Source organism: Euprymna scolopes, chromosome 15 (assembly GCF_053919585.1).
Source record: "Euprymna scolopes isolate OS-2025 chromosome 15, ASM5391958v1, whole genome shotgun sequence".
Classification (NCBI taxonomy): domain Eukaryota; kingdom Metazoa; phylum Mollusca; class Cephalopoda; order Sepiida; family Sepiolidae; genus Euprymna; species Euprymna scolopes.
Window position 1 is genome coordinate 92,832,114 of NC_136496.1, and position 72,089 is coordinate 92,904,202.

A 72,089-nucleotide genomic window follows, 5' to 3' on the forward strand; every position below is an offset into this window, starting at 1 on the left:
AGTTAGACTTAAGTTCAATTTATAGAAACGTTTGACCTAAGCTCAGTTTATAGTTGGCAATCCAACTCATTCAAAATTGTGTAGCTCCAGATGGGTGTAGAACAGTAGACCAGCAATAAACCAGCCGTCATCCAAAAAGAGGAGGTAAATCCTGGAAGTATGGCCACCTAACACCAAATTAAACTATACTTTCCTCTGACATAAGCCTTAAGACCAAGTTACAACTAAAGCTGAAGTATTTGCCAGTATTGTGATGATCGATCAGAATAGCGAATCATAAAAATCTTAACATTTTTGGAATATTGGAATTAATATAAGAATCACAAAAATTGTGCATATTTTCCGATGCCCAAAACGATTCTTTTGATAGTTTTTTTGTTTATTTGTTTTCATTTAAAACGTAATTTTCCACATTGCTCATACTTATGATAAACTAATAAATATCTTTTGATTTTTAACCATCAGTAAAACTAAATTTTGTATTTTTACATTTTCAAAAATATATGCACGAAAATTAAATTAAAAAAATACATCTCTCCTTCAAATATATGCTCTTGAATTTTGCACTGAAGGCTGTCGTTATTGATGTTATGGCTTATGTTGTTGGACAATTTCATGTCTTTCAACGTCATGCTGCTCTCACTAAACTGACTCGCGTCAGAGCTGATCAGGCTCTAGCGCACATTTCTTCTGTGCCATGCTATGTGACATTGACTTATATCTCTTCCAATTCTAGATAGGTTATACATTGGACGACTAACATGTCGTTTAAGTAAGGTGACTAAAATTGCATTGTGGGAAACTATTATCTCTCATCCCATCAGAATATATTTCTTTTTATTTCCAAAGTTAAATATGCATGTAAATTATCGTTGGTAAGAAATAAATTCAATAACCAAATAAAATGGTAAAGTTAATTTAAGGTCCTCACACAAAATAAAAAATAATAATTTACATGGTTAACATTTAATGACGCGTTTTCGGTGGAAGAATGGCGTAAGCGCCACCTGAGACTTTTCACAAAAAAAATAAAGTTAAAAGTTTGGAGCATAATGATTTTTTCTCGATGTAATTTCCTATTTTCTAGGATTATTTGAATATTAACGCAACCTTTTCCGGGACACCTATTTTCACAAAACAATTTTTTCTTGCAAGAACACGCTTCTCCAAGCCTGCACTTTCCTACAACGCATTTTGAAGAACTACTGACACATACTTCTCCACTATTCCGTTTTGCTGTGTCTCTTTCCCACTGGTCAACATTTCTTGTTCTCTTTCTTCCAATTATATTTGAAGGGGCTTACAAAATTAAATTTTTTTTAAATGTTCGACTTTAATGAACAACAATGATGTTGATGTCCGTTGATTTGCAAGTCTGGAAAAATCAAAACAAATAATTAGGTAGAGAATTTCAAGAAAATCTATATCCACATTTCAACAGAGACGTATACCAAATATTCAAATACTTGTTTTCCCATAAATACTTTGAATTCAACAATGATTTTTTTTTTTTTTTTTTTTTGTGACTCAATTCTCCTCGATATTTTACACGTTTTGCGACAAAAAAAAAAAAAAAAGAATTTCGCTAACGTAATTCTTCTACTAAATATTTCTATTACTAGCGGGGGGTACCCGCCGTTGCCCGAGTGTTTGTTTCCGGGACGAGGGGGGGGGGGTTAAAAAATGTTATGGTAGGTAAGTAGGAAGGATCAAACCCGGAGTCATGAGTAAAAGTAGGAAAATAAAGTGTGAAAAAAAAAAAAAAAAAACATCTGCAACGTTAACAGTTCGGCCACCAAGAAAAGTCCATTCCAGTTGTTTAGGAAAAAAAAAAAAAAACGACTACGGTAGGTCGGCACGAACGTGAAAATATAATGTGAATTGTCCAGCACGCTAACCACTACGCCACAGAGCACTGCAGCTTAGTTTAGTGATTTTAAATAACTTCACATGAAAGAACTACGAAGCCAAACCGGTGTTCTCTTCTCAACTGTTCCTTGTGAACGATCCCCAAACGGTGTTAAGTGGTGGCAGGGGGAGGAGGAATTTATTAGAGAGAAAATATTTTACCACTTCCATTGATCTTAACCGATTTTGGCCGTGACTTCTCAGCAGAAAAAGTATAGAAATCTAAGATTATCGAGGAATTTGAGAAATAATAAGCCTATAACACACCTCAGATATTGTTCTGCCGTTTGTGCATATTATATTTGCATGAAATATCTTGATTTTTAATCCTATTAAGGTCAAAATCCGACGGGGAAAAAATGAGTTCATTTTATTTATATAGAGAAGAGATAAACAAATCAAACGAAATGCAAAGGGAAATAAATCTGTTCGCATTATATCAAGGGAAATAACTTTCACTAAGCACGTCAACTACACTTATAAGTTGGAAAGAAAAGGAATAAAAACCGAATTTAACATTTCCCTACCCCCAAATGCGTGACGCTTAATAGATTCAAATTAAATATACATGCAAATTAGATTTAAAATAAAATACACATTCATATATGTACAAACTATATCGTTTAAAATGTGTTTAATATGATTCAAACAAAACACAATGTTTAAAGGAATACAGGGTGGGCCAAAATAAGGGTCCTATCTTTAAATATAATCATATATATATATAGGACCCTTATTTTGGCCCACCCTGTACAATAAACTGCCTTTCGTTTAAAATACGAGCATAAAAAGATGAAAAAAAAAAATAAATAAATAAAAAGGCAAAAACTTAATAATTTTTTTTTTTTTAATTTAAAATAAATAAATAAATAAACATATATACAAAGCGAGAATTCTCTCACCCGGAAAATTGATAATTAACGAAATAAAATTGGAAATATGCGTCGATTTATCATTAAAAATTAAAAAAAAAAAAAAGAAAAACTATGTACCTATCTATAAATATATAAAAGGGACCTTGTCTTTCAGCGTGTGAAACGGTCTCTACCAAACTACTCTGTCAACTTTTAGTCTAAAGACTTGAAACTTGATGTATAGGGGATATCAGCCTGTGCAATAAATTCGATTAGGGTTTTAGCCAGCAAAACTAGTTGCTAAGGATTCAACATTAAAAAAATCGGAACAGCCTTAATCGACTAAACATGTTATTTGCATGTATGTGCAGATTTAATTCATTTGCTTGGATCGCTAAATGAAGTATTTCCACGTTTTTTTCTTGATATTTTGGCATGCTGTCATCTACACGGGCCATCAGCGAGTGCTGATTAGCAACTACTGAAGGTGCATTCTAGTGTTCCTGTTTGCCCACAGAATTAGCATTAATGGCGAATCTGATTGTTTATTTATTCCCCATTTTAAGATACAGCACAATCACATTGACACACCGGTTCTTGCCAGATCACCAAAGTTAAGCAACGTTGAGCCTGGCCAGTACCAGATGGGTGACCATCTGGGAAGGTGAGGCACTGTATGTACCATGAGGTAAAATACCAGATTGAGAAACTGACGTGGTCTAGCCTTCTCTTGAGGGTAGATAGGGCTCTCTTAAGCCGTGCTAGGCACCCCATCTAGTGATGGTGTCACGATAAAAAAAAAAAAAAAACCTTGATAGCCCTGGCAAAACATCAAGTATTCAGTTACCGACAAGATTTGAATTACACTATAAACGGATGTAGTGAGTTCAATCTCGGCTACGGCCGCTTTGGATGGATAATTTTAAGATTGCCCTGGATGAGGAGGGTGTATTACACTGCTTTGATAAGAAATTTTATCCCCATATTATTATGCCAAATTTCTGACAATTTCACTTTCCTGTGAATAATGAACCCCCATTTTGTCCACGTACCCTGTTAGCACATTTCGACCATTTTTTGCAACTTCTCTTCTTATTATCTCTTCTCCACTTTTTTAATCTTCTTCTTGCAAGAAAGTGTATTTTCCTTTCCATTTTGATTGTTGGAAAAAGTCCAACCCTGCACGACCTTTTGCTACCGTGCCTAGTACAGCTTCTGCTCAAAGTCTTTCTTTTGCTATTTTCAATTTATTCATGATTTTACATTTCTTTCTCGTGTACACTTCGACGTCTGCCTCTGCCACTTAAGGATCTTTCGAGAAATTATATTATATGGAAGATCTCACTTTAACAACTTTAAATTCCTCAGCTTTAAATTTCTAGGCTTCTAAATAGTAATTGTAGCACGTTGGACTTTCCATACACAGCCATATTAGCTATACTAGAAAGTGAGTTCTATACACCCAGTCATCTGCGTAGTCTTGCAGTTATGTCTCCCTCAATATGTTCGACAATTGAAGTAGTAAACTTATATAAGCTTATCGACCAGAGTAACTTGGGAAGGATTCATCATCATCATGATGGGTTCCTTGCCCAGACCAATGTGACTCTTCCTCTCCAGAGTTTCCTGTCTTCCATCAGCTGCCTCAGATCTTCAGGTTCACAGTTGGCGTCGTGTGCTATTAGCTGGATGTACGTGGATTTAGGTCATCCTTTGCTTATGCGTCCATGTCGTTGAGTCCATAGCAATACATCACTCAGCAATTCATGCTTGCTCCTCAGACAATGACCAGCAAATCGTAGGCATCTTTCTCTGATGATATTACATATGGCAGGTAGGTTGCCATAAAGTTGCTGCTTCATGGGATGATTTTGCCAAGATATATTTAATACTGTTCGTAGCATACGGGTGTATGTGCTGTCCATTTTTCTTTCCAATCTTTTGGTGAGTGTCCAGGTTGTAGCACCATAAACAAGGACAGACTCTACCACTGCCCTGAAGAACTGCCTGGACTTCAGGACTAACTAACAAACTGGGAAGGATTACATGTTGATAAATTCATACTTTGAATTTTCTGGGCAAACCGGACTTGACAACTTTGTTTAACTAATACTGAATCTTTTAAGGAGACATCAAAAATCTCTTCCCTAAATTCTACACCAGGTTTTGCCTAATCGTAAGAATGAGTTCACCTGATAATTTAAAATGCTTATTTGTTATTGTATTTTATTTAACACAAACGACCTTGGTTTTGAGGTGTTTAGGCTCATTCTCACCTATTAATTAGCTTTTCAACTCCTTTTAGAAGCCATCTTGCTCCTATAGCAGATGTGGTAGTTAACAGCATATTGTTCATGTAGGCCCTAATTAGAGGCTTCCTTAGGTCAGACCTTATAACGGGTCCCCTGCATTAAGTGTCTGCTGTTGTTATTAGCATGTTCATTGCCAAAGCAAAAAGTTTTACCAAAATCATGCATTCTCTTATCATCCATCAGATTGCTCCAAATCGTGCGAATATTAAGGATTTTGCTACTGTTTTCATTTTTAATGTTGTGGTGTTTCTCACTGAGAATGCAAACGCTGAGTTTGTTTTAAGACTTTATTCAGCCAAGAGCCAACCGCAAGTATCTATATGCTGTCTCTTTGTGCCCCGCCCGTTTTCCGGTGTTCCCCCTGTTATCGTCCCCTGTGTACCTACGTACATTACAAATGTATTATAATAATAATCCGAAATAAGATCAGTAACTTTGGTAGGAATATGTTTGCGGTTAACTGCCTCATGTATTCAAGCCCATGGTGCAGTGGATAAAGGCGTTGAGATGCTGCAGTTCAAGGTGAGCATTGTCTGAAGATAGCGGTTTTAATCCAACACAAAGCAGGCCATAGGATTAGTTGGTCAAAACATGGTGAGACGACAACTATGGAAGGTAGTAATTACTGGGGATACAGTTAAGAGACTCGGCATTCCTATTCCATTGCAGTTAACCACCTGAAGAAGGCCAGAGGATGAGTTGGCCGAAACATGGTGAAACCACAACAACTATGAAGATTAGGATAACAGTCCGCCAAAAATATGAATACACAAATTAGGAAACCTCATCTTAAAGGATTCCAAAAAGATATAAATAAAATAATAAATAATTTAAGTACCTCTTCGACTAATTTATGCGGGATTAAATTATAAGCGTCTCTAAGGTTTAACCAGATGACTGCTATATTACCTTTGTTTCACTTAGTGTATTTTAATAGTTGCGATATCATGCCTGTGTTCTGAGTATTCCTGTCACCTCTCTTCTTTTGTATAGCCATATCGATATAACAATTACTTGATTCAAGATACTGAAGAAAATTTTCCCTTCAACGTTCAACAGGGAGATGCATCTAAATTGATTAAAATTACTTGCCCTTTTTTCTTCAGGGATAAGGGTTATCAAGGCCTGGGGGCCACTCAGGGATAAGGGTTATCAAGGCCTGGGGGCCACTCAGGGATAAGGGTTATTGCATGTACAGTAATCAATGAGATAGTATTGTAGTAATCATTAGTATTGGAGATTTGATAGAGTGTCTTACTTAAGAGGGTGGTTTGTCAGGAATTTGTTTATGTTGGACTTGAAGACATCCAAGTTGTAGTCAAGTGGGAAACAGGCAAACGGAAGAGAGTTCCACAGGCGTGCACTTCTAAGAAAGAAGCTTTGTTTATGGAATCTACGTTTTGATTTAGGCACAGATAAAGAGTGGGGAAAATTATTGGCAGTAGTTTCAGAGAGACGGGTGTTTCTCGTGAAAGATTGGCGAGAGGGGACGAGAGATTGGAGCTCAGACGAGCACCTGCCATGGAAATAACAATAAAACAAAGACAGGCTCGCAACGTCTCTTCTGTGGGAGAGAGGCTGCAGGGAAGAGAAAAGGGTATCCCCCACTAAGCTACGAAGTCTATTTTGTACTCTGTCAAGGCAGGATAGGCTGTTTTAGCAGCTCCTGCCAAGATGTGGCAACAGTACTCCATCCTTGGACATACTTGGCTTTTATCCAGATAGAGAATTGCGTCAGTAGTGAGATATCTTCTGGAGCGGTAGAAGGATCCCACCATTTTCCCAGCATCCTTGGCAACAGACCTGATGTATGTGTTCCATTTCAGATCAGGAGTAAAGGTCAAACCCAGAAGCTTGTCAAAACATGGAGTCTCCCCAAGACGAGAGCCATCCATTTCAATTGATGCCAGATGGGGATCAGAGCATTGATGATGTAAATATAGAAGCTTGGTTTTAGATGCATTAAAAGTAATCAGCCACCTCTTCCCCCACTGTACCACGCGCTCAAGATCAGAGGAGAGAGAATTAGAGAGAACTTTGTCATTTACGGCCTTTGATGTGTTGCCATAGATGGTCGTGTCATCAGCACAGATGTCAACGAATGATTTAAGTATGTGTTTTGGGAGATCATTGATGTAGATCAGGAAGAGAGTTGGGCCCAGGATGGACCCCTGAGGGACTCCAGCATTAATACTGTGGGCCTCTGATTTCTGCTCATCAACCACTACTCTTATGAGCCTATCAGAGAGAAATGATTTAATGATAGAGAAAACATTTCCAGTGATACCGTAGCTGGAAATCTTGTGAAGTAGGCACTTATGCCATACCTTATCGAAGGCCTTTGATATGTCAAGAGCAATTACCCTGGAAAGGAAGCCTTTGTCAAGAGATTCACTAATCCTATGAGATATAACTGTTAGCACATCTGCTGTAGATCTTGCGGAGCGGAAACCATATTGCATGTCACTAAGAAGGTTGTTTCTGCTGAGGTGGTTGACTACTTCTTTATTTAATATGGATTCCAACAACTTAATCATGACACACAGGAGACTTATTGGTCTGTACTGAAAGGGAGATCACTTTTCACCTGAATTCTTAAATACAGGGCATACTGATGAGGTTTTCCAGGGTGTTGGAAAGCACTTCTTAAACAGTTTTGTAAGTATGGGGGAAAGTTCTGGTTGGAGCTTTTTCAGTACTATAACTGGAATGCCGTCAGGACCAGTTGCTTTACTGGAATCAAGGTTCTTGATTAGCTTGGCGACCTCACGCACAGATATTTATATGTTGCATAGCATGTTGTCTGTTATAGGTGGAAATATGGGGAGCTGATGGCCTTCGTCGCATAGGGTAGAATTAGCTGCAAAGTTCTTGGCAAATAGTTTGCAGGAGGTCGATAGATGAAGGTGCCAATCGGCCAAACAACTAAGAAAATAGACACAAGGCAAATAGGTAACGGCAATAGCAAAGAGACAATGGACACAAATGAACAGTTAAGGATGATAGTTGTAAGTTGTTAAATATGATTTCTCCAAAGATCCTTTCATTTACTACAGGTAAACAGTGAGGCAATCAAAGTCATGAATCAGGATCATAGCTGGACATCAGTGGACAATGGAATAGGTAGCTGGAACTGCTAGAGTGAGCTGGCATTACTGGAGTCGCTGGCAACTGAAGAAGTGAGCTGAAGCTGCTGAAGTTGCAGAAGCAAGGAGGCAAAGCAATAATAGGCTGGAGTGGCAGGCTGTAAGGGGGGATCCCAGGAGCAGAGAGTGGAGTGTGTATGGCATTCTGGTAGTTTGTGAGTCATCTTGAAAAGGACTGTTTGAACCACATTAATAATTTGGTAGTAAGCCCTGAAAACTTGCTGCTGTCCCTGGTTCCCATGGCTTCTGTCAAGTTGGGAATGGAAGTCTCCTAGCTCCCAGACTAAGCTAAAGACTTGCTATGAAGTCGCTGGCTTCATAGAAAGATGTCCACGACAATAATCTGATGAAAGAAGGAACAGCCGATTTTGGTTAAAGTTAACACCTTACACAGCCTAACATCACAAGTGAATTCGAGAAGATTTATTACTACACAAGCCAAAAGACCCAACATATAAAATCAATAGTAGGTTCTTTGATATGACAGGGGAGCATTTGAAATGAACTTTTCTGTTTACGGCACAATTGCACCATGATACTTGACTTTTTCATTTTAAACTTAAATTCAAGCCATTATCACCAAACAAGCAGTAAGACGAGACATATAAAATCAACAGTAGGTTCTTTGATATGACAGGGGCGCGTTCGAAATGAATATTTTTGTTAGAACACAATTGAAGCATGATTGACTTTCGCATTTTAAACTCTAATTCAAGCCATTATATATATTAAAAAAAATTTTATAAAATTATATATATATAAAAAATAATTTTATAAAAATTATATATATAAAAAAATAATTTTATAAAAATTATATATATAAAAAATAATTTTATAAAATTATATATATATAAAAAAAAATTTTATAAAATTATATATATAAAAAAATAATTTTATAAAATTATATATATATAAAAAAAAATTTTATAAAAGTATATATATAAAAAAATAATTTTATAAAAATTATATATATAAAAAAATAATTTTTATAAAATTACCAGTAGGTTCTCTACAATGCGATCATCGATATTTTTCGAAGGCATTCCGATATAAAACCTAAGAACACTGGCAGGCACATAATGTACCTTCATGTGAAATTTCATAAAAATCGGTCCAGCTGTTTTCGAGTTCATAGGGAATGAACTCACACACACAAACACACACACACAGGCTTGCTTTTATATAATAGTAGATGTCATTCAATTTAATCTTGAATAAACACTGTTTGATTTTATTTGTTTCTTACAAAACAAGACATATCTTCTTTTTGACCTTCCACTAACTTTAAGTCCGGATGGCAACGACTCCTCGAGATAAACCCTCTACTTCTTTACAAACACTTTATTTCGCATTGCAATAAAAGTTATTGATTTTTGTTATTCTTTATTCCTTTTGATAAGATTCTATCTTCCACAATGTTGTTGGGCGACAGAGATGATATTGGAGGCTTCAATATAGGTATCAATCATTTCAGCTTTTAGCTTTGAAATGTTAATAGAAATTAAAAATTTGTTACAAGCAAAAAGTTCGAACATGAGTCAGATGTTTTCAAGATATGTGTCGTTGAAATGTATTTGAGTGACATGTATATATACTTTGCTGAACTCTGTATCTAGAAGTCCAAATAAGTCTCCTATTCATCTGTCGAGGCCCTTTTCAACAGGGGTCGGAATTAGCTTTAAGGACATACTCATGTGCATTCGGTAGTGACAAAAGATAATGGAACAAAGCGAGTTTGGTTAGTGATTTGAATATTCCTGAGAGATTTTCGGGACCCAAAAAAGGTGCCAATCAGATTGTACCTATTTACTATGCCTCCCCACGGGACAGAGTTGGACACCAGGGTCGTTTTTTTAACGTGGAGAAAAGGTACAAAAATAAAAATTGTCTCAGTCGTGAAGGAGTTCTCCTCCGCCGAAAGAGAACAAGAAATGGAAGTGCAGCATCTGAAGAACAGATACTACACTTTGATGTATTTATTTGCTCCCCCACCGAGCAAATTAGGCACAAGGCCGATTTTTAATGTGAGGAGTGAAGGGGAAATGGGGACCAACTCCCCGGGGAGTAGGGGAGCTGGATAGTGACAATTGGTATGAAGGGTTTCCCCTACATTGACCAAGGTCTTATATGTGGGGTTGCCCCCACATATGGTCTTTGCTTGTAGTATCTGCCGGAACAGATGGTATTTATTTGCTCCCCCACCGAGCAAATTAGGCACAAGGCCGATTTTTAATGTGAGGAGTGAAGGGAGGGGGAAGGGAAAAAGGGGACCAGCTCCCGAGAGGTGGGAAATGGGAGCTGGTTAAAGGTCAGGCATGTGGGGTTGCCCCCACATGTGGTCTTTGCTAGTCATAGCTAGTCATAGCTTGCAGTATCTGCCGGAACAGACGGTATTTATTTGCTCCCCCACCGAGCAAATTAGGCACAAGGCCGATTTTTAATGTGAGGAGTGAAGGGAGGGGGAAGGGAAAAAGGGGACCAGCTCCCGAGAGGTGGGAAATGGGAGCTGGTTAAAGGTCAGGCATGTGGGGTTGCCCCCACATGTGGTCTTTGCTAGTCATAGCTTGCAGTATCTGCCGGAACAGATGCTACACTTTGATCTTGACCAAAAGGCCAAATGCACTCATGTATGTTTTCTCGGTAGAAAAATGTGTTCGGCTTTTTTTTTCTCTCTGATTAACTGAATAAAAAAATAACTGCTAAGTAGAGATTTTGTCTAATAAAGAGTTATTACATAAATATCACATTTAACATGCTGTTACTCTTAACAGCTTAAAAATACTTAATTATCACATTTTCTTTAATAGTTACTATGAATATAATTTTATGTGAAATCGCTGAAAATAAAAAAAGGCTAAAACTTTTAAAAAGCAATAAATTCTTTTGAGGCACAAACTGTTTTTTTTGTTGTTTTTTTTTATTGCCTTTTCACCCCAAATAAGACTCGGTGCCACTTTGATGTAGGGGGGTGGGGAGCTACTATCCGGGACATGATTGCAAGGATACTATGTAGGTAGTTGAACAGCAAGATGTTTACATTACACTTGAACTTCTGCATGTCAGTACAGTCGAGGAAGCAGGAACCTGAGAGGGAGTTCCAAAGTCTAGCAGGTCTGAGGAAGAAACTATTAAAGTAGAAGGTTTTCTTACATCTAGGGATCTCTACTGTGTAGAGGTGGGATTTTGCTGCTTGTCGGGTTTGTCGTGGTATTTATGTCGAGAGGGTACAAGGGTTTGTAATTCGTTGGAGCATAAACCATCAAAATACTTGTAGAACAGGCAGAGGGATGCAACATTTTGCCGGTGTGAGGTTGAAGGCTAGCTGACTATTCCAAACCTATTAGGTTGACAACTCTGTCCAGGAGTGAGAGACTAGTAGCAGATGCACCAGTCCAAATGTGACAACAATACTCCATACATGGGCAAATGGTGGCCTTGTAGAGGTGCAGGGTACATTTAGGCATAAGTAACTTTCTAGCACGGTAGAGGGAGCCCAACTTTCTCGCAGCAGCTGCAGCAATGCCCTTCATGTATCGGTTTTAACTCATGTTACCTGTGAACATTAAGTCGAGGAGTTTCAAAGAAGTACTTTTAGGTAATGTTTCATCAGCCATGGCTTTCAGTGGTTGAGAAGGTTTCTTATAATTATTAAAGGAAAGAAGCTTAGTCTTAGCAGCATTGAATGTTACCATCCATTTTTGTCCCCATTCCACTATAGACGAGGTTTTCTTCTAGGGTTTCCGCGATTGCTTTAGATATGTGTTCATTTGTTTTCTCTTTGTGCCTGCCATAGAGTGTGGTGTCATCTACAAATATACCCATCTCAGAGACAATTTTATCAGGGAGGTCATTTATGAATATCAGGAATAATAAAGGTCCAAGGATCGACCCCTGAGGTACACCCGCATTTATATCATATTGTTTTTATGTACATCCATCAAGGACAATCTGGATTCTTCTTTTATTCAAAAAGGATTTAATTGTGTTAAGTATTTGTCCGGTAATTCAATATGATCTGATTTTCCTGAGAAGACCCTCCTGCCATACTCAGTCAAAAGTCTTAGATATATCTAGGGCTACTCTCTACCTTCCTCTGCTTTATCCAGTGCATGGTAAATACGTTCAGAGATTACAGTTAGGATATCTGCAGTAGAACAGGCTTACTTAAATCCATATTGTTGGTCGGACAGAAGTTTAGCAATTGCAAGGTGGTGGACTAGGGTTTGATTAATTATGGACTCAAATATTTTGGCGAAAAGAGGAAGGAGGCTAATGGGGCGATGATTTAATGGGTCAGTTCTTCCGCCAGAATTCTTGTAAACTGGTTTAAAAATACTTATTTTAACATTTTCACTCATAATTATTTTCGAATCGATATATTTATAAAATAGTAAAGAACATTTTCTTTAATAATTACTATCAAATAAATATTTTTTTGTAAAGTAATCAGAAAAAATAACAAAAATGAAGACAGATGTTTAAAAAAAAGGCTAAATACAGTTTTTAAGGACCAAAGTGGTTCAAAAAAAGCTAAATTCGACAATTTTGGACTTAAAAGGGCCAATCCGGCAACCCTGCCGGTAAAGAAAATATCACCGGCGGTGTAAAACTTAACTGCCCTCTCTTAAAAATAAATCCTAATACATTAATACGATTTAAGATTATATTTCCTTTACACTCTATTTTTTAAACATAAAATAAGAAAATACAGAGCTTATTGCTTCCTTATATTTTTCAGCTTAATCGTAAACGATCTATTATATATTATATATATTTATTTAGTGAAACGTTTGAAAAACACTTTACACCCGGAACATTTTTTCTGAGGTTTCTATTTACCTTTGTACCCGGTCCGAAATGGCGAGGATGGTAAGGTTGCGTGATTTGACATTGAAACCAAAAAACAGTCAAAGAATAGATTACATTGCGTTTTAGTTTGTTTATTTTTTATATTTGTGATAATATTTATATTATTGTTACAGTTGATGTTGATATTTTTTATGATTTCAGTTAATTTGTTCTTTTTTTTATCAAAATATTTAATCCCGTTACACCATGAAGACTAAAAACATTGAACCAAAATGAAAGTTGAAATGCCATCTTTTTTGGCAAATTCTGTTTTATCTTTTCAGGTCTATATTTATATATGTATTAAAAAATATTTGATGCAAGAAGGAATAGCCGGTGCTTATGCACTTTTGTTACCGCCCTATTTTTAAATAGTTTTTTTCAGGTTTCACGATATCTTTTTGGGACGCTTACAGTACACTAGTATTGGGGCGAAATTTCGTCAATCGTAAAACTGAATTTCACATGAAAACAATGGCGTCTACGTATTCCTCGTATTTTTAAAATGATTACATCCAAAACTTACGAAAATCGATAAGGTAGAAAACTATTTATTAAAGAAAATGGAAAATAAAATTTGATGAAAATGATCGTAAGATACAAGAGAGTTAAAAAGTTTTGATTTAAACAAGATGGCGGCAATTTTTCATCTGCTAGCACGATTAAAATTGTTTTTTTTTTATAATTCAATAATATTCAGTTCAATTTCGACTGCATAATTTGGAAGTTACCATTGTAACTTATTAGAATTGACAAAAAAATCCATTGAAACCCTTGTTTTTTCATCTGAAAACTCCATTTATCGACTACAAAATCTCGTCCCAATTCTGTAGAAGCGCCTTTTTTTATATATTAAATTGCTAGGTGGAAGCACAGGATTGTTACAAAATACCCTCCCCTTCCCATGTTAAGAATGGCTTTCAAAATAGTTATTATTTCAGCACGGTAACAAAGTGTATAACTATCGAATAAACTACTAATTTGAAATACGTTTTCTTTATTATTATTATTATTATTATTATTATTATTCCTTGTTAATCTTTACTGGGTATTTTTTTATAATCTGCCCCAGCATAGTATAAACACCCCCCCCCCAGCCTCCCCGTGCTAAGAACGGCTTTAAGAATAAACAACCTCCCCATGTTAAGAATGGCTTTCAAGGTTGGGTGGTGTTAATTCCGAAAGCTGTTCTTAACATGGGGGAGGTTGAGGGTGTTTATGCTATGTTGGGGCAGGTCGTAAAAAATACTCTTTATTGTTTTATCAGATCTTTTTTTTTTTTTTTTAACATTTTATTTTTAAATAATTATTTATATATATATATATATATATATATATATATATATATATATATATGATTAGTTATATTTGGGGGGGGGAAGAAATCCAGCAGAGTTCTCAATTATAAGGAAAATCCGAAAATAAGAGCATATTATTCATGTTTTGTTTACAGAAAGTTTAGATGAGATAAGTCATCAATACCATCGGTTTCAAACCTGATAATTAGGGACCGTTTTAGATACCCATATAAAGCTCTCTTTAGCCAATACTCCTCTCCTAGGAGATGAGTATTGGCTGAAGAGAGCTTTATATGGGTATCTAAAACGATCCCTAATTATCGAGTTTGAAACCTGTGGTACCGATAACTTATTTTATCTAAACTTTCTGTAAACAAAACGTGTGTATATATATATATATATATATATATATATATATAAACAGAGATGTGTGCCACAGACGGTTTCTGATTGGTTAATCCAATAATCACATCTCTTAAAAAACTATGGTTCCTACGTTCTTAACTTTACCATAAAATATTATGCCCTTATTTATTGTCTACCTTGGGAGGGTCTATTTTTTCCCTAACTTGCCATTTACAAATTACAAAATTACGAAACTTACACCAGCCATCACAATCCAACATTACTTAAGTGCCGTCTGGCGCTAGCCGCACACACATACACACAACACGAAAACAAACGCTGTCCTCCAAAGGACAGACTATTAGTACTACTACTATTCCCAGCACCCACGCACACACACACACTCTGGCGCTAGCCGCACACACGTACACACAACACGAAAACAAACGCTGTCCTCAAAATTTTTAACTATCACTTACTTACATCTTATAGTCTGCACATTTTTTTTATTTTAACATATTGATAATATTTTTATTTCCGTTAACACTTTCATTCATTATTTCTGTTTAACCTGCATTTAATCAAACACTTTACAATAACCGTTTAGTCAATAACAACCTATTTTATTTTTCTTATCTTACACCTGATTACATACATTATAACACAACTTTTTTTTTTATTGGCTTTGACCCAGAAAATCTTTATTTAAAAACATTTTTTGGTTTGTCCCAGAGGGGCCTCTGGACATCCTTCCCCCGAACGGGGGAGTAAGCATTTTCTCCCCCCTTCGGGCATTTTCTCCCCCCCCCCCCACTGAAACATTCAACAGTGACACGACTAGACACACAGTATACCATTAACTTTTTAAAAAATAACATGTTTTATTTATTTTTTTATTTATTAAAGGTAAGAGAGTAATTCGGGTATGCATACTAAACTGTTAACCGTTAGTTTGCGTGTTCGATCCTGATCGATTCTACTTTTTTTTTTAATTCTATTTGTTTATTAAATCCTATCTGAAGCGGGGAGGGGCTATACCCTTTCCTTCCACCTCCCCCCAAGGGTGGGTTCCTAACGGAAGGGCGTCCGATCCTCCACCCACCTACGGGCAAGCAGGGGGAGCTGGCCACCATCCCCCCACCAAAAGGGGAAGCCTGGCATTTTCTCACCCGAAAGGGGGGAGCTTGGCAGTTTCTCCCCCCAAAGGAGGGAGCTGGTGTCCCCACCAAGGGTGGGGGGGCGAAGAGGCCAGGAGGAAGTGACTTTTTTCCTTGGGGGGGGGGGAAGCCTCCAGGCACCCTCCTCCCTGAAGGTGGGGTTGGGGATTATCTCTCCCTGAAGCGGGGAAGCCGGCACCAAGCATGTAAATCCAGAGGGGTGACTTTTTTTGTTACCCCTCGGAGTGGGAAGGGGGCCGATCACCCAGGCAACGTCGGGTAACCCCTGCTAGTATATATATATATATGAATTTGTATTCATAATCTGATACTTGTAAAGAATTTGCACACAGAGGATTTTAGTTCTTATGTAGTCTGTTCTAATAATTATCAGAAAATCCCGACTCAGTTCCAGAAATGACCGAAACAGTTTGCAATTTTCTTCTATATTAATCTACCACTTGTTTTGGCATTTTTTTATGGACAAATTTTATTTCAGATTTGTTTTACAATCCACAGAGCTTTGAAAAAATGGTCAAAAAACAAATATATAACAAATAAATGTAATCAAAGGCAAGATAAGTTATTCTTCTACCTAGCTGGCTAGATTTTTAGTATTTTTATTTAATGTAAAATGTTTATTCAGCTCAAAAGAAGTAATGTTGCCCGGTACACAAGCACAAGGAAAAATGTCCGCAATATATTTATTATGTGGCCATTTTTTTCTTGCGCTTGCATACCGGTTGACATTACTTGTTTTTCCTGCTGAATAAACATTGTATATTAAGTAAAAACACTACTATAAACCTACCCAGCTAGGTAGAAGAGTAACTTGCCTTTGGTAACATTTATTTGTTATATATTTGATTTTTTTTTTTTTTTTTTTTTATTTACCACTTTTTTAAATCTCTGTGGATTGTAAAGCGGACCCCTCTAACAATTGCATTCTCAAAATTAAAATGGCAGAAATGGATACAGTTGATGCAAATCTCCCAAGAAGTTTTTAAACTAAATTTTTCTTAAATTAATATATTTCTATATGGTTTCGTATTTCGTTTCGACTTCCATTCCATATTTATATCAACTGTATCAATTTTACCACCTTAATTTTGGGAACGCCATTGTTAGAGATTGCCTTCTAAACATCACCAATTTGACCAAGCTTTATTTTTCTGTGTACAATTATCAAATTTGTTGTTAGAGAATTCCATTTTTTTGTTGTTGTTTATTTGTTTTTTTTGTGATTTTTTTTGTATGGTTGTATCAAGAACTCTGACGAGTCACACAATAAAGTTCACTATACACAGGTTGTATCAAGAACTCTGAAACGCACAATGATGTCACTCTACACAGGTCTGAATCTTTTCGCCCACTCCACTGAGCAATCTGCTTTTATGGTATCCAGGTGTACCTCAAAATCATGTGTGAGATATGATTTTTTGAGAACCGGGCGTGACTGGTGGCATTAAAAGACCACAGTCGTCATTTTGGATCTTTTTGTTTTTGCTTCTCAGCCCGAAGTACAGACACGAGTACGTTTTTGCGGTAATCCTTCTTTATTTTCCCCACAAAATGATTGAGTAAAAGATCTGCGACTTTTTACAAATAAAAAAACACTATCATCATATAGTCTCGATCTACAATTTTCTAATTTGAAATCTCATGAGTTGAGTGAAAACAAGGGAGGTAAATCAGTTTGTCATCTGAAATTGTCCACAACAGAAGAAACCAATAAAACTGAATTATTTGATAAAATGTATTTTTTCTTTGCAATTATTTTTCGACTCAATCATTTTTCTCATAATTTTGGGAATTTTTACTAATTTTGACATGACATGTACATACATCATAGTTTTTATACTTGAAATACATTTTGGTGATACCCAATTATAACGCACAAATACCAAAACTTCCTCAGAAAAGAAAGTGCTCATATGCTTTGACAATTTTCGAAATTAACTTGGGGTTCTCCATCAATACTTGCTACTAACTTCATAATAACTGAAATCCACTTAGTGCCAGTATGTTTTGTTTCTCCCCTGACAAAAGGAGGGTGAACCTGTACATTCACCCTTGTCTGTTTGTCCATTCGCACTTTTCTTAATAACTATGCCTTGGAATATTTTGAAATTTTGCACAAACATTAAACATGATATGAGTAAAATAGTAACAGAACGGATTTCCCGGGAAAACTCCAGTTGACCCCCCCCTCCATGAGTGCCTTTCAGGTTAAAATGGTTAAAATTGACACTTTTGTGCTTATTATAAAAAAATTGACATCTTGGATTTTATAAAACTTTCTGAAAAGTTGTAACTAACTGATTTCTATATAATTTTTGTTTATACTTCGCGATCACTCTTGGGTGTAAAACACTCAATTTTTGGGACTATTTTACCATATTTGTCCAAAATTTTCTGTGTATTTAGCAGTTTTGCATGGTGCTGAACTTAAATTTAAATATGTTAAGGCCTTGGGGATTTGGGGGCTAAATGGAGTGGGGGGGGGCAAATGATGGACTTAGTTATTTCCTTTTTTGTATGGTGAAGAACTCAAATTTACATATATTAAGGCCTAAAATTGTACAGCTTGTTCAATTTCACCAGGATTTCACTAGAGACTTTTGGGGCTAAATGGGGGGGGGGTGCAAATGCTGAACTTTTTTTTATGCCTCGTTCACTGTGCACTCATGGGGGACCATGCATGCTTCACTTGTTTCCTTTGAAATATCTATATGTTTATGTGCAAATATAATTTTTATTATTAATAATAATAAAACATTATTTGATAATTTTTCAATGCAAAATTCTACAAGTGTTTGCAGGAATTTACATATGATGTACTCTTCCATCCAACTCCCTATTTAATCTTGAATATTTATGTGCATATTTCAAATAATGAATGCAACGTTAATTTTAATATTTACATCAGCTTATTAAAATTGAGTAACTCGTTAGACAAATAGCCAAAAGGTGACCACACAATATTGAACTTGGGTTACTGAAGCATAAAATAAAAAACACTGATGTATTTACATTTCTTCTGGACAGATGGCCTCATTTGAATCCCCAGTATATGGTTTGGACCAGGCTTCCAGCTCAAGAAGAATTAGTCAGATGTACAATCAGATATTGAAGCATAGGTTAACACATCAACCTTTTGAAGGAAACTCATATTAAAGGGTAGAGCATTGACTTGCCCTTCATCCTTTGACAACCTTGGACCAAGTGGTCAAAAATGCGCTAGTGACTGCAGGGTTCCATGCAAATTCTTTGGTCAAAGTTTGATGTAGGAAAGCCAGTGTCTTAGTTTCAATGGCATGTCAAATCGGACACCCCAAGCCTTCTTCAGACGTATGTTAAATACAGACCTGTTTATGAACCCAATGCTTCTTTCTGTCTCGGAGAAGCGAGGATAGAAAACACAAATGTCACTACTTTTATCCACCTTTTTTCAAAAACCAAGTAATGTACTATTTTTCTATCTCATCTGATATTGACCTTCAGCTGATGCTTGAAGAAAGTGATCACATCCTTATTAGCTATAGATTCAACTCTTTGGTCATTTCTCAAACACGACGTCCACACTATGGGCAACAGTACAGCCAGGATCATGAGAAATACCATTTTTCTCTCCCATTCCTACACCAGTCCAACGTTGTCGATTACATAGAATATGTTTAGCGGCAGATGATACCCAGGATCGATATGAATCTTCACCTTATTGACATACTACCAGAACCTCCTGAGTTCACGGCATTAGAAGAAAGTGTAATCAGTTGTTTCGTCTTTGAGCATGTCACAGCACGGACAATCAAGTGACTCCTCCATTCTGGAACTGTGTCGTATAGCAATGAGGGGTAACACATTCGAAACCAATCGTCAGGTAAGGAAAAAGAGTTGATAAGATGACTCATGCCTTCATCTCTTCCTCCAACTTGAACTGTTTGATGAATAGATCGTCAGCTGTTCCCCTCGCTAATCTTCTTTGAGTTCCTTTCTAGAAAATTTTTTGAGCATGACTTGGCACTCTCTGAAGAACTGCGATTTGTTCCTCCACCTCCGAACAGTCCTCAACTGGATGATTAAAAATGAAATTGGAAAACGTACTATCAACAACGGTGTTCCATGCAGATTCCTCTGTAAATATTATAAGCAAACTATATAGAGTAAGTTGTCAAATTGATGCATGATCAGCATAGGTTTATTTTTAAATAAACAAATATATAGTTAATAAAAACAAAATGTTCTGCTGTATTTTTTTAGGTAGAGAAGCTGCGACTCCTTGCAGGAACTGCAGTGGCGTCATCTTTTGCTGTGCCTGTCGTGTATGCAGTGGGAACCGTTCCTGACAAAATGAAAATTATGGAGGTATATAAAATTATTTGCTATTCCTACTTGTTTATTGCAGCAATTTGATAACACTGGTAATAATTTCTTTAGAAATAATGGCCAAATAATATTTGCAGTTGGGACGATTAATCAGAATTACAAATCAGAAAAAAACAGAACTTTTTGGAGTGTCAGAATTGTATAAATTTGAATCTAATTTCCGATTCCAAAAATATTCTTGTAATTTTTTAGTTTTGGCGTTATTTGTTTAAAATTTAATTTTCCATTGCTAGTACTAATAAATTAATAAATATTTATTGGTTTTATATATTTATCGGTTTTAAATAGTTATCGGTTTTAAATAGTTATCGGTTTTAAATAGTTATCGGTTTTAAATCTACGTTTATTTTTATTAAATTGCAGACTGTTATCCTCATCTTCATATTTGTTGTCTCACTACATTTTTGCCAACTAAACCTCTGGCCTGCTTTGGGTAGGATTGAAACCGCTATTTTCACACAATGCTCACCGTGGCACAATGGATAGAGGCGTTGAATCTCTTTGAGGATAATAGTCCACAAACAAAAAAAATAAATACACAAATTACTCATCTCAAAGGATGCCAATAAAAATATATATATATATATATATAATCATAAAAACGAATTCATGTAAAAATGGCATGTGTAAAACGGCATGAGTGGATAAATATAAAAATGGCACAAGTGAAAAGTATAAAAATGGCACAATGAATTTATCAAATCAGTGTTTTTATTGATTGTGATAAAGATATTTATATTATATACGCTCCCACATTACGCCCCTTGAAGTGTGCGTTTACTTTTGCGAAAATATATGCACATATTCCATGGATTTTTACAAGAAATTTTAATACAAAAAGTTTCAAAAATAAACAATCACTCAATGACTAAATTTTTAGAAATTTGAAAAGAATTGGAGTCGGTAATTGTATTGGAATCAGGAATTTAGAATAGAATCAGTGATTGTGTTGGAATCTGGGAAAATATTGGAATCACCTCATCACTAATTTTAGGTTTAACTTTTTTTTAAATTTTGTTTCTGCTTTGTTTAATGAGCTTCATTTCACAAACCATGTTGCCCTCTTCATGGAAAAGAGGTGTGTGTTCTCTTTTTTCTGCTTTTTTTGGATTAAGAAATCAGATTTCCCTTTAAATCGCTATTTGGCTGGATTTTATTTACATCTTTCTCATTGGTTATAGTCAGCTAACATACTTCCTAACTTCCGACATAATGCTACCGGAAGCAGGGATAAGGCAAATCAGTTCCTTCACTTTTTTCTCACACATTTTTTTTTTTTTTTTTTTTTTAATTCTTTTTTATTTAATAATCATTAAAAAAGTTTCAGTCTTATTTTAATTAAGAATTATTGAAATTAATTTTACTTTTTTAAATGAATTATTAAAAACACTTTTTAAAATCTTTTTAAACTATTTTGGGAATATTATGTATTGGATACGTTTTTTTTTATGATGTTTGAAATTTTGTTATTTTGATTTCAATAATTTTATTTTTATACTTTCATAAACATATATTTATTATATAAATTCAAATAAAAAACTTATTTTTAAAATTCAAAAAAAAAAACTTTTTATAATTTAATGAACATATATGTCTTATAAAATTTCAAATAAAATAAAAGCTTTTACTTTTTAAATTTTGTTATTAAAAGTGCAAATAAAAACTAATTGTTATTTTTATCTGTATAATTTTAATTTTTTTATTGTATATTTTTCAATAATGTCCTTTTCTTGTATTTTATTTCAATAAATCGATACACAATAGAAATAGTAAAGAACAATAAAAGTGGAAGAACTGATTTGCCTTGCGCTATGCCGGAAGTTAGGAAGTACATTAGCTCACTATAACCAAAATATGCATATTTATTTCATAACCAGTCGGTAAATCTTCCTATATAGTTGAAATCCTAAACAAGTTTTTTTTTTTGTTTTTTACAATACTGGAATAATCCCTTAAGTAATACAATTTACCAAATTACTATGATATATTATCTCATTGACTACTATGCACTCAATAACTCTTATCCTCTAGTGAACTCCGGGCCTTGATAAGTGGTGATTCCTATGTAAAAAAAAAAAAAAAAAAAAAAAATCATCTCTCTTACTAAAAGTTAAATGATTGCACCTACTCACCGTTTTTCTTAACTATTGACTGTTTTTGCTCATATACATATCATATGCCTTGGTATTTACAATGGTCAATAGGCATCTCTTGTCATCCTAATAATCATCTTTTGTTTCTTTTAGATCCTTACATGCCTTATCTGGAGTGAACCTATGAAAAAAATAAATAAAATATGAAACATTACAGAATAACACGTAATTTGAGTCAATCAAGAGTTGTGGAAACAGATCTTTTTTTTTGGGGGGGGGGGATTGTTATTCTTATTTTGACCTTTACAGAAAGGAGCGGGGGAGGGTAGACGGTTGGCTGGTGGTAAAGAAGAGGCGACACATGTCACCCTTCTCTCTTTGACTGACTGACTTTTTCTCTGTGACGATTTCATTTGTAATCACTAGGGTTGTGACAACAGCATATTTTTTTCGTCGTTTTGACTTTTGAGTGTATATCCGTTAATATCTTATATGTTTTTATATAGACTGATGTGGTTCTCGGTTGATTGACTGTGTCTTACTGTGTCGGATATATACTTGAGAATCAAAAGAATGTAAAGAATATTCTGTTGTCACAGCCCTAGTAATTAATATCCTATCGTTTGTGGTAGAAGCAACTCGATTGGTTAAATAAAACATGGAAAAACACCTTGAATTAATACTTGGTAAGCCAAGCATCTGTGAAATTTAAATAGCATCTATAAAAGATGCAGCATCATCTTGAGAGGCAAAACAATGAAAAGAATATTCTGTTGTCATAACCCTAGTAATCACATTCTTTCGATTGAAATCTCTAAAATTTCTTTTGTTTATTGTCTCAACTGTTGACCGATATCTGCTCAAATATTTCTGGGTCAAATTATGCATTCCGTTAGGCAATAGGTGGGAATACCAAATTCTTAACATTTGTATCCATTTGTGTGCAACCCATTGAATGTTTTTCTTCCTGGCGTTGCCTGCCAATATCTAACAAAGATATCTTGACTTATCTCAACTAAGAAGTAATTCTTTCTGTAACTTTAAATGGAGAATTGTTTTAAATTGTTGATCCATGTGGAAGAGTTTTCATTCAATTTGTATTTGTCTAATATTTCACAATAACTACCTCTTAACTTTACCATTAAAAACTGGCCTTGTGTCTAACTCTGTCTTCATAGGGACACAAATAGGAATACTGTTCAAATGAGGATACAGCTTTTCTTTTCTTTTTTTTTTTTTTTACATTTGCCAGTTAACAAGATAATCAAATTTGCTACTGATCAAATTACTAGAATTATAAATAAATTTATTTTAATATAAAAATTTTATTTAAAATTTTTATTCCATTCTGACTACGATATATTTGCAAATAATTGCTGCCAAATATATTACTTCTATTTATATATAATAAAAAGATTTTTTTTTAAGAATTTGATAGAATATTTGTTCTTGTCTAGAATTCCTGCTGAATTAAAAAAAAAAAAAAAAATGTATTATGTACATACTCATGACAAAACAAAACTATCATACTCCAAAAATCACATAAATTGATCAAGTGGTTTTATTTTTAAACTAGCAGTTCCGCCCAGCTTTTCTCGGGCCCTATGTACTATTCATAAGTTTATGTGCATATATATATATTAAAAAGTGTGAATATATAAAGTTATGTATTTCTGTATAATAGTCTTTCTTAACTACCATAGAGAAAAGACAGGCAGACATTTTCACTTTTATAGATATATAGATAGATTGGATGCAATATATAGAAAAGATTTAAAAAGTATATAAAAAGAAAGACTCCTTCGCCACCACCGAGAATTGAAACCAAAACGTTCAGCTCACGATTTATTTTGCCTCTGCCGTCAGTGACTGAGCTATGAAAACATGTTTACTGCAAGGCTAAAAATTAAAACACAAACCAATAGCTACTATGTTTGACCTTCACCTGGCAATTTTTTTTTTTAATTTTCACACTTTCGCACCGATTTTTCCAGGCTAAAACCCAAATATAAAGTTTTGCATGGATTCAAGTATCTTATATATACAGTTTCATGTCTGTAGACCAAAAACTCTAGGAGGAGTTTGGTAGGCAAAATTTGTTAAACAAAAATATATACATATGCATAAATATATATGGAAACAATTTTGTGTTTACTATAAACTTTTTACACAAATATTATGCAAGTATAAATCATGTAGAATATCTGCATGGATATAATTACAGGTAATAGTTAACTAAAGATGATTATCCCATTAGAAAACCGAAGTAACTAATAGGAAATTAATTAAAATGAATGTTTAAAAGAATAGGCAAATTAGCTAGATCTTTTGCTAGTGAATGCAATTCCACAACCCATATATAAGAAAATTATATTTTCTTTTTAAATAAATAGAAAAGAGGCTTGCCTTTTGTCTGTTGTTTTTGGCCGGGATCAAAGTGTTGTATCTGTTCCGGCAGATACTGCAAGCAAAGACCATATGTGGGGGCAACCCCACATATAAGACCTTGGTCAATGTAGGGGAAACCCTTCATACCAATTGCCACTATCCAGCTCCCCTACTCCCCGGGGAATTGGTCCCCATTTCCTCTTCACTCCTCACATAAAAAATCGGCCTTGTGCCTAATTTGCTCAGTAGGGGAGCAAATAAATACCCTGTTGTTCTTGGCCTCAGGATCAAAGTGTAGTATCTGTTCTGCAGATGCTGCACTTAAGGTAATTTGTCCCAGTCAATGGCGAGGAAACCCTCTATACTGGGACAATTACTATTTTTGGTCCCAACCAGAGTGCCCCTTTTCCCTTTTTTTCGGGGAGCTGGTTTAACCCCACATTAAAAACGACCTCGCATCACATTTTGCTTTGGTGGGAAAGCAAATAAATTCTAATAGAAAAGAGGGTTTTTAATATGAATATCAATACACAAAAAAGAAAAACGAATTTATAGGAGTATAGATAAAAAAGTCAAATTTTATGAGTAACCGAAGATCAGCTGTATTGTCCACCATTTTGAAAACAATATTATAAGAAAACAAAGGAAGATAACGATAATTCCTACTTACTAGATTTAGGTTGTAATGTCTACAAATTCTCATTAATCGCTTAAAAATGATTTTTTTTAATAAAGATAAAACTACTCGATGAATTCATGTAAATATATTTTTATTTCGTCACAGGTACGTCATAGAGATTTTTTGCTTCTTCTTCGTTATTGTAGCAAAATTTGAAAATCGAAATATTGAATTTCAAGTGAAACCAATGGTATCTACTGAATGATCATGTCACAGTAATGAACATATCCAAAAATTATGAAAGATGATAAGGTTGAAAAGTAATTATTAATGAAAACAGTTTTCAAAGACATTTAGCGAAAATTAAGTTTTGCTAAATTGGCAAAAGATTTTCAGTTTTCAGAAAATATTTACTTCCCTTTTGTTATGATTAGAACTCTCTGGTTTCTTTTTTTTGAAAAACTCAGTTTTTGTTAATTGGCTTTGAAAACTGTTTTCATCAATAATTAATTTTCAACCTTATCGTTTTTTATAATTTTTTGGATATGTTCATTACTGTGACATGACGCCTGAAATTCAATATTTCGACTTTTGATTTTTACTACAATAACAAAGAAGAACCAATTTTTCTCTATGTTTTTAATATAGGTGGAATTCTAAAGAAGAACCTTTTGTTTGACTTATTTTGATAATACTCTACAATTCTAATAATTTGATTTTGTCTGTAAGATCACATGTTGAAACTTTTTTTTTCCTTTTAAACAGCTTCCAATCTACGAATCCTTGCCAGCAAAAGAACAATACGAATTTGTTCCTCATGAACCAAATTCCTTGGAGAAAGGCATCGGATCAGTTCGTACATTTTTAGTTGAATACAAACAGTCTGTTGAGGTAAGTATATATATATATATATATATATATATATATATATATTAGTGTTGAGACGAGTAATCAGAATTAGAGAGATCGGATCTTTTGGGCATATCAGAATCAAGAAAAATGTTTGCCTCATTTCCGATGCCAAAAACGATTCCTTTATCTTTTTTCTATTTGATTTTGTTTAAAACAAAATCTTCCACTGCTTGTAGTAATAAAAAAATAAATATTTGTTTAAACTTGCAGTAAAAGTGGGAGGGGGTGATCTTATAGATTTTAAATTTATAGAGCAACCCCTCCCACAAGCGTCTTTTTACAGTTGAGAAAATATGTCGACCTTTTAACACGTGTTTTTCTGATAATCTGGAAAAACAACAACTTTATCTCCTATATATAATATTTTGATTGCAGAAATTCCCCTCTGGACCAAACTACCATAGGTTTGCAATAACAGATGTTACATATAAATTTAATATGTCTAGATTATTAGCCACTCTCTTATGGAACTTTAAAACAACATTTTAGGTACATTTAGACATTATAATAAAATCCTACATTTAATCCTAGAAGCAAAATTAACATGTTGGAAGTATCTATTCCAAAGACCGTTCTTAAGATGGGGAGGTTAGTGTTTATTCTGAAAGCCATGCTTAACATGGGGGGTTTGGAATGTCTATTCCAAACACCTTAATATGACAATACTCAAAGAAGTAAAATAAAAATAGAAAGTTGTAATTGTTTCGTTTTACTTGTTAAAAAAGGTGACATAAAACTGGTATTTAATTTAATACGATTGGTGGAAGAGTTGAAAAGAGGAAGACTTGAACAGCAAACGAACACTGCTAGGGCTGCTACCACTGATTTGGATCACTCTAAACAGGCCATATACAGTAAGAATCCCTAACTTTTAAAACTCCTTTGATATATGAGCGAATCAGAATCTTATGCTTCATTTAATTCTTAAACATTTAATTAAATTTTTTTTTTTTTTAATTTATTATCGAAATGCAATATTTATCTTTTTTTTATATATATATATACTAGCAGAGACATCCGACGTTGCCTGGGATTGAATGATGATCAACAAATGTTTATTATCATCAAAATCTGTGAATTTTTCAATCAACTCAACTGATTGCCTGCTCTAGTTGTGAACCCAGTCATGATGCACGCATGCTTTACATGCCTCCCCGCAGTGACTTACATTGTAGTCTATTGTTGGTTTTATATGTCGGGCCTTTCAGCTTGTGTGGTAATAAAACTTCTCAAATGCACTTGTGATGTTAGGCTGTGTAAGATGTTAACTTTGGACAAAATTGCCTGCTCTTTCAATGAATCATTTTAAATTATTTGTATGGAAGACATTCCGATACAAAACCTATCTAAAACATAAAGTACCTTCATTTGAAATTTCATAAAAATCAGCCTAGCAGTTTTCAAGTCTATAGGGAACGAACTCACACATACACAAAGTTCCTTTTATATATATATATATATATATATATATATATATATATATATATATAACTACTTAATTTACTCACATAAAATTAATATACGAAAGTATAGATTTATGCGTAAACTTTAAGTATTTACTTCAAAAGGGCTCCATACGTAGGTAGAGCTAGTTAGTAATTTATAAAATATATATATGGCAGTTAAGCTACACTGAATATTCGGCGTTTCATATATATATGATGGGAATAATGGAAATAGTATTTCGACGATAAAGCAAAGAAAAAGGAACAAACCAAACATTGTAGAGAACTTACTGTTGATTTTATAAAATTATTTTTTTATATATAATGGCTTGAATTAGTTTAAAATGCAAAAGTCAGCTATCATACTTCAATTGTGTTTTAAACAGAAACATTCATTTCGGACATGCCATTTTCATATCAACGAACCTACTGATGATTTTATCTGTGGGCTTTTCAGCTTGTGTAGTAATAAAACTACTCAAATGTACTTGTAATTTTAGGCTGTGTAAGGTGTTAACTTTGGTAAAAATCGGCCTTCTTTTTCATCGGATTATTTCGATTATCGATACTTATCAAAGACGTTCTGATACAAAACTTAACTAAGAACACTTCTAGGAATATAAAGTACCTTTGTGTGAAATTTCATAATTGATTTAGGATTTTTTTGAAAATTAGAATTTACTTTTCTCATTGGGATAAGTCTGACTTGTTATTCTTCTGCCTCCCCGTCACCACTTGAAATAGTTTCATTAGGGGGCTAAGTCTATTTTTATTGTAAAAAAGATTATTTAAAAAAAAATATGGATGACTTTTTTTATTTTTTTTATTGTAATTCCAGATTCAAAGTTCTGCTTTATAGGGATATAGGATAAGATTTTTTTAACAAGTTTTTATTTAAAATCTTTGTCCTTTTTTTCTGCTTCCAGAGTGTCGTCGATAAAGCCTCTCACAAATGGGAAGTGTCAAAGGCGCACACTTTGAGTAAGTCACTTTTTCATACTTGTTTAGTTTAGTCAAGACATAAAAAATGAAAATATTGAAAAAAAAAATATTATATTGTATGTACCTGTTATGGAATTAAGTTGTCATAAAAAAATTTCACTTAATTTGATCAAGTAGTTTTTTTTTTTTTTTTTTTTACAGAAGAAAATAAAATTTTTATGAGATCGATCATATTCCAGCCATCTTGCCTATTTTGCGGACGGGTAGGAGGGAGGTGCCAAGTGATAACTTCATCACTGCTTAAAGTTTTTTTTTCACTTATTTTACAGAGTTTCTCTGCCCTTTTTTAATCCTTTTTTTTCATTTTGTCCTTTGTTAATCAGTCTTTCATTTAAAGGCATCCCTTCCTTCTCATCTGTGAAATTGGCAAGATGGCCGCGAGATGATAAAGCTCATTAAAATTTTACTTTCTTCTGTCAAAAAAAAACTACTTAATCAAATTAAGTGAAAATTTTTTATGAGAACTTAATTCCATAATGGGTACGTACAATATAATTCACAAGATTTCCAGTCATAAATGAATATATGCATTTATATTAAACTAGCAGGGAGAACCGATGTTGCCTGGGATTGAATGATGATTAACAAATATTTCACACTCCCATATTTTTATTGTCATCGAAATCGGTGAAATTGACAATTTTTCAGTCAAATAGATTGATTGTCTGCTCTAGTTGGGGACCCATCGTAGTGCAGCGAGAGGAAACTTTGTATGCCTCCCGGAGTGATTTAGTCCACAATACATTGTAGTCTATATTGCACTGTAAGGAACTTACTGTTGATTTTATAAACTTATTTTTTTATATATAATGGCTTGAATTAGTTTAAAATGCAAAAGTCAGCTATCATACTTCAATTGTACTCTAAACAGAAACATTCATTTCGAACGTGCCCCTGTCATATCAAAAAACCTATTGTTGATTTTTATATGTCAAGCCTTTTACCTTGTGTGGTAATAAAACTCCTCAAATGCACTTGTGATGTTAAACTGTGTAAGATGTTAACTTTGGACAAAATTGCCTGCTCTTTCAATGAATTATTTTAAATTATTTGTATGGAAGACATTCCGATACAAAACCTATCTAAAACATAAAGTACCTTCATCTGAAATTTCATAAAAATCAGCCTAGCAGTTTTCAAGTCCATAGGGAACGAACTCACACATACACAAAGTTCCTCCAAAAGGATGAAACACTAGTATCTGTAGGTATTTAATTATTATAGTAAAAAAAAAAATAATTATATATGATGAGAATAATGGAAATAATATTCCGACGAGATAAAAAGAAGAAAAAGGAAGAAACCAAACGTTGATAAACATATAACTTGGTTTTTTTCCTTTTTCATCTCTGTTTTTATATATATATACGGCACAATCACGTTGACACACCGGTTCTCATCCGATCACCGAAGTTAAGCAACATCGAGCCAGATGGGTGATCATTTGGGAAGACTGAGCACTGTATGTACTATACCAAATCATAGAAATTAATTCACTGGGAGAGATGTACCCCCAGTCTTCGTTAAGACATGCATCTAGAAGAAGGAAACACTGATGTAAAAACCTGCAGTCTACTGTATACTCTGTCCTGGTTCAGTCATCTGCACCAACAAAGTTTAGCATTAATACTAAAAAGTGTGGCTGGTTCTACACAAAGCAGATGTTAAAAGAATGGTTGAGAGCTGCGTGGCTTGCCAATCCATCGACCCGGCATCCGTTCACTGGGAAAAAGGAAAACTGGACGCAAAGAGCCACTGGAGCCGGCTGTCAATAGATGTTACTCACCATAACGGCAAGGATTACCTAACGCTCATTGATTGCGGCCCATCTAGGTTTGCGATATAGCAGCCGCTCCGCCGGCAAGATACGGCAGCAGTCATCCATCAGCTAAACGGCATCTTCCTCAAACGTGGCCCCCCAATGGAAATACTAACTGACAATGACACCGCTTTCACTAGTGAACAATTCAGAAAGTTTGCCGATGGCTGGGGAGTACATCTGCAGTTCCGATGTGCCTGTGTACCGAGCGGGAATGGGATTATTGAGCAGAACCACAGGACTGTCAAAACTATCGCCGCCAGAATGGGCTGTGCAGTGTCTGAAGCAGTTTATTTATACAATGTGACCCCAAAGGATGTTGTATCACCCTCTACAGTGCCGGCCGACACATTGTACAGGTATCATGTTCGGGTGAAGAGCATAGAAACGAACCCAGTACCTGACACGAAAGTAACTGGAGGGAGGCTGGAAAAAAGGGATGTTGTCTGGATCAAGAACCCGCGCGGCAAATGTACGACTGAGTATGGACTTGGACGCATCACTGAAGTGATCAGCTAGCAAGCAGTGTGTGTCGACTGTGTGCCCCGTCACATTAACGACTTACGGCCGACAACACAATCACAGCTACCCATGAATAACGGGAGCAAGTCTGACTCCAAGTCAGGGACCAGTGAGACATCGCTCTGGTTCACAGCAGCTCCCTCAGAAGGTGACTTTGATATCAGTAGCCTCCCAGCGGAAGCGGTATTCTTCAATCCCCAGTCTGCGGACGAGAGCTTAAGCAAAGAAGAGGCATGCATCGTTCCTCTTCAGAGAAGCACCCGGCGACAGCGATCACCACCCCATTGCCATTTCTGTGATCATAAGATCAGGAGGGAGTGTGATGGACATAGAGAGGACCTACCTCAGAAACGGGCGAGAATCTGTCTCAGCAGTAGGCTGAAAGACAGAAAAAGAAAAAAAGAGGCCCAAAATGGCGGCTGTTGTCTTTTAAAGTTTCCAGTCACGTGCGTAGATCTCTAGTAGTCTCGTGTGGTATATACAAATTGGGTGTGCTCGAAACATTATAAAAGGCGAGTCGCTGGGAGGAATGAAAGAAGCATTTAAGACATGCGAATAGAGAACGTCGACTCAACTTGTGACTAGCAAATCTCTGCTTGACATTTTAACCAAAAAGTTTGGTTACTCAAAGACTTCTGATACAAAAAATAATGCATTTGGGGTACCAAAATTGGTTAAAGGGAAAATTATTTCCAACTCGCATTTAGGTAAAAATGCACTTTCTGTATATATAATTGAATTCATTCAAAAACTATCACAAAACAAAACCAAATAACATCTACACACACACACGCACACACACGCACACACGCACACACACACACACACACATGTATAATGTTATTTATTTTTAAATTTATTCTAACCAATAATGCGTTCTTTACTGACTGTTAGATGAAAATATTTTATCTTTAAAAATCCATACGTTAAGGATTCAAAAATGTTCTTTTTCTACCAGAGATTGAAGTTGATTTTCATAACCAAAATATTGGTCGACTTTAGAGAAGCTTTTGTGTTATTAATTGTACTAGTTTGTTTGTGTGGTTATCTATTATTCCGTATATTAATTACTTCATTACACGCAATGCTTCACACAAACTACATTATCTTTGTTTTCCTTTCCAGATTTAATTGATTATATCCAAAATGATCCAAGCATCTTACCACGTCTTGGAATTATAACTGTTGCTGGCTTAGGAGGAGTTGTGGCTGGATATAGACGTGAGTTTCTCTTTTATTTTCTTTGTTTTATTCCTTTAACCCCAATTATATGAACTATTAGCTATACTAAGAGTACATATAATTGGGCACAATTCAAATTTAAAACATTAACATTTTGAAAACCAATATCTGTATGTATTTCTTTTGGTTCCCCTAATTAGTCTCTGGTGCAACCAGATCATGTTGTCCGAAGATACTAGCTTCCTGGCCTAAAATGCAGCAAACATTAATTTTATTGTTTTTTTCTGTTTATTATTTTTTTTTAACTTTCCCTTTGCTAAACTCGATCATGTTCTACAAAAACAACAATTTTCCTCTACAAAACAACCAACCCAAACATTATGAATAAATATTTGAAAACGAGTAGGATAATTGTTCCGGTGTGGCACTTTTTTTTAATGGTCAAGACGTTGGGCAGGTGTATTTTGTTGTGACTAAAAAAGTAGAAAGCTAAGATCACAGTTTTATCATGTTAGATGATAGGGCAGCGCTCTTATTTCTCTTTTGCCTATATCTCACACAGCATATTCAGATCGGCCTCATATTTTTTATCACACGGTTGTAAAATATGCTTAATATATTTTGATTCATGCAACTTTAGTGTTTATTATTATAGATCCTCTTCGCTATTGTGTCGGCACATGCCTTTTAAATCTAACGTGTGTTACTCACATCATACACACGCACACACCCACATATACACACCTTCAATACACACCAGTTACCTGCCCTTGTGGTAATCCCTGTTTTGCCCAACAGGTGGCATTGTCTACTTCCTCCTTTCTCTCTCTCTATCTTTTTGTTTCAATTCGAACCTCAAATGTGATCAGGCGCAAACCTTAGACACGCCCTGGCAGGGCGTTTACCTTTCTTAAGGTAAGAATGGATACACGTGTTACCTTTCGCATACAGTATGAACTCTTATGATAACACATGCAAACATCCAGACACGCGAAAGAACATTCTAACTCTATATGTGTATATACAATGAACTCTATATGTGTATGTATAATGAACTCTATATGTGTATGTATAATGAACTCTATATGTGTATGTATAATGAACTCTATATGTGTATGTATAATGAACTCTATATGTGTATGTATAATGAACTCACAACGAACATTCCACTCCATACGCACGTACATAATATGAACTCTTACGCATGCATGAAATATACATACATGCATACACACCCACAAACCTTGTATTCTTCTATACTTCTGTATAAATAAATGCTCCTGTATATATGTAAATACGTAACTCTGTTTTAGCGTGCTTTATTTAAATCCTTCTCAAATGTACTTTGTTATTGACTATTTTTATTACACTGTCTGAAATACAAACAACGACCACACGTCACCTTCGACCTTCAAGTAATCGAACACGCAACCTTCTTCACAATAATCAGTCCCACAATCAACAACCATCAGAAGACGGATAATTGGGACCCTCTACAAAGTGAGACCCCAGCATATAACTGGCAACAAAACCGCTCCCAGGGTCCACCACACGCATATATATATATATATATATATATATATTACTTATTTCAAAAGTTTTAAAAAATTACTTGGATACCATCAGCTAGAATTGAAACGAAAACATTTAGCGATCCAGCCGCATTCCCTTCATTTAGTGCTCTAGCCATGTTTGTTACCATTTGAGCTAACTTGACAGACAGATAAGAAAGTTTGAAAATTAAACCACTTTTAGTTATTAGTTTTACGCATACGTAAACTAATACAAATATATCGGCAAGTCGAAATGAACTTTTTGCATTTCAACTTGCCATCTTCTGTATACGTTATTCATCCATCCAAACAAAGATTTTACTCGATATAAACCATTCTTGGTGTATGATTACTATTTCCTGTTAACTTCAATATTATGTGACCAGTAGTTTAAGAGTTTATCAGTTAAATATTTACACAGACAGACACACATACATACATCTACTGTTTTATTCATATAGATTTTACATTTGCGCTGAAAGCAAATTTATGAACAAAGTAATAAAAATAAAAAAGAGACAGTAAATACGCTAATGTTTCAGTGATATCAAAAAACTTTTTACTTTTTGATGTTCTCGATTTACCTGTCATTAAATGCAAACTCCTTCTTCCTCTCTCTCTTTTTCATAATACTATCATTATATTTGTAACTTTTGCAAAATTCCAGCGATAATAACTCTTGAACGTAATTAATAAAAAAACTGATCCCTTTTTTAATTGGATAATCAAACTTCTGCCTCATCCTTCAGATCTGCGTGATATGTTGAATTGATACAATTAGCTATGAATCCAAATCTAAATGAATTTACTGTAATCATTTAAACTCAAAATTTTTTTAAAAAGATTTATCTATCTTGTATCGTGGCATGTTCACGCCGTAGATGAAATCACAGTTAGTGTTCTCCATAGTTTTCGGTCCATTGTTGGTCCAATTCCTTTGAAGACATCATATGATTTTAAACTTGGCAGAATACATGGGGTGGGTTACCATTACCTTACCCATCGCAGTGGCATCTGACACCTCTTTGCACCTATCCATTGTCCTTAGATCATCTGTATAGCTGCAGTCGAATAACATAACTCTTAATGCTATAGAACCATTGATCTGCTAGAGATTCATCTTCTGCCATGGTCATCCAAACTCCTGCCGCCGACATCATCAGAGTTACCGTCTCATAGTTGCATGTCTTAACTAAGACTAGGGGTGCATCTCTCCAAGTGAATTAATTCGTCTCAAGATACCAACCTGGAAATTTCTTATGACTCAGAATGGTACATACAGCGCCTAGCCTTCCCAAATAGTCACCCATCTGGTACTGGTCAGGCTTATCATTGCTTAAAAAAGATACTCCACTACAAGTGGTAATGACATCTTGCGTTTATTTAATGTAATTTAATATTTATAAATAGATTAAAAAAAAAATTTAATTCTGAAATGATTAAACTAAACCACTCAACAAAATTGCCGAAATACGATTTTCTGATTTCTCATTTTCATAATGTTATTAAATTTAAGTAAGTTTTTATAGAAAAATCCAATTTATTTCTTGATTTTTGATCCTAAAATTTCTATGGAAGGGGGGGGGGAGTTGCTTCTCAATTTCTAAGGTTCAGGGGAGTTAACTGTGTATCCTTCATTCATTTCGTATAAATTAGATTATTTTATTATTGGCACTGGTTTCTTCGATATTGTTTGAGTTAGAATTCTTTCTAGAAAGACATTGGATACTTACAGAAGAGACTACATGAGGGTTGCCAACATTTTAAGTGAAAGTGTTTTTGTCTTGTTTTTTTTTTACAAACTGGATTTAAGCGTGGCCACACCAGGTTATCAGTCTGTGTCCTTAACAACTTAGCCATCATCACCTTCCACTGTGTGTCCTAAATGGAAGACTATCATTTCCACATTTGTAAGATGTGTAACAAAATACAGGTTTAACAATTAACCAATATTGCATATGCAAACGTTTCCAGCATCTTCAACAAAATACAGGTTAAACAATTAACCAATATTGCATATGCAAACGTTTCCAGCATCTTCAACAGATGATGTGGAAAATTGAACTTAAAAAACCCAACAATGTTGGAAATATTCTTATAAGAGTTTTAGGGCAATTTGCATAAGTGACTTTATGCAAATTACCCACTATTACTTGAGGAAAAGTTGTATATAAATACTAAAAAAAGGACCTCGTGGTCAGCAGAGCTCAAAAAAAAAGTAATTACCAAAAGGACAAGAGAGCTTAAAAAAAAAAAAAAGAATACTTGTACAGTTTAGTCAAGACATTAAAAAATGAAAATATTGAAAAAAGTTTAAATTGTACGTATCTGTTATGGAATGAAGTTTTCCAGAAAAAACATTTCACTTAACTTCATCAAGTAGTTTTTTTTTTTTTACAGCGAAAAAACAATTTGTTATGATACCGAGCAAAAGGTTCAATTTTTAAGAAGAAAATCTAGTTATTAAAGATGGGAGGGAGTGTCGGCACTTTACATGGAGTTGTCTCCCATGTTGTTCCTAAATTTCAAACAAAAATTTAAAACAAATCCAAGATGTCTGCCTTCAACGCGCTCTCAAAAAAACGTGTTTTTCTGTAAAAAAAAAAAACTACTCGATTAAATTAAGTGAAATTTTTTTTCGGAGATCTTCATGTCAAAACAGATGCGTACAATATAACTTTTTTCCATTTTTTTTAATGTGTTGATTAAACTGTACAAGTACCAAAAAAATAAAAAGAACGAGCTCAAAAAAGAATTTACTAAAAGGAATAAAAACACTTCTCCTCATCTCTGTTACCTAATTTTCTTCAACAAAAAGAACATCTCCAGAACAATTGTTTTTGGAAACTAGCAATCTTCAAACTGACATAAGTATTACCTTTTATTGTATTTGTAATTCTAATTGAACATAATTTGTTTTTGAATGCAATAATTTGTTGGTTTTTAATTGCCTTCATCCAAAAAACCGAAGGTTGTTCGATTACAAAAGATTGTTCTTTTCTATAAAAAAAAAAAAAAGTGTTGAAAATAACTAACTCAAGAAAATTTCTAACAAATACTTGTCATAAACTGTCCCCATTAAGTAACTTAGTTAATGATTTTCAATACTCCCATAATGTTCATCATCTTTAAACTGACAGTCATTTGATGTCTTTAATGATGATAGTTAAAAAAAAAAGAAGGGGGTGGGGGTATTTTATGCAACTTATTACCCAATCAGCAGAGACTGCCAGATGATTAATTTAAAATGCTGCATTCCCCTTCCTCCCATGTTATTTAGATAGCCATTCTTACCATGAGGAAAGGCGTGGATTTTACATTGACATAGTGTGTTAAAAGTCATTTTCATTTTAAACAATTCTTTCTTGATTTCATGCTTTCATCTTCTTGTCATCTTCTGACAGCTGATTGGATAATCACTTTGGCATCTTTCAGTTGTTTATGTAACCTGCTGGAAGATGCAGAGCTGAAGTTGCCAGAGATTGGGTCATAATCTGGATGAATAAGTACTAAAAAGTTATCTTTTGAAAGACATGGGAAATTTAAAGTCAATATTTTTTATGCTTTTCTTTCTTTTCTTTTCTCCAAAGTGTGACTTTCTTTCGTTTTTAATCATTCTATATGGCAGGTGGGGTCATTCGTAAGCTGACCTATAGTACCATCGGCTTAACATCTGCTGCTTGCTTATGTTATCCAAATCAAGTTTCCAATGTTGCGAAATATTCGGCAGGAGTCGTCACCAACCAAAGCAAAAACTTGTGGAAGAAAATCACGGCCCCTCGTAAGTGTTTGCCATTAAACATACAAAACAAATTAAATTCAAATGTTTTTGAAAAAAATATATCATCTCTTTTAGAATTGTGACATAGTTTTGGTTGCAGACAGATTTCTAATTTCCATTATTGTATAGTCATCTCTATAATTTGTTCATATATTTACGAGTGTATATGAATGTATTTTCTATTTGACGTGTGATATATTTAATCGTCTCCAAGATGTTGAATGTATATGTATTTGAAGTATATATGTGATCGTCTAGTGATGAGTGTATAAACAGAACATCTAACATTTATGACAGACGGTCAATGATAGGGGACAGATGCAGTTCTCTGGGAGGAAGGGGTGTAACATCGGCCAATAGGGAAACATATCTTATTCATCTGGGTTGACGTTGATTTGACGGATTCTTAGAAAAGCTGTAAATGAAGATCTATATGACCCAAAGTCTTGGTTGTATTTACAGCAACTTTATTTACTTATGTTTCCCTATTGAAAAGCTGCACGCTGGTCTTTAACTATCAATATCTTCCGACAGTCTCTCCTGCTCAGAGCCATTATGGTCTGTGATCCGTCTGTCTGTCTCTCTCTCTCTCTTTGACTGCCGACTGTGACTAATTTTTATGTGTGTCTTCCCCATCTAAATGACGTCATCAGCACACGACCATCATTAAGTTAAAATTTCTGGGAATTATTGTAATGTAAATATTTTCTCAATTTTAAAAGACCTTTTTCACTTCAATAACATTCTTTGTTATCAAAATGTCTACTAAATTATGTGCTGATAATCGGCTATGAGCTAGCTACTTGGTATGTTCCAGGAGCCAATAACATAAGATGATGATTTATTCTACCGGTTGCAAATTACTGGATGCTATGAATGTTTTCTGTTACAGAACAGGAGCATATTTTCATCAACGTCGGTACTTGTAAGAATACTAAAAATCTGAGTTAATTCGTCTAATCTCAAAAGAATGAGCAGACAATCTGAATTTTGAATAGTTTTGTTTTGTTTTCATATCCTCAGTTAAACAGACTTTTAAAAAAATCTTTCTTAGACGCGTAAGATTTTCTTTTGCTTTGAAACTCAGACTATACAATTTGCTTAATCATTTTTTTTTAACATAGGAGTCGCCACTTATCAAAGCCTGGAGGCCACTCAAGGATAAAGGTTATTGGGTGTACAGAAATCAATGGGATAATATCGTAGTAATCGTTAGTTGTGGAAATTTGGTAAATTGGATTACTTAAGGGGATGGGTCATCAAGAATTTGTTTATGTTGGACTTGAAGACAATCAAGTTGTAGTCAGCTGGGAAACAGGCAAACGGAACAGAGTTCCACAGGCGTGCAGTTCTAAGAAAGAAGCTTTGTTCATGGAATCTACGTCTTGGCTTAGGCACAGTTAAAGAGTGGGGGAAATTATTGACGGTGGGTTCAGCTAGACGAGTGTTTTTTGTGAAAGATTGGCGAGAGGGGACCAGAGATTAAAGGCAGGCCCTCTATATCTGAAAATGACTTTATGAACCAGGGTCGGCAAAACTCACCTGGATCAGTGTAAGATAACCCAAGTTAAATAAAATACACAGCATAATCGCATTGACATGCTGGTTCGCTTTAGATCACCGAAGTTAAGCAACGATGAGCTTGGTTAGTACCAGGTGGGTGACCATTTGGGAATAGCAGGTATTGTATGTAGGAGGACATCAACACCTCCCTGCAAAAACTGCAAAAATCTAACATCATTATCTTCTCTGACAAAGATAAAGTACCAGGTAAAATTCAGTTCTAAGTGACATTCTTGTTGAGGTTGAAGGTTCTCAGTGCGAGCAATACTAAACATACAATTATGAATTACTTTACTTCTATCCAGTCGTGGCTGACAGAATGAAAACATGCTACCTTTGTGGATTAAAGAAAGAGTTCTGTTTAAAATTCCGTGCAGATTCCTGAGTTTAACAAGATACATGTGAAGGTCGGAGATTGTACCAACCGAAATGTAAGAATAACACTCAAGATACTAATTATCCTCATCTCAAGCAAAGAATTCTATTTTAAACTTAAATGCGACCGATAGACAAACCGATATTCGAAGAATTAATAAAAGATTTCAAGTTTTTCTTCTGATTTCATTTTATGTCCCATCTTTATCTTACAGCTGCTGTTGAACCAGAATTACCAAAATCTGAGAAGGAAATTCCTGCCACAGTAGAATCCAAGGTAGAGGAAACCACGTCAGGCACAACAGAACTCATCACTGCACCTGCTGCTCTGCCTTTTGTACAAGTCGCTATAGAAGCACCCCCGACACAGATGAGTCAAGAGGTTAGAAATTGGGAAACGAACAGGGGGAGGAGGGTTATAAACTTTTTTCATTTTATTTTTTATCCTTCATGATTGATCTGATTTCAGTATTTTATATATATATATATATATATATATATATGGAAATGTATAAAAAAGAATACGAAAAGTCTAAAAGCTTATAACTTTTCTTTATTCGTTTTCAATTGGTGACGTGTAGGAATACAAAATAATATTATAAAAAAAAATTTTTAAACTTATATATATATATTTAGTTAGTTAGTTGACATCCTTCTGCCTTGATAGACAATAGAGAATTGCACCTGAAGGTTGTAATGTTACCTCCCTTGGGTGCGAGCCTGGCCAAAGTGTATGGAGGTCCTAATCTGCTCAGTACTCCAGACCTCCTTCTTGGCCTCGCTAGTGTGTTCCAAAGGAAAGCAGAGCAGTATGTTTAGCACCAGTTTAGTTGCTGGAGTCAGTTAGCACAGCATGCTGATCCGCCTTCGGGGCTCCACTCCTGATTTGGTAGGTTTACTCCCCTACTCTTAACCGCCCTCTAGCTGTTGACTATTTTCAGCAGTTCCTCCGCCTAGATTGGTGGTACACTGTAAACCCCACCCCCTCACATGGTTTAGCCCGCCAGCTGAAGCGGTGTACCGGGCTGTGATGCTTGGAGTCAGCATGTGAGAGATTATTAGATGGTCCAGTGGTGCTCGTCTGCCCTAACAGGTAAGAAACGGCATGCCAAACTGCCAAAGGTACTACCCCTACCCAGAGCCCCCTTCACCCCAGTATTTTCTGCTTACATATAAAAGGCACTTTCTGTATTTGTGTGTATCTTAGTTCATTCTCTATAGATTGGGAAACGGCTGGGGCAATATTTTTTTTTATTTCACACTTCGTTGATGTACTTTGCGTCTGGAAGCATACTTAGATAGGTTTTGTGTTGGAATGCCTCTGATAAGTATCGAAAATCAATAATCGAAAAAAATTCGATTAAAGAAGGAACAGTTTTATTTTGGCCAAAGTTAATACTCGTACAGCCCAACATCACAAGTGCATTTGAAAATTTTTTCTCACCACACAAGCAGAAGGGACCGACGTATATAATCAACAGTACGTTCTTTGATTAGACAGGGGCGCATTCGAAATGAATGCTTTTGTTTAGAGTACAATTGAAGCATGATACTTAATCATTTATCTTTCTCTCATTCCTGGGGCTTAAATTATTTCTGCACAAACCCGTACCTGCCGTGTTATCCCTCAAACATGATAGCCATCCAGTGGGTTCAACCTCTGACTTTCCTGATGTTTGCTGCAGCTGTCAAAACTTGCCACACAAAAAAAACATAATCTCTGAAAATTCAAAACTATTTTACCAATATGTTTTAGAATCTGATTCCTTTTCTCATATATTTGGTAAGCTTCAATCTTTCACAATTATCTGTGGACATCCCATCACTTTGTACACACTGACAATTTTCTTTTATTTAATAAACTAGCAGAGTTACCTGGCATTGCCCAGGACAAAAGTATAACATAACTAATATTACTTTCTCTTTACTCCTCTCCACCACCATCTTCTCTCTTCGTTGCCCAACCCATTTCTCTCTCTGGACGCACACACACACACACACACACACAACTCATCGATGTAAAGGGAAATAACTCTGTGGAAAACATCAGAGTTACTTCCCTTAACATGATAACATTAAAAGATGTGTGTACATTCTGATAACATTAATTGATATAAATGGCCATTTGGCCTTCCAAGAATTAATCTTTTTTTTTTCTCCCCCGGAGTTATATAGATTGAAACAATAACAACTTTGTTGGTGTTTGTTGAGTATTTTTCAGGTTTTAACTGGACATACAAACAAACATTTGCTCTTTATATAATAGGAGACTTGCAAGGCTACCCGGTGTTACTTGGGGGCCAGAGAAACAAAATAAAAGTTAAAAAGTGTGTGTAACATCTTTATATTAAAACTTTATCTCTCCTCTTCTCTTAATCTCTCTTTCTCTTTTTACCCCTTCCCCATTTTTTCATGTCTCTCTTTCTCTCCCATGCTTCTTTCACCTCTTCCCAGCCCATTCCTCTCTCTTGATTTAATGTATTGTAAATAATAATAAAATCACTCACCTCTCCTTTATATAATAGATAATATAGAAAATGGCTGATCCCCTCCCCAATGAAATCTAGCTCAGTTGACCCTAAAGAATGAATATTTGCTACTTTTATTAAAGCTTAAAGGATTGACCTTCCGGCCAGGATCAAAGTGTAGCATCTCTTCTGATGCTTCACTTGAATAATTGGTCCTTATTTGGACGCTGCCAGAGTGCCCCCTTTTTGAGGAGCTGGTTTTCCCCCACATTAAAAAACGACCTTGTGTCTAATTTGCTTTCGTAGGGAAGCAAATAAATACCATCTGTTCTTCAGATGCTGCATTTCAACTTTTTTGTTCTCTCTCAGTGGAGGAGAAATCCTTCATGACTGAGACAATTTTAAATTTTTGCTCCTTTTTCCATGTTAAAAAACGACCCTGGTGTCTAACTCTGTCCCATGGAAAGGCATTGTAAATAGGTATTTTTATTAAAACTTTCTAAAAGTTAAAGACTTATGATGTGATTCTCTATTTAAAAATTATCATTTAATTATGTATCTTTTTCTCACAAAAAAATCAATATAACGACAACATAATTTTCTCAAACTGCACAGGAATTGCATCAATTAATCTTCTTAGAAACTCTTGTGGAATGACGGTGTTCATTCAGTCATTCACTTTGCTTAGAGATGGTTAGGTCAACGTGGCCCACGTGAGTGGCTGGCTAGAAGCCCTAATCTAACTATGCCAAGGAACAAGTTTATTCTAAGAAACCAACAAATTTAGAACTTATAGAACAACTATGAGAATTGATTTCTGCCATACCAATATGATTCATAAATAAAAAAGATTTTAAAAATAGAGGATTTTTCAATTATTCTGGAGAAAGCTTTAATAAACAAATGCTTTTAGAAGTCAAGATTTATGCAACTTAATGACTACTGCCTCTGCTGCACTCTAGCATCTTGCCTATTAAAATTATGATTGTCCGTCGTCTTTGTCTTTATTGTTTTTCTATTTTTGTATTTTGTAGGAGTCTGTCGAGCCATCTAAAGATTTTGGCCAGAGTTCGAAAGAGGACAATGATCTCTACACCACCCGAGGCTGAGCATGAAATCCAGCAAATCTTAATCAGCAGTTTTTTTTTTTTTTTTTTTTTTTTTTTTTTCGGAATATTTATCTTCGAAACAGAGTTTTGTAAATAGTTGAGGAGTTTGGTTCCTTAAATCCTGTCATTCTCTTCATCGGCAAACAACTGAAGTCGAAGAAGAAAAAAGGAGGCAGAAAATAAATGAAGATATAAAAATTCTTCAGTTTTTCTTTTTCTTTTTTTTTTCTTTTTTTTTTTTTCGCACAAGTAGATGCACAGATGCCTATGCATGCACAACGATGCTGCAGCAATATTATTGTTGCACAGATTTCTTGCAATCAAAAGTTCAAATTCTGCCAGTTCTATTACACTAACTTAAATACCCAGAATAAATTTAATACAATCTTTTCTGTAAAGAAATTATATATAAACGTACATAAACATATATGTGTATATACATACGTATATATGTGTATATACATATATATGTGTATATACATACATATGTACAGAGGGAGAATGATAAAGAAAAAAACACTAAAACTTTTACTGAAAAAATCAATTCCAGTAACTTAATTATGTAATAGAGCTGACATCTATTGATTGTAACTGCCCACAGCCTCAATCACCGCCTTGATACGGGTTCGGAACTGGGAGTATGCCTTTCCACAAACACTGGCAGAAGCTCAGTGGATGGCGGCGATCAGGCTAGCTTTAGTGTTGGTGATGTTCTCGATACGTGACCAAACAAACTAGCCCAGCAGGTTCAGGCGGGGGTGTCAATGAGAGAAGGGCACAACATTGTAGAACTTCTGAAGTCAAGCCTTGGCTTTCTGGACTTGAAGGCCGGCGCCTAGTCCTGCTACCACACCCAAGGTCTGCCCACAGCCATCTAATTGCACCAGGGGATCACCACACTCTTCAGCACATCCAGATACACTTTGGTGTTGACTTTCAAGCCGACTTGGAAGATGTGAGGTGGCATAATATGGCCCTCACTAGAAACCACACCAAAGACCATAACCGTGAAGAGAGACTTCATTGAGCTGTGCACTCAGGTGTTGAACCATCAAGATTTACATTTTGAGGGTGCTGGCAATGGTCCTGTAGTCATAATTTGGATCAGTAGAGAGCATAAGTTGTACAGTGGCGCATCTCCAATCTCATTCATTGAACATTGTGTCACTTTCAGACATGATAGAGGGCTTCTATCACTCTTGAGATTTATATTGGCCAACTAGTAGATGGTCTGCAACAAAAAAAGGAAACCTGTTTTCATCCAATGGAAATGGAATCGTGTCGTCTTTTCTAGAGTAACAATTTTATCGTTCCACCATGTATATATACATATGCATATACACACATGCATATATATACATATATACAATTCAATACACCTGTTCATTAATATTTTAATTTCTAACTAGTCTTAATTCAACTCCCATTAAATTATCTTTTATTACTCATTGGAGCAAAGTTGCTTCCCTTGATATAAATATTTGTATTTTTTATTCATTTACACGCTCATGATGGTCTAGTAGTTAACAATACAGACTGACGACCTGAATGTTCCAAGTTCGAATCCAGTTTGTTCCACAGAAATCACTTTCACTTAGGATGTTGACAACCTTCATGTGGTCTCTTCCGTAATCCCCACTATCTTTCTAGAAAGAATTCTGGGCGCTTCTACACTATTGGGACGAGATTTTCGGAAATCCTAAAACTGAATTTCACATGAAAACAATGGTGTCTATGTATTCCTCGTATTTTTAAGACGATTACATCCAAAAATTACGAAAATTGATAAGGTAGAAAATTATTTATTAAAGAAAATAAAAAATAGAATTTGAAGAAAACGATCGTAAGACATGGGAGACTTCAAATGGAAGGTAATTTTCCATTTTGATTTAAACAAGATGGCAGCAATTTTTCACCTGCCAACACGATTAAAGTTTTGTTTAATAATTCAATAATATTCAGTTAATTTCGACTGCATAATTTGGAAGCTACCATTGTAACTTATTAGAATTGACAAGAAAAATCAGTTGAAACCATTGTTTTTTTATTTGAAAACTCCTTTTATCGACTACAAAATCTCGTCCCAATTCTGTAGAAGCACCAAATTCTGACTTGAAAAAAGAGATGCCCATAGTCAGCGTTGTTTTATGGTTTATCACTGTGCAGCGGGAGACAACTCTCAAAATATCAACTTTTGAAGAAATAATGATGGTTTGTTTGAAATCCGAGGAAAAATATCTTGACATTTCTCCAACAGTTTTTCAGCCAGAATACCAAGCTAATTGATTTTATTATAAGTATAGCAACAAGATAGCACATGCCCCACAATTGGTCGTTATTTGTTATATATTTTAAATAATTATTGAACTTTAATCCAATCATATTTTTACAAAATACTTATTTATTTTTAGAACTGATGATGTCATAAAGGATGAATTTGGCAACTTTTGAAGAAATAATGGATTGTATTTCAAACAAACATTGTTTGAAATGCAATCCATTTTTAAGTAAATACTAGACTACCCGTGACCCGTTGGGTCAGTATGTTATATTAGCTATGGAATTCATGTATGAGCATGACATTTGTGACGTAAAGAAAATAGGGGTTTTTTTTCATAACGGAAACATTTCTATGAAAGTATATTAAAATGAAAAATCACGGACGGATCACTCAAACATGAAAAAAAAACTCCCTATTCGTGTAAAGTTACCTATTTTTCCGAATAATTGCTCAAAAATCGAAAATTAAATATGATTTTCCTACGAATCGAACGCTGAAGAAAGTCATTTAGCAGCAAAAACGCACATGAACTTACCGATGACAAATATAAGAATGAAAAGCCGATATTGGAATCCTTCAACCAAGTTATAGAAACTTAAAATCTAAAAAAATAATTAATAAAACCTGAAGCAAAAATATAAAACCTAAAAAAAAATAAAATAAAATTAATATTGAAACAGATTAGTAAATGTGTCAACAAATTCACCGTTTTCACACAACTATTTTGTATCTAGAAATATAAACAAAAAATAAAAAAAAGAAGGAAGGAAGGAAAAGGGACGGATAGAGAGTAATAGTCTTGGCTTTACTACAATTGTTCTTATGTTTCTCAACGGGTTAAAGTTGTTTAGTTGTAAGAAAATAGCGGCAGTATAGTTGTAATGAAGAATAGTTGCAAAACACCCCCACTCTTCCCCTGTTAAATAATAATTTCGAAATAACAACGTTAATATTTCAGTGCGCAGGTCAAAATCTGCAAAAGAAGCGATTTGTGTTTATTTGTTTACATTGTTATGGGTTAATGTTTATGCGCGCATGTGCAACCGGATGTCATAAACCGGAAAGTGAGTTACATCACTCGTTACAAGGTCATTTGAGTTTTATAATTATATAGATATATGTATCATGGAAATCACTCCAGACAAGTCATGAAGCCACTTGATGTACGAAGCTAATAATAATTACAAAAAACTACTACAAGGTCAATGATAAGTATTATATTTTTGTCACTAATGAAATGTGATGATTAAAAAAATATTTTTCCATTTTTATGTTCTCTCCCACTTTTCTCCCTTTTATCTGTTTCCCATTGTTTACTTCCTCCCTTTTTTTTTTATAGATTTTTACTTGAATAGTGGCTTTTGAAAGAAAAAGACTCATTTTGTGATTTCATCTATTTTTGATGTAAAGTTTACTCAGTGACAAGAAACATCAGAGGTTTAGTGTTCTGTCGTTAACACTCGACTCAATTTCCTTCTCCAATATTTTGTGAAAAGTTCAGATGCTACTTCCATATACCAGAACTGGTGTAACAATATCTACAGTGAAGGTGCGGGAATTTTGCTGTTTTTCTTGTTGGTCAGTGCAGGACACTAGCCTGTGTGAGAAATTTTCTAGTCTGATAGAGGGAGGCTACCTTCTTTGCAGCAGACTTGTTATGTCAATGAATCCAGAATTTTTCAAGTAAAGAATCCAATTCATGTTAATAACAATAAAATAGGCACAAATGTTGGTATTAATTACAACACCCTAGATATAATTAATATGTTTAGAAAAGAAAAAAAAACAAAATTGTGTGTATATACAAATATGTATATATATATATATATATATATATACTAGCAATTGGTGCCCGGCGTTGCCCAGGTGTTTTGAAGTGTATGCTGAGGAAAAAAAAAAACGGTCAATTTTTTTAAACTTTGACCCCTATTATGACCTCTTAACATTTATTGTTTAGGGATCAAGTAGAGTTAATAAGTTAGATCCATGTCCAAGGAATCTATATATAAAATATCACGTGTTTAGACCCTAAATTGTAGGAGGAGTTTGGTAGAGTTCTCAAAGGTCAAATTGTTGAATATTGACCACTTAATCGCCAAATTTCTGTCGAAAACCTATCACATTGATTTTCCCAAATCTCAGTACCCTGTATATCAAATTTCGAATCTGTAGGCTTAAAATTGACAGAGTTTTAGCGTAGGGAAATGCACACAGACGCACAGACACACACAGACACTATCACTTATATATATATATAAACATAAACATCATATATATAAGGATAATAGTACGCCATATATATAACAAAAGACCATTATTTACTGAAGTGAAAGGAAAACCCGGGGGAACTTTACCCAAAAATAAATCTATATTTTTTTGTGTGTATTGATAGTCTTATCAACACCCCTTTTTTCTATTTATTTAAAAAGAAAATACAACTTTGTTGTTTATGAGTCGTGGAATTGCATTCATCTACAAAAGATCTAGCTAATGTGCATATTTTTTATCGTTTTTAATTAATTCCCTATTAGTTTTTTTTTTCGGTTCTCTTATACGATGATCATCTTTATTTAACTATTACGTGTAATTATATTCATACAGATATTCTATATGATTTATATTTGCGTAATATTTGCGTAGAAATGAAGAAAATCAAATTTACTGTGTGTTTATCGTGTTGCCATAACAACGTGACGTAGCCAAGGACGGTAGTGGATGTGAGTGTGTGTGCGCGTGTTTTCGTGCTGTGTTTATATTATGCATATTGTTTCGTATCTTATCAACTTTTTCGAATCTATGTGTACAGTAATACAAACCCGTTTTTCGAGCTGAATAAATATGTTACATTGAATAAAAACACGAAAAATATATCCAGTTTGGTAGAAAAGTAACTTATCTTGCCTTTAATAACATTTATTTGTTATATATTTGTTTTTTGACAACTTTTTCGAATCTATGTGTACAGTAATACAAACCCGAAATGAAAAGACCACAAGTGAACGCGCGTTTTATATAAAAATAAGTATTTTTAAATTTTATCTTTCTAGCTTTAAAAAAAGTTTTAAAATTTTATCAGCCGGCATAATTTATTTTTAAATATTGAAAAATTTCAGGAAAGTTAATTTTTGCTAGATTTTCAAAACATTGTTTTCGTGTTGTGTGTACGTGTCTGCGGCTAGCACCAGAATGGCGGCCGTGATGTCGTAGGTTGGATTGTTAGATTGTGTAAGTTTCGTATTTTTTTAATTTGTAAATAACAAGTTATGAAAAAATTAAACCCTTCCAAGATGGACAATAAATAAAGCCATAATATTTTATGGTAAAGGTAAGAGCGTAGGAACCATAGTTTTTTAGGAGATGTGATTATTGGATTAACCAATCAGAAATCGTCTGTGGCACACACATCTCTGTTTTTATAGATATATAGATATAGTGCTGCCTCCGTTCAGTCTCAAGAGACAATTGACATCCCTGTAAGGGTAGTTACGTGTGTAATTGTGGTACAAGGGTAGTGCAATCCCAACAACATCACTCCTGAATTTGCACTGCTTGGGTCCAGTGACAAGCAGAGGCCCAAGACTGACTGGAAACAATGCCAGAATAAGCAGAAGGCACATACAGCATCTGAAATTCTCAAATGGTCGCCCATTTTAGTACTGCTTCCCTCCTGACTACAACTTGGATGTCTTCAAGTCCAATGTAAACAAATTCCTGATGAACCGCCCCCTTAAGTAGACACTTTAAATATCCACACTAACGTACTGTACTTACAATAACCCTTATCCCTGAGTGGCTTCTGGGCCTTGATAAGTGTAAAAAAAAAAAAAAAATAATAATTAAAAAAATATGAAAACGATTGAAATTAGTTAAACTGAATACAGTATGATCGTAATCTTTATAACGAGAAAAAAATGTCAGTTGCATGAACCATGTAAGTTGCTCAAAATGGTGTTTTATCTAAGGTAAAAAAATCTCATGAGTACGTGACTAAAAATGCAGCAAGGATATAATTTTGCAGAATTATTAGTCGTGATATGAAACAATATTTTAATGGATACCTTTTGAAAATAAATGACCAACAGAGAAAACTTGATATTTAGAACTTGGAGAATATATTACATTATATATTACATTATATATGCTCGGGAACCCAATAAAAAAAGTCATTCATTTAGCTTGGATTTTTTTCAAAAATTAATATATATGAATTTTTTAGTGTAAGAACATTTTTATAAGAAAATTTTTAATTCCATTTTTTTTCCATTACGATTGGTAAATACAAGCTGACTAACATTTCAAATAAATGATTAACCTATATATATATATATATATATATATATATATATATATATATATATATATAAATCTATTGGATTTCTTTCACCCAGCAGAGTGCTCGATTATTCTATACGAGCTTAATATTTATTAATGAATTTTACAGAAGTAAAGTTTGGGAAAAGGACTTATAAATAAAAAAATTAGACAAAATACGGTTAAAACTCGCTCAATATATGTTACCATGACATAGGCTGACATATATTCGGTGGGTTTTTAACAGTATTTGCATATTTTTTTATTTTAATCCCTTTTCCCAAACTTATCGTGTCAAAGAGAGATTCGAGCGCCATTTAAAATTTTCTAGTACATCGGTAAACATTGTATGTTTTTCGAGCTGAATAAACATGTTACATTGAATAAAAACACTAAAAACATATCCAGTTAGGTAGAAAAGTAACTTATCTTGCCTTTGATAACATTTATTTGTTATATATTTGCTTCTTGACAACTTTTTCGAATCTATGTGTACAGTAATACAAACCCAAATTTTGTATCACATAATACTAATGGTTTCACAAACAATCAGTTCAGTGAATATTAATTTATTTTTATTTCGGACTACTAGTCTCATCTTTATTAGTTGTTGTTTTTCATCTTTTATTGGATTGTTTATTCACAACGTTTCGGCCAACTAATTCCTCTGGCCTTCGTCAGGTGGTAACCGCGACAGATAGGAACTTCGAATCCCCTAACTGCATTCTCAGCCATCACTGCCATCCGTAGTTGTTGTGGTCTCATCACATTTTTGGCCAATTAACCTCTGGCACGCTTTGGGTGGGATTGAAACCGCTATCTTCAGACAATGTTCATCTGGAACTGTAGAGATTCAACGTCTCTATCAACTGCGCCACGGGCCCCGAAGGTGATCAAGGTTGGATTCTTTGATCTTATAAATCCAGGTTTATTTATTATCTGATCTTCCATAGTTGGGTCCGTACCGATTAAGGAATAATATGCAAGTTCAGTGAAGAAACCTTGAACTTTAATTTGAATCATAACTCTCCAGCCATTTTTTATCTGTGAATATAGGAATCGCTGAAGTAATAATAATAAATAAATCTATATATATATATATATAAGCGAAAATGTATGTATGTTTGTGTGTCTGCTAAAAACTTTTGACCGACGGAACAAAAATTCACAAACTTGGTATCATATTAAAGCCCCACCCTCCGGACAACAAATAGCGAAAAATTAGACCAAAAGGACCATCAGAAGTGCGTCAACTGATCGATTTTCTGCAGGGGAGGGGGCCCCAAAAAAGTGACATTTTAATGTTAAACATTACATATTTTTAAATCGATTTATAACTGCCCAAAAAAATACGGGCGCTAACTCTTCTACATAAAATATACACGGGGCCGTTTATTTTGGGTCAACTTGTATTTAAAACCCGCTGAGTCATGTCACGTGATCTTGACGTCAGCAAGCTCTAATGGCAGTCTGAATTTAAAAAAACATGTTATCGGTAAAAAAAAATTTAACCCTCACACAAGCTAAACTATGAACTTCTACGCTATGACAATGTCACCAAAGTTATTAGCACATTAAAAATAGTTAGATACGATAGTGAAACGAAAAAAAACAAGCCAAAAATGTGAAGTAAAAAAAAAATATGCTTACAAAAAATATTAACGATCAAAGTTTTTACAAAAAAAACAGCCAGACGCCATTTTCTTTTTTAGTAACAGTCTTTAGAGTAAGGAAGACAAAGTGAGAGAGAGAGAGAGAGACACACACATATACAAACGCAAACAGAGAGAGAAAGAGAGAGAGAGATAGACAGATAGAGAGAGTTGTCTAGACAGGAAACGAAATACGTAATTTAATAAACGCTAATGTGAAGTAAAACAAAAAAAATAAAATACTGCTACGTCATCTTGTAACGCTCCTGCGATGACCTCATTTAGTGGCTATCTGTCAATCAAACTTCTTTCACTCGCTTTATAAGCCTTATTTTAACATTATAATCAATTCCTCTTACTCTTGGCCTACATGGTTAAGTGGTCGGAGTTTGTTTCACCTCCACGTCAAGGCTCCCGGGTTCAATCCAGCCTCACGACCAAAACTATTTTTTTTTCTTTTACATCTTTATTTTTTTTACTTTGCTTATTCTTTAGTTGACTTCCCCCCCCCTATACACAGCGTTTTTTTTTTTTTTCGCTGTTTTTTTTTTTTTTGGTTTTGGTTTTTCCGATTTTTTTAACATCGTTTCAGGGTTATTACTGATCCCCCCCCCATACATACACCTACAAACACCCGGGCAACGCCGGGTACCCCCTGCTAGTATATAATACAATAGAAACGACTATTCCTATGTATAAAAAAACATTATTGCATGTAAACACAAATGCCTCGACGGTTGTATATCTAAACAATATGACATAAATGCGGGAGTACCTCAGAGGTCTATCCTTGGACCTCTATTATTCGTGATATTCATAAATGACATCCCTGATAAAATTGTTTTGGAGATGGGTATATTTGCTGATAACACCACTCTCTATAACAAATATGAGGGGAAAACAAATGAACACATATCCAAGGAAATGGCAGAAACACTAGAGGATGACCTCCAATCTTTAATGGAATGGGGGACTAAAAATGGATGGTCACATTCAATGCTGCTAAGACTAAGTTTGTTTCCTTCAATAACTAAAAGAAACCTTCTCTACCACTAATAGGACACATTGCCTGAAAGTACTTCTTTTAAACTCCTCGGCCTAACGTTTACAGGGAATATGAACTGGAATAGATACATTGAAAGCATTACCAAGGCTGCTGCAAGGAAGGTTGGTTCCTTCTACTGTGCTAGAAAACTTACACCTGAAGGTATCCTGTACCTCTATAAGGCCACCATTCGCCTATGTATGGAGTACTGTTGTCACATCTGGGCTGGTGCATCTGCTGTTTGTCTCTCGCTCCTGGACAGGGTTCAAAAGAGAGTCGCCAACCTGATAGGTCCTGAACTGTCATCTAGGCTTCAGCCTCTGTCCCATCGACGAGATGTTGCATCCCTCTGCCTGTTGTACAAATACTTTAATGGTGAATGCTCTGACGAACAGCAAGCACTTATACCTCCTCGACGTAACTACCTCCGATAAACCCGACAAGCTACTAAATCTCATCCCTTTACAGTAGAGATTCCTAGGTGCAAGAAAGCCTTTTACTCCAATAGTTTCTTCCCCAAAACTGCAGGTCTTTGGAACTCCCTTCCGGGATTCTGCTTTCCCAACTGTACTGACATGCAGAAGTTGAAGTGTAATGTTAACAAACATCTTTCTACTCATCTCCCTTCATAATGACCCTGCTAATTAAGTCCCTGATAGTAGCCCTCTGCTTCAAAGTGGCACTGTGCCTTGTTTGGGGTGAAAATTGAATTAAAATATATATATATATATATATATATATATATATATATATATAGATTCAATATATTCACACTAGCTGCATGTTTTCTGGATATTATGATTCACTTTTATTCACAATCTTAACTTCCCCTTTTTGTTCTGGTAAAATTCACTCTCCCAAACAGGTTGTATTTAGAGGTGGTAGCAAGATACATCCTCCCTCATTGTTGCGTCTTCCTCCTACCCCAGTTTACACTATTGCTAAATATTGCATGAGGCTTAATTATTATTACATGTGTCTGTTATTTTATTTATCATCGCATTTCGTTAATAGTCAACTAATAAGCATTTCTTACATGAATAATGACTGCACCCCTCAACAAGTTCCGGTCAACTTGATTGGGTGTTCACATATGTTCATTAGATTATTGGAATATTGGATTCGTTTAATTTCGAACAGTTGACCAAATGGAGGGCCTCCGGTGTTCTGTTACATAAAAAAAACATTTGTTAACAAAACACTTCGAACAAAAACCGTAATTTTTTTACTTTGATAACAATGCAGGAATCATTTGAATATATATATATATATATGTATCTTCTATCTATACTCCTATGAATTCGTTTTTCTTTTGTGTGTATTGGTATTCATATTAAAAACCCTCTTTTCTATTTGTTTAAAAAGAAAATACAATTTTCTTATATATGGATTGTGGAATTGCATTCACTAGTAAACGATCTAGCTAATTTGCATATTCTTTTAAACATTCATTTTAATTAATTCCCTATTAGTTGCTTCGGTTTTCTAATGGGATAATCATCTTTAGTTAATTATTACGTGCAATTATATTCATGCAGATATTCTACATGATTTATACCTGCGTAATATTTGCGTAAAAAGTTTATAGTAAACACAAAATTGTTTCTATATATATTTATGTATACGTATGTATTTTTGTTTAACAAATTTTGCCTACCAAACTCCTCCTAGAGTTTTTGGTCTACAGACATGAAACTGTATATATAAGGTATTTGAATCCATGCAAAACTTTATATTTGGGTTTTAGCCCGGAAAAATTGGTGCAAAAGTGTGAAAATTAAAAAAAAAATTTGCCAGGTGAAGGTCGAACGCCGGCATTATGAGTGCATCACATAGTAGCCATTGGTTAATGTTTTAATTTTTAGCCTTAGAGAAAAGATGTTTTCATAGCCCAGTCATTGACGGCAGAGGCAAAATAAATCGTGAGCTGAACGTTTTGGTTTCGATTCTCGGTGGTGGCACATGAGTCTTTTTTTAATACTTTTTAAATCATTACTATATATTGTATCCAATCTATCTATCTATCTATCTATAAAAGTGAAAATGTCTCTGTCTTTTCTCTATGGTAGTTAAGGAAGACTATTATGCAGAAAGGCATTACTAATTGTCTGTATTTTTGAGATGAGGTGTTTTCATTGATTGAGATTGTCGGACTGACTTCCTCATCTTGGTTGTTATAGTTACTTTTTTTTTTTTTTTTTTCAATATTGTTTCGGCTGTTTTGCCCTCCGGCCTTCATCAGGTGTTTTGCATCGAACTGGGGAACCGTTTGTTAGGAGTCTCAAACCCAACCCTTTATTATTATTACGGGGGTACCGTGTTCGGACTCCAGCTAGGCTCTGGGACATAGTTGCTGATTCTCTGTTTTGAATGTTACTTTTCACTGCCTTCGTTCAGGATTGAACTCAGCACCTTTGGGTAACTGTAAACTTTGATACAACGTCTAGGACCACTCGGCCATGTGTCACTGGGACAATTCTTAGTTGACTCTAACAACCAAGATGAGGAACTCAGTCCGACAATCTCAATCAAGAAAGGCATTACTTTACATATTCACACTTTTAATATATATATATGCACATAACCTTATGAACAGTACATAGGGCCCGAGCAAAGCCAGGCAGAACTGCTAGTATATATATATATATATATATATATATATATATATATATATATATATATATATATATACTTTTTATTTGTTTTATGAATTAATAATTACTAATTAATTAATATGTTGCTACACATTTATAAGCATGTTATTGCTTATGTAAAACAAATAAAAAGTCTATCTTGCCCTACTTCGATAATGAGCACTCTTGCATTAACCTCGTTAAAACTTCATTGGTTGCTTTACCTCTGAAAAATATTAACCTATTATAAAAATATTATAAAATATTTATAATTAAATAAGATAAAATGTATTAGAACAAAAATACCAAAATATAGAGCTTTTATAAGTGAAATTATATAAAGATTAGAACAACCCTACACATATTAATCTATTTTTCGATTATGTTAATTCACTCGCCAGATGTCCAACAATGGCTAAAATAATTTTAAAATAACACAAGTTCTAATCTTTATATAATTTCACTTATAAGAGCTCAATATTTTGGTTGAACATTTTTCTTGCAAAAAGCTCTCATTTCTACTACAACTGCAATCATTATTGTCATTACTATTATCATATGTTTTATTAATGATCTCATTATGCTTAAATATCTGCCCATTATAGCTTTTAATTAGTTTTTCTAAATTATTTTTACAATTATAACTAAGCTTTAAATAAGCAGTATTTTTTATTAAACCTTTTATGCAAAGGATTATTTATCAGAAAATGACTATTTAAAAGATCTAGAAACATTTTGGATTTAACTAGAAAGTTATCGGTGGGGTATACCAAGTAATTTTTCCACTTCAATTTTTTCTTCTATTGTTATATTCAATTTCGATATTTACTTAACCACTGTTCTTTAGAAAATATTATATGTGTAACTATTATCATTTAAAAAAAAACTTTTTCATTACATAAATTATGAATAATTCTATGACTAATTGATATTGGGATATGTTTAATAATAGAGGAGGGTGATTTAATTGGGGTTAACAAATTAGGTAATCAATTTCCTTCACATATTTTCCATAATTAAGATTAAAAATAACATCTAGGACATTAATAATCTTAATTCCTGCTGTGACATCTACTTTAAATCCTAATTTTTCATAGTTTCATTTCTAATTATAGCCAGTCCATCATCTATATACAATCCTATGTCCTCTACATTGATAAGACTTAATTCAGTCAGCTTATTTATATATATAAAAGTAAAAATGTGTGTATGTATGTTCGCTTTTTGTGTATGTCCAAGAAAGGCTTTTTTCCAAGAAGCGGTCGGTTGGCTCACAACTTCTTAAAACTTTTTATCTCACATATAAATCATAATATCTACGAGTTAACAATGGAGGTGGCCTGTCTGTTTAATTTGCTCGACTTCGAAAAGATAAATATTCAACATTTTTTGCTCGCCGCATGTGTTATGTAATGAATGGCTGGAACCATCATACATAACTGAAAAGAAAAAACTTTAATAAAAGATTTAAAAGAGTGGGCATCGAATAATCGATTGTCTACCGGTTGAAAAGAGAAAGGGCTTACATCATAAACAGAGAAATCGGACGACGATTTTTTTGTTTACAAAACAAAGAAACGTGACATTCCTCGTAAGCTCTGGAAGTACAGATATTGGCATGAGTGGGTAATTCACGTGTCGCTCGGTTGAAGACAAAATCGAATGATCATCTGAAGTCAAAACGTGACTTAAGAACGCATGTTCTATTATCTATCAACCGATTGACAGGACGCGTGGATAGAAAAAACAAAGCGACAAAATGCCAATAAAAACGGTGAATCAGCAGAGAGAATGGAGCAGAGCAGAGAGAGGAGAAACAAGGTACAGCATGTGTTGCTGAAGACCGGATCGTTGAAGCGTCATTTTCCCTCCTCAGAGCACTGTGAGAAAACTGTTACTATCGCTGTGAACTTCAGAACCACCAAAAGAAAAAAGACGAACTGTTTTAAATTGTATATATTGTAAAATATAATTTTATACAAAAAAACAAACACAATTGTGACTTACGTCTTTTAATGCATATTTTTAAGTTACGGCTGATTGTTCTAAGTGTCAACCGCTTTGTTTTCAGGTTCAACGTTGTTATGACATTTTTGACAATTGACGAGAGGCAAGATAAGGAAAAAGTGCCAGTCTAAGGTGAGATAACTCACTAGTCTTAACTCGTTGTCATCACAACCGCTTAGTAAACAAGTGAACCTACGGACGACCGACGTAACTAAAACTGCTATGTACCACAGCCAGGGAGTCCTACGCACTATTACGATTTCCCAACCTGGGAGCCACCCCATAATACAACACATGTGGATTAGGCTTTTTCATATAATAAAAGCGACACTAATTCAGATTTGATCAATGTGGAAATATTTTTCTTATATCAGACAATTGCTATTCAATTTGGACAATCCCCTTTTTATGGGGAGCTGGTCCCCATTCCCCAACATCTTGGGAAAATAAAAATAAAAAAGCGTTCCCGCAGTAAATGAAATACTACACCGCAGTCAAAGTTGACCTCATTAAGTCATTAAAACGTGCACCTGCCAATTCTAAATAGTTAAATAAATTCAAACGTGTTTTCTTTAGTATTTCGCGGTGGCCCAATGGTTAACGTCGAATGTTTTTTTTTACACTTTAATTTCCAACTTTGCCTCAAGGGTTCGGGTTTGATCTTCATACTTACCTACCAAAACTTTTTTTATATTTTACCCCCGCCCCCTCTCCGGAGTTTTGATTTACCCAAAACCACCCACACGTCCAAACACCCGGGAAACGCCGAGTACCCCCGCTAGTATAGAATAAAAGGACCCACTAAATCGGAATTATAGCAGAGTCCAAATAACCCAGAGCTAGATCAAAAGCGTCTTCATCAATTATTCATTATTGCAAATCCAAACCTCTTTATGACACTTGTAAATGGTTTTCTTTTCTGCACTGGTAATACACATATACAATTCCACCAAATCCAATGCCATATATAAAAGTGATGCTAGTTTCTTATCTTTTACATAGATACATGTATACACATACACAAATTGAAATCAAAGATTAGTAAATATATATGTTTTGGTAAAATGCTCTTTTTTTTAATTATATTTTACCCTTTGTGTATACCAATCCTTTTGTTTAGAAGCTCAATTTATGTTAAATATAACAGCAAAGCATATATAAAAGAATAACAGAAACAAACGGTTATTATTATATCAATAGTGTCTGTTTTCGTGCATATGCTCTTCAGAAAAATTTTAAATTCTTTGCTTAGAAAAAATAGATGACAATATAATGTTACAAGAAAAAAGTTCAAAGAAGACTGATGTTGAGTCTTCTATGGATTTTTTTTCTTGCAACATTAGATTATGCATGTTTTCTATCTAAGAAAAGAATTTCTAATTTTTCTGAAGCGTATATGCACGAAAAGAGACATAATAATAATAATAATAATAACGGATTGTTTCTGAATAATGAAACAGATCTGTAAAAAATGTACCAAAATTTTAACATGCTGGAGGAGCTGTTTTGCATGAAAAATACATATTTGGATCTTGGAATGTAACTATACTGTTATTCTTTTATACATACATATATATATATATATATATATATATATATATATATATACACACACAAATATATACCACACAGATTACATACACATTTATACTTGCACAAAAATAAATCAAATTACCACTCCATCCAACAATTTTTCATTTTTAAAAATAATTTGAAAAACTGAAAAATGTTAATATATCTTTTATTATACAAGTTTTTATTCACATTTATAAATTCTTTAAATTGAAAAATAATTTGTTTCGCACATGCTTATGAAAGTAGTATTGCTTAGGATTCTGTCCATATTGTGCGTTGGACACTTAGCGCACATGGACCAGATTGATTGCTGTCCCTCGTCTGTTCTATTCTACATTTTGACGTGATTGTCAAAAGTTTTTCTTTTGTTGGTGTTTTGTTTTGAGGGTTTTTATTATTTTCTTTTCAGTTAGTCTGCCCATGTTTTTTTTTCTTGTGTGGCAAAGTTCAAATAACCAATGTCACAACCTAGTGTCTATCTAAAAAGAAGTCTGCATGACTACGTGGGATGTTAATGATGGAAGCGTGGATAGCAAGCAAGATAAAAAGAAAAAGTTGATTAAGCTAAAATATACAATTTGTATCTTTTCTTTTCAAAATTTTGGTTATTGAAAAGTATATATTTATTGAAAAATGTGTATTTGAGTTTTGTAATAGCCATCACAAAATCTGGAGGGAAAATGTAGAGAATGGAAAAGAGGACAGAATGGAAGAAAGGGGGAGAACGAGAGAGGTGGAATAAGAAGATACAGAGAAAGGGATGAAACAAAAAGAGAGAACAGATGGAAGTAATGAGAAGAAATGGAGAGAGAGAAGTGGAACGAAAAGAGAAAAACAGAGAGAAGTGGAATAAAGAAAGAAAGAGAGAAGTGGAACAAAGAGAGAGACAGACAGACAGAGAGAAGTGGAATAAAGAGAGAGACAGACAAACAAACAGACAGAGAGAAGTGGAATGAAGAGAGAGAGAAGTGGATCAAAGAAAGAGAGAGAAGTGGATTAAAGAGAGAGAGAGAGAGAGAGAGAGAGAAGTGGATCAAAGAGAGAGAGAGAGAGAGAAGTAGATCAAAGAGAGAGAGAGAAGTGGATCAAAGAGAGAGAGAGAGAGAAGTGGATCAAAGAGAGAGAGAGAGAGAGAAGTGGATCAAAGAGAGAGAGAGAAGTAGATCAAAGAGAGAGAGAGAGAGAGAGAGAGAGAGAGAGAGAAGTGGATCAAAGAGAGAGAGAGATAAGTGGATCAAAGAAAGAGAGCGAGAGAGAAGTGAGAACAAAGAAAGAGAGAGAGAAGTGGAACAAGAGAGGAGAGACAGGAAACAAGGAGAGATAAGTAAAAACAAGCAAAGAGAATGGAAACAAAAAAAAAATTGGGAGAACGAAAAAAATAGAAAAAAAATAAAAATAAAAAAAGTGGGAGAACGAAAAAAAAAAATAGAAAAAAAAAAAAAGTGGGAGACCGAAAAAAATAAATAGAAAAAAAATAAAAATAAAAAAAAGTGGGAAAACGAAAAAAATAAATAGAAAAAAAATAAAAATAAAAAAAGTGGGAGAACGAAAAAAATAAATAGAAAAAAAATAAAAATAAAAAAAATTGGGAGAACGAAAAAAATAAATAGAAAAAAAAATAAAAATAAAAAAAAATTGGGAGAACGAAAAAAATAAATAGAAAAAAAATAAAAATAAAAAAAAGTGGGAGAACGAAAAAAATAAATAGAAAAAAAATAAAAATAAAAAAAAGTGGGAGAACGAAAAAAATAAATAGAAAAAAAATAAAAATAAAAAAAGTGGGAGAACGAAAAAAATAAATAGAAATAAAATAAAAATAAAAAAACATTGGGAGAACGAAAAAAATAAATAGAAAAAAAAATAAAAATAAAAAAAAATTGGGAGAACGAAAAAAATAAATAGAAAAAAAATAAAAATAAAAAAAGTGGGAGAACGAAAAAAATAAATAGAAAAAAAATAAAAATAAAAAAAAGTGGGAGAACGAAAAAAATAAATAGAAAAAAATAAAAATAAAAAAAAGTGGGAGAACGAAAAAAATAAATAGAAAGTGTACATTAAAAGTGTAAGTAAAATAGAAAAAGGTGAGATGAGAAAAAAAAGCTGTGAGGAGGGAAAGGGATAATAAAAAGCACAAAGAAATGATAAGTTATTGAGAAATAAGAAAAAGAGAAAGAATGATAGGAAGGATTAGAAAAGAAAAGAGATGAAAGGAAATAGCAGGTGACAGAAACAAAAGAAAAGATGGTCGTTTTAATGAACTACTGGTACATTGCGTAAGTTTGATATTCACAGTTTTGATGGTTATTTAATGTCCAACCGCAATAATTATTGTGAAATTATTCACTGAAGACGAACTGCTACTTAACCCCATCCAGCTGGGGATTCATACCTCTCCCTATGATATTATTCTATAGGTGAACACAGCAGATTCTAAATGATTTTAAGTTTCTTTCCATAGTCTGCATCAACATCTATCAGTCTAACATAAAACACCTTGGCCTTCGGGCCAGAATCATAGTGTAGTATCTGTTCTAATGCTGCACTTCACCTTTTCTGTCCTCGCTCAGTGGAGGAGAAATCCTTCATGATTGAGACAATTTTTATTTTTGTTCCTATCCAGAGCGCCCCTTTTTGGGGGAGCTGGATTCTCCCCACATTAAAATCCGACTTTGTGTCTAACTCTGCCCTCGTGGAGAGGCAAATAAAGAGGAACATCTATCGGTTCACTTTTATCTGATCATGTGATTGAGATGAAGAAGGAAGATGGCAAACAGCAGACTGAAAGAATGGAGGGGGGGGGGAAGACACAAAGAACAGATAATTAGAATAGAATTCGTATCTTGACAGGATTGTCTCTAGAGTAAATGTGGTACTTTGGTGGCTCAGATGATTCTAGTAAAGAATAGGATAGACGTTTTTATCCATTTTAGACCAAGGATGATCTGCAACACCCATGTTCCCCACACTTTAGAAGGCCTTGTGCTAAATTTGTTTTAAATGTAAACTTTTTTGTATTTTCTGCAAATAAATAATTCAAAGCATAGTATCTGTTCGGGCTCAGGTCATCCTTCCAGGTATTACCTCCTTTTTCAGACGGGAAATAGGTTTATTAACTGTCACCCAAATCACCCTCATCCATGAGGGTGATTTGGGTGATTTATTTATGTGATTTGAGGGGAAAATACAGGTGTTTTTGTTTCCAAATCCAGAATGTGGAGTTGGTTTTCCACACATTAAAAAGCAATCTTGTGTATAGCTTTTGCCATCGTGGGGAGGCAAGTAAGGTGAAAGTGAGCTCAGGATCAAAGTGTAGTATCTGTTCAGATACTACACTTCATCTTTTCTATCCTTGGTCAGTAAAAGAAATCCTTTCTACACTGAGTCAATTTTTCGCTTCGTCTCAGTTCAGATTGCTCCATTTTGTGGGGCATTTTACCTACATTAAAAGCAGATGTTGTGTCTAACTTTTCCCTTGTGGAGAGGCAAATAATATAGATGGGGAAAAAAAAATTACAAGGGGAAAATGGAAAGAGAGGGGTAAGGATGAAAAAGGTGAGCCAAAAAAACTAATAAAAAGAATTAAGAAGGAAATATGTTTAGAGAGAGAGAGAGAGAGGGGGGGGGGAGATGGCAGAGGAAGGGGGAGATAATAAAGAAACATTTCAAGAAATTTTTTGAAGATGTTAATTAAAGGGAAATAACAATGAACAGACATCGCCTTGCTTTTATCTCTTTAGTGAAGAAGAAGAAAACATTCAAATTATAACTTGAAAATTCAGCATAAATTTTTTTATATATAACAATAATGCACTGGATTGATACATTCTTTGGTCACAACACGAAATAGTAAACAAAATTATCACAACAATATTGAAAAAGTTTTTATTATTATTATTATTTATTATTATTAATAATAATAATAATAATCTATTCCATCAGGCTGTATTTTAAGGGCGGTAATTATAAACTATAGTTATCTCCCTTTGCATCTTTTGCCACGATACCAAAGACGCAATAAATACAGACCAGTGACTAAATTACAAAAACACAATTTTTTTTTTTTTAATGCGATTTTTTTTATATTTTTCTAACTGCTTTAGGATCGTTATTGCATGCTGAATTTTAAAAATATAATTCATTTTCTTTGGTCGTGGAGTGAAGAAACTGTTTGAAACAAAGCAAAACCGTTAAGGTGTATGTGTGCGCGCGTGTGGGAGCTAATGCTAATAAATTAAGCTATTTGATTATTCATCAAAAAATATACAAATAGTGTTGAATGTAAATTAGACAGAGCAATGATAAGTCAAACAAATGTCAAATTTAATGTTAAATTCTACATATATCTACATATATATGTTACTCCTGTCTTTGACATTTTTGTCTAATATGGCATACCTATCAAACCGTATTTTTCCCTTTATTTTCGGTCTCTCAAAACTGGACTTTTACATATGTCTGGTACAACTGTGACATATTTAATATTTTCTGCGAATGCTGATCCAGTGAAAGAAATTCTTGGAAATGGGAGTGCTTGAGGACTATATTTTGACAAAGGAGAAAACAGCACAAAAACGTGAACTAGAGCTAAATTCAGGAAATTCTTGGAAATGGGAGTGCTTGAGGACTATATTTTGACAAAGGAGAAAACAGCACAAAAACGTGGACTAGAGCTAAATTCAGGAAATTCTTTGAAATGGGAGTGCTTGAGGACTATATTTTGACAAAGGAGAAAACAGCACAAAAACGTGGACTAGAGCTAAATTCAGGAAATTCTTGGAAATGGGAGTGCTTGAGGACTATATTTTGACAAAGGAGAAAACAGCACAAAAACGTGGACTAGAGCTAAATTCAGGAAATTCTTTGAAATGGGAGTGCTTGAGGACTATATTTTGACAAAGGAGAAAACAGCACAAAAACGTGGACTAGAGCTAAATTCAGGAAATTCTTGCAAATGGGAGTGCTTGAGGACTATATTTTGACAAAGGAGAAAAAAGCACAAAAACGTGGACTAGAACTTAATTAAGGAAATTCTTGGAAATGGGAGTGCTTGAGGACTATATTTTGACAAAGGAGAAAACAGCACAAAAACGTGGACTAGAGCTAAATTAAGGAAATTCTTGCAAATGGGAGTGCTTGAGGACTATATTTTGACAAAGGAGAAAACAGCACAAAAACGTGGACTAGAGCTAAATTCAGGAAATTCTTTGAAATGGGAGTGCTTGAGGACTATATTTTGACAAAGGAGAAAACAGCACAAAAACGTGGACTAGAACTTAATTCAGGAAATTCTTTGAAATGGGAGTGCTTGAGGACTATATTTTGACAAAGGAGAAAACAGCACAAAAACGTGGACTAGAGCTAAATTCAGGAAATTCTTGGAAATTGGAGTGCTTGAGGACTATATTTTGACAAAGGAGAAAACAGCACAAAAACGTGGACTAGAGCTAAATTCAGGAAATTCTTGGAAATGGGAGTGCTTGAGGACTATATTTTGACAAAGGAGAAAACAGCACAAAAACGTGGACTAGAGCTAAATTCAGGAAATTCTTTGAAATGGGAGTGCCTGAGGACTATATTTTGACAAAGGAGAAAACAGCACAAAAACGTGGACTAGAGCTAAATTCAGGAAATTCTTGGAAATGGGAGTGCTTGAGGACTATATTTTGACAAAGGAGAAAACAGCACAAAAACGTGGACTAGAACTTAATTCAGGAAATTCTTGGAAATGGGAGTGCTTGAGGACTATATTTTGACAAAGGAGAAAACAGCACAAAAACGTGGACTAGAGCTAAATTCAGGAAATTCTTGGAAATGGGAGTGCTTGAGGACTATATTTTGACAAAGGAGAAAACAGCACAAAAACGTGGACTAGAGCTAAATTCAGGAAATTCTTGGAAATGGGAGTGCTTGAGGACTATATTTTGACAAAGGAGAAAACAGCACAAAAACGTGGACTAGAGCTAAATTCAGGAAATTCTTGGAAATGGGAGTGCTTGAGGACTATATTTTGACAAAGGAGAAAACAGCACAAAAACGTGGACTAGAGCTAAATTCAGGAAATTCTTGGAAATGGGAGTGCTTGAGGACTATATTTTGACAAAGGGGAAAACAGCACAAAAACGTGGACTAGAGCTAAATTCAGGAAATTCTTTGAAATGGGAGTGCTTGAGGACTATATTTTGACAAAGGAGAAAACAGCACAAAAACGTGGACTAGAGCTAAATTCAGGAAATTCTTGGAAATGGGAGTGCTTGAGGACTATATTTTGACGAAGGAGAAAACAGCACAAAAACGTGGACTAGAACTTAATTCAGGAAATTCTTGGAAATGGGAGTGCTTGAGGACTATATTTTGACAAAGGAGAAAACAGCACAAAAACGTGGACTAGAGCTAAATTCAGGAAATTCTTGGAAATTGGAGTGCTTGAGGACTATATTTTGACAAAGGAGAAAACAGCACAAAAACGTGGACTAGAGCTAAATTCAGGAAATTCTTGGAAATGGGAGTGCTTGAGGACTATATTTTGACAAAGGAGAAAACAGCACAAAAACGTGGACTAGAGCTAAATTCAGGAAATTCTTTGAAATGGGAGTGCCTGAGGACTATATTTTGACAAAGGAGAAAACAGCACAAAAACGTGGACTAGAGCTAAATTCAGGAAATTCTTGGAAATGGGAGTGCTTGAGGACTATATTTTGACAAAGGAGAAAACAGCACAAAAACGTGGACTAGAACTTAATTCAGGAAATTCTTGGAAATGGGAGTGCTTGAGGACTATATTTTGACAAAGGAGAAAACAGCACAAAAACGTGGACTAGAACTTAATTCAGAAAATTCTTGGAAATGGGAGTGCTTGAGGACTATATTTTGACAAAGGAGAAAACAGCACAAAAACGTGGACTAGAGCTAAATTCAGGAAATTCTTGGAAATGGGAGTGCTTGAGGACTATATTTTGACAAAGGAGAAAACAGCACAAAAACGTGGACTAGAGCTAAATTCAGGAAATTCTTGGAAATGGGAGTGCTTGAGGACTATATTTTGACAAAGGAGAAAACAGCACAAAAACGTGGACTAGAGCTAAATTCAGGAAATTCTTGGAAATGGGAGTGCTTGAGGACTATATTTTGACAAAGGAGAAAACAGCACAAAAACGTGGACTAGAACTTAATTCAGGAAATTCTTGTTAATGGGAGTGCTTGAGGACTATATTTTGACAAAGGAGAAAACAGCATAAAAACGTGGACTAGAGCTAAATTCAGGAAATTCTTTGAAATGGGAGTGCTTGAGGACTATATTTTGACAAAAGAGAAAACAGCACAAAAACGTGGACTAGAGCTAAATTCAGGAAATTCTTGGAAATGGGAGTGCTTGAGGACTATATTTTGACAAAGGAGAAAACAGCACAAAAACGTGGACTAGAGCTAAATTCAGGAAATTCTTGGAAATGGGAGTGCTTGAGGACTATATTTTGACAAAGGAGAAAACAGCACAAAAACGTGGACTAGAGCTAAATTCAGGAAATTCTTGGAAATGGGAGTGCTTGAGGACTATATTTTGACAAAGGAGAAAACAGCACAAAAACGTGGACTAGAGCTAAATTCAGGAAATTCTTTGAAATGGGAGTGCCCGAGGACTATATTTTGACAAAGGAGAAAACAGCACAAAAACGTGGACTAGAGCTAAATTCAGGAAATTCTTGGAAATGGGAGTGCTTGAGGACTATATTTTGACAAAGGAGAAAACAGCACAAAAACGTGGACTAGAACTTAATTCAGGAAATTCTTGGAAATGGGAGTGCTTGAGGACTATATTTTGACAAAGGAGAAAACAGCACAAAAACGTGGACTAGAACTTAATTCAGGAAATTCATGGAAATGGGAGTGCTTGAGGACTATATTTTGACAAAGGAGAAAACAGCACAAAAACGTGGACTAGAGCTAAATTCAGGAAATTCTTGGAAATGGGAGTGCTTGAGGACTATATTTTGACAAAGGAGAAAACAGCACAAAAACGTGGACTAGAGCTAAATTCAGGAAATTCTTGGAAATGGGGGTGCTTGAGGACTATATTTTGACAAAGGAGAAAACAGCACAAAAACGTGGACTAGAGCTAAATTCAGGAAATTCTTGGAAATGGGAGTGCTTGAGGACTATATTTTGACAAAGGAGAAAACAGCACAAAAACGTGGACTAGAGCTAAATTCAGGAAATTCTTGGAAATGGGAGTGCTTGAGGACTATATTTTGACAAAGGAGAAAACAGCACAAAAACGTGGACTAGAACTTAATTAAGGAAATTCTTGTTAATGGGAGTGCTTGAGGACTATATTTTGACAAAGGAGAAAACAGCACAAAAACGTGGACTAGAGCTAAATTCAGGAAATTCTTGGAAATGGGAGTGCTTGAGGACTATATTTTGACAAAGGAGAAAACAGCACAAAAACGTGGACTAGAGCTAAATTCAGGAAATTCTTGGAAATGGGAGTGCTTGAGGACTATATTTTGACAAAGGAGAAAACAGCACAAAAACGTGGACTAGAGCTAAATTCAGGAAATTCTTGGAAATGGGAGTGCTTGAGGACTATATTTTGACAAAGGAGAAAACAGCACAAAAACGTGGACTAGAGCTAAATTCAGGAAATTCTTGGAAATGGGAGTGCTTGAGGACTATATTTTGACAAAGGAGAAAACAGCACAAAAACGTGGACTAGAGCTAAATTCAGGAAATTCTTTGAAATGGGAGTGCTTGAGGACTATATTTTGACAAAGGAGACAACAGCACAAAAACGTGGACTAGAGCTAAATTCAGGAAATTCTTTGAAATGGGAGTGCTTGAGGACTATATTTTGACAAATGTGGTCAAATTCTTGCTTGAGGACTATATTTTGACAAATGTGTGACAAATTCTTGGAAATGGGAGTGCTTGAGGACTATATTTTGACAAATGTGGACTATTTTGACAACAGCACAAAAACATGGATTAGAACTTAATTCAGGAAATTCTTGGAAATGGGAGTGCTTGAGGACTATATTTTGACAAAGGAGAAAACAGCACAAAAACGTGGACTAGAGCTAAATTCAGGAAATTCTTGGAAATGGGAGTGCTTGAGGACTATATTTTGACAAAGGAGAAAACAGCACAAAAACGTGGACTAGAGCTAAATTCAGGAAATTCTTGGAAATGGGAGTGCTTGAGGACTATATTTTGACAAAGGAGAAAACAGCACAAAAACGTGGACTAGAGCTAAATTCAAGAAATTCTTGGAAATGGGAGTGCTTGAGGACTATATTTTGACAAAGGAGAAAACAGCACAAAAACGTGGACTAGAGCTAAATTCAGGAAATTCTTGGAAATGGGAGTGCTTGAGGACTATATTTTGACAAAGGAGAAAACAGCACAAAAACGTGAACTAGAGCTAAATTCAGGAAATTCTTGGAAATTGGAGTACTTGAGGACTATATTTTGACAAAGGAGAAAACAGCACAAAAACGTGGACTAGAGCTAAATTCAGGAAATTCTTGGAAATGGGAGTGCTTGTGGACTATATTTTGACAAAGGAGAAAACAGCACAAAAACGTGGACTAGAGCTAAATTCAGGAAATTCTTGGAAATGGGAGTGCTTGAGGACTATATTTTGACAAAGGAGAAAACAGCACAAAAACGTGGACTAGAGCTAAATTCAGGAAATTCTTGGAAATGGGAGTGCTTGAGGACTATATTTTGACAAAGGAGAAAACAGCACAAAAACGTGGACTAGAGCTAAATTCAGGAAATTCTTGGAAATGGGAGTGCTTGAAGACTATATTTTGACAAAGGAGAAAACAGCACAAAAACGTGGACTAGAGCTAAATTCAGGAAATTCTTTGAAATGGGAGTGCTTGAGGACTATATTTTGACAAAGGAGAAAACAGCACAAAAACGTGGACTAGAGCTAAATTAAGAAAATTCTTGCAAATGGGAGTGCTTGAGGACTATATTTTGACAAAGGAGAAAACAGCACAAAAACGTGGACTAGAGCTAAATTCAGGAAATTCTTGGAAATGGGAGTGCTTGAGGACTATATTTTGACAAAGGAGAAAACAGCACAAAAACGTGGACTAGAGCTAAATTCAGGAAATCCTTGGAAATGGGAGTGCTTGAGGACTATATTTTGACAAAGGAGAAAACAGCACAAAAACGTGGACTAGAACTTAATTAAGGAAATTCTTGGAAATGGGAGTGCTTGTGGACTATATTTTGACAAAGGAGAAAACAGCACAAAAACGTGGACTAGAGCTAAATTCAGGAAATTCTTTGAAATGGGAGTACTTGAGGACTATATTTTGACAAAGGAGAAAACAGCACAAAAACGTGGACTAGAGCTAAATTCAGGAAATTCTTTGAAATGGGAGTGCTTGAGGACTATATTTTGACAAAGGAGAAAACAGCACAAATATCAGGGGGGTCTCCATTTACATATGAAAGATGCTGATGTGGAATTTCCACGGGTTCCGTAGTTCACATAATTTAAATAATATGAATGAGAGATACAGTCGGAACAAATTCCCCGAAACCTACCATAGTAGGCCCAATTGATGGCACCAAACATGTCCTTCCAATAGTTCATTTTGGCAACCATCAGGCAAACATTATCTTCATCTGCTGTAGTGAATGTTTTATTTGCCACTAATCCATTATCAATTTCAACAAGGTAGAAGTGGGTAGCAGACGATGGGTACCTCCAAAAATGAATCATTTTGAGCTTCTTTGAAGGAATGCATATCTACAGCCACAAGATAGCAAAATCGAGTTATAAGGGAGAAACCTTAGACATTAAGTTTTTCACAACTGTGAGAACTAAAGTTCCTCATAAAATTCTGCAAAAAAAACGGTACAGAGAAAGTTTGTTTCGGGATATGAGGGCATTAGAAGGTTTCAAGTTAAGGGCAGAGTGTACACAAGGAATTTTTTTTAGACTTATACTTGGTGTTGAAAGACCACACATGTTTAAGGTGCTAAAAAGTCTCAATATTTAAGCTCTGAGCACATTCAATGTCAATTAAATACAAATATTATTTATAAAAGCAAAAGAGAAAAAAAGGTGCTACACCTAAATAATATACGACTGTTAAACAAGAAACTTGTCAGGAAAAAGTATATATTGTTCACAAAATTTACATAAATGCATCCAGTAGCTTTATGTTTATAAAATAAATTCAACTTTTAGTAGAACAAGCACCCATGTTTGCCCAGCTGGGCAAATTTGAGTCCTTGTACCGGAAAAATATCCAGTAAATAAAACGTTGTTTAGTAAATCATTATTTTATTTTATTTATTTTATTTTTTTTTTGCATTTCCATACACCAAACATGGATATAAATATCACTAAAACATCCGCTGGGTCATAAGCTTCATTTCGGTACCTAACCTGCGTGGGTGGATTACCTGTAGGCTGAAACAAACCACATCACACAGACAGACAGACAGACAGACAGACAGACAGACAGACACACACACACACACACACACACACACACACACACACAGTAAGGGAGATAATAACTTCCGGTGAATACCGGAAAAACATCCAGTAAATAAAACGTTGTTTAATAAATCGTTATTTTTTTTGCATTTCCATACAACAAACATGGATATAAATATCACTAAAATATCCGCTGGGTCATAAGCTTCATTTCGGTACCTAACTTGCCTGGGTGGATTGCCTGTAGGCTGAGACAAACCACGTCACACACACGCACACAGACAGACAGTACGAAAATTTATAATAGGATGTGGAAAGTCGCCATCATTGTTGGCATCAAAATCAATTTTGTCATTGCTTAACTCCCCTTAAGGTACCTCTTCATAAATAGATTTAAAATGGAATCAAACACAAAAAAGGAATACTCTTTCTTGAATATCATGATAATGTCAACGATTGTCCGCTTACTACTACTTGTAAACATTGAACTTATTTTAGGAAATCAAAACTACGGGATGAATTTATGTAAAGTTTGGTGTAACACTAGAGAAGAACCACTAAATCTAGCGAGAAGAGAGAAACCTCAGACAGTGTTCTTCCCCAATTGGGGAAGCTGAAGTTAATCATCATAAAATGATCATCAGGTCTATGCACATCGACCTTTTATGACTCAATGGCCATCGACTCCGCAAACGACCCTCTTCAGTTGTGAAATGCGATGAAAGAACTGGTTTAGTCATCAATAAGCAAATTTGGTAGCAAGTTAGGATTACATAGCATTGGCAGGGTCGATCAACTAACACACACAAAACCGTTTACATTTTGAGCAATTATCTGTTGAGATCGAATAAGAACGTCAATATTAAATTAACTAGACGTTTTAGCCCATTAAAAACGGGCAAAAGTTATAGTCCGTTGATAAGTGCTTTATGCCTAACTTCTAGAGTAAATGTGGTATTATGGCGACTGCATTAAATACTAATCTATTAATCTCAAATTGTGCATCAAATGGATACCATAATACCTAGTTCGCTGCACCTTATAACAAAAGTCCATAGAAACTTTCAGTTAAATTGGCAAATTAGTTTTTGAGAAAAAGTGGAATGGACAGACAAATAAAGAGAAATATTTAAATTAGATTTCTCTTTGTCTGTTGTGTCCATTCCACTTTTTCTCAAAAACTTGTTTTTTGATTTAGCTGAAATTTTGTATGGGCCTTTGTTATGGTAAGGTGCAGTGAACTAGGTATTATGTTATCTGTTCAATGCGCAGTTTGAGATTTACAGGGATTAGTATTTAATGTGAAAACCAGCACAAAGTTAGCCATATTCAACCATCAATTTGGCATAAATTCTAATTCAACATTCATGTTAAAAGCAGGCAAAGTCTAGAATTATAGATATTTCTTTTTGAACTTTTGTTTAATTTTTTTAAGGCAGTTTATTACGCTAAATGATTGAAAAAGTTCAGAAACATTGAGTGTGAATATTTTTTTGTGATTGTGTGTTTGTGGATTAATTCAAAGGGTCAGGATCTTACAGGAAAAGAAAATTGAAGAAATATTTAAATGCACTTTTAACATTTATGCAAATCTGAAATATTCAAAATTCAAATGATTTTTTTTTTTTTTAAATCTTTAGGAAATCGATTTGTGCCGGCATTATAAGCAGTTAAATAAAAAAAATTTCTACCAATAAACATTTTTTTTTTTTAAATACAGTTAATTATAACACTACCAAACATTCACAAAACAAACGTTCCATTGAAATGCAACACTTAAGCCCACTATGGAAATTCAAGTGAATTTTTTTTTTTCAAAAATAATTTCTTCGGATGCTTCAAATAATATTTTACAGACGGATATTTTGATTTTTCTTGAAAACAAAATTGATATAAACATCTAATAAATTTATCCAAATAGAATTATCGAAATGCAATTTGAATAATAAAAAAAAATCTGCTTCATTATTGCAAAATATTTAAATGATTTTTCTTTAGAAAATTATTAGTTTCAAAATATTCAAATATTGTTTATG

General features: G+C 34.4%; 1 protein-coding gene across 2 annotated transcripts; it reads left to right on the forward strand.

The window, feature by feature from the left end:
• The first annotated feature begins 12,925 nt into the window (after positions 1-12,925).
• On the forward strand, positions 12,926-43,288 carry LOC145293991 (MICOS complex subunit MIC27-like). 2 transcript variants are annotated; one of them, XM_080140884.1, is made up of 8 exons: positions 12,926-13,089; positions 20,132-20,236; positions 26,123-26,248; positions 28,641-28,695; positions 32,183-32,278; positions 37,421-37,573; positions 39,727-39,893; positions 43,014-43,288. In XM_080140884.1, the coding sequence occupies exons 1-8, from the start codon at positions 13,078-13,080 to the stop codon at positions 43,086-43,088; spliced, it is 789 nt and encodes a 262-aa protein (XP_079997010.1). In that variant the 5' UTR covers positions 12,926-13,077; the 3' UTR covers positions 43,089-43,288. The 2 variants fall into 2 exon arrangements, with proteins under 2 accessions (XP_079997010.1, XP_079997009.1); XM_080140883.1 differs by lacking the exon at positions 12,926-13,089 and adding an exon at positions 13,287-13,352.
• The last annotated feature ends 28,801 nt before the right edge of the window (positions 43,289-72,089 follow it).

Coding starts and splice junctions, on each gene's coding strand:
- LOC145293991 (XM_080140883.1), top strand. CDS start 13,302: ATGAAAGTTGAAATGCCATCTTTTTTGGCAAATTCTGTTTTATCTTTT. Junction 13,353..20,131: donor ATTCTGTTTTATCTTTTCAG/GTCTATATTTAT, acceptor GTATTTTTTTAG/GTAGAGAAGCTGCGACTCCT. Junction 32,279..37,420: donor AGTTGTGGCTGGATATAGAC/GTGAGTTTCTCT, acceptor TCTATATGGCAG/GTGGGGTCATTCGTAAGCTG.